General features: G+C 40.3%; 2 protein-coding genes across 8 annotated transcripts in view; both read right to left on the bottom strand.

The window, feature by feature from the left end:
* Positions 1-13,953, bottom strand: part of RHOH (ras homolog family member H) — an 18,159-nt gene extending 4,206 nt beyond the window's left edge. For 2 of the 7 annotated variants that reach the window (XM_041126039.1, XM_030028119.2), the window contains exons 1-2: positions 13,512-13,953; positions 12,460-12,564 (exon numbers count right to left, since the gene is read on the bottom strand). The gene's annotated coding sequence lies outside the window, so the exon portion shown is untranslated. The other 5 variants (XM_041126042.1, XM_030028106.2, XM_030028138.2 and 2 more) reach the window with 4 other exon arrangements.
* Positions 13,954-23,940: 9,987 nt separating this feature from the next.
* On the bottom strand, positions 23,941-67,805 carry N4BP2 (NEDD4 binding protein 2). Its single transcript, XM_030023454.2, is given in 22 exon segments — positions 23,941-28,833; positions 29,656-29,779; positions 31,601-31,769; positions 34,039-34,224; positions 34,329-34,467; positions 35,830-35,948; positions 37,364-37,608; positions 38,667-38,709; positions 39,432-39,517; positions 41,423-41,993; positions 41,995-43,753; positions 44,975-45,130; positions 46,950-47,026; positions 48,800-48,888; positions 50,091-50,215; positions 51,061-52,073; positions 52,075-52,292; positions 54,148-54,486; positions 60,123-60,295; positions 60,600-60,714; positions 62,591-63,064; positions 67,579-67,805. Coding segments are annotated over 18 exon segments (5,382 nt in total). The 5' UTR covers positions 54,365-54,486; positions 60,123-60,295; positions 60,600-60,714; positions 62,591-63,064; positions 67,579-67,805; the 3' UTR covers positions 23,941-28,787.
* Positions 67,806-72,089: the final 4,284 nt, after the last annotated feature.

Here is a 72,089-nt window from a genome sequence, read left to right as displayed (position 1 = left end):
AAGATTCACTGCTCACACAGGGCGGCACACAAGATGCTATGAAAATCACTAGCTGCAAAACTGAAGGCAAATTAGTTCTGCTCAACAAAAGTAATTAAAGAAAGTATCACTGCATAATTTCAAAATGTCCTGTGTGTGTTACACAAATAATATATTTCTGTCGCCTTCATATATAAAGAGAGAAATCACAGCTTAAGGTTATTTGCACAGAGAAGAATGACAGCCACAAAAAGCATATACTCTCCGTTACTGTAATGCTCTCCAGTTTCACCACCCTAACCCCCCCACCCCCCACCCCTCACCCACATTTCTAGTACACTCAAGGCTTTGGCTTACTCCACAAAGGGGAAAAACAAAGGAAAAGAAGAGAAAAGCGCTAGACGAGCTTAGACAGAACATTTTACAGGCACTGACAACTGCTACTGGCAACTTCCCAGCTTTCATTTTGCAGTGAGGCAGTGCCCTACCTCCTCTCGTGCTGCCAGCACACCTGCATCTCTCCCACCCGATGCACCGACCAAAAGAAGGTGTGTCAGCAGCTTGGCCGAGCACGCCGTTTTATAGAGGTGGCACCAAGCCTGCAGGGCAGTCCTCGTGCGTATTTGAGTTACCGGTATCTAGAAGAGTCATTGCAACAGACAGCGCTTCCTGGACTGCCAGCGCGACCGTGCTCTCGCCATCTCAGCTCGCTTCTAGGAAGTGGGATGGAGGCTGAGGCCGCTTCACGGCATTCCTGGCTGCTGGGAAACAAGCTGCCCCATGAATTTAAGTTTTGGTGGCAGCAGCTGGAAATTTGCTTTTAAAGATTCAGTAGGTCTAACTCCACTGTCTCCCCTTCTCCATTCCCCAAACAAACTCTCAGGGGAATTAAACAAGACGTTTACAAAATCCATCCATGAAAAATTTGAGAAGTATATGCAGGATACACAGTCCAATTACTTAAATGCATCATCATCTTTCCTTCAGGGTATTCTACTTCAAAATTGTCAGCAGTACAGTTTGAAAACACCGCAATTCACCTCAGCCAGTAGTGTATGATTCAACAAAGCTGCATGCTCCCGGGAGAAAGTTAGCATGTACCAAGTCTCCTTTTCAGAACAAACATTTCTTTGGTGCAAGTAGTCCTTAATGCCTTCAGGCTCATTATTTTGTGTATATTTGAATGCGAGGGAAAATAAGGATGTCTGAAGCATGACTTTTGCTATTTCATAAATGCCAGAACAGAGAAAGACAGATAAAAGGATTGGTCTGGGTCTCACCTTGTTGATTACCAGGTCTGATCATGTTGGCTATTTTGAAAGACAGTATATAGATTATTAAAGACTGAAAAAGATATTAAGGACTAAGGAATATGGCTGACACACATGATAACAAAAGCTGAAATATTCCGCCACAACAGTGCAGAATTGTTTTCAAAGCAAATTATCTTGTTCTACAATCCATTGATGAATAAAAATGAACAGTATATATCAAGGTCCATATTCTGGTCCTGTGGACAGATTGCTGTCAGTGGTCCTGATCTCACTTTTGTTCACAGCCATTTGGAGTTCATGTGCCTCCATATATAGTTGGGACAACATATGTGCATATTGGAGATATATTTTTAATTATGCGCATAGCCTGTCCACGATGCAGCCTCAGGCTAAGAGCAGTATTAGTGTATTAAAATAATTACACAAGTTCACCTCAATTAATGGAAAACTCTTTAGATTAAACATCATCAGAAAACAATGTCTTTTAAAGGACAGGCCAGTACTGGGCACTTCCTCAGTACACAACCAGTTGTGTAAATATTTGCAAAAGGTTTGGTTCCTTTCTCTCATATTATATACTACGGTCTTGGTCGGACAGTACAGCATGCTACACCCATTAAAAGACTGCACAAAATCTTCTGATCACAGATGGTCGAGTTTAAGCTGCTGACGGATTATTTTTTTCCCCAACAGTTTGGTTTTCCAAATTTTACTAACTTTATCAAGTCCATTTTGGATCTGGAATTCCAGATATAAACCGGTATCTTCTTGTACACTACTTTGGTTTATGCTTTCATCACTTATAGAAGTGATGAAACAATAGAAGATTTTATTTGAATATTAAGGTGAGAGCTTGTATAATATTATTAAGTATAAGAATGTATGTCTAATTCTGATGCAGCCATTCTGAATAGTGACCTTTAATAAAATTTGAGATTAACCTCAAAGAAAATCCTTGCACAGTTTTAGATAAAGCACTGTTTTTTTCAACTGTATCATATTGTTTATGTAACTAATGCAACATTTATTTTCTTTGCTTTCTTATTTTTGTTCCCTTCGTCTTTGGAATACAGAACCTTGGCACTGGTGTGTGGTCATAGAGCTCTTGGGCTTCGCTGACAACATGAGAGCCCAAGAAGCCATACAACAGCCGCTCTCTGGGCACTGCCTGTCCTGCACCTCAGCAATGACATGCAAGTAAATGCCTCACACTTGATCATGGCTGAATACGATACGGAGAACGTGAGTGGTGTTGTCAATCTGTAACATGATGGGATGGGAAGAGGAGCACAGCAGCGCCAAGCTCTTTGCACACGGAGGATTCAAGTGAATATACAACCCATGAAAAACTAATCTAATATTTGTTAAAACAATTCTACCAACAAAGGAAAGCAGGACTGCTTCTATCAGAAGGGGTAAGTTTATCAACTGAACCAAATGGGATTTTCATTTATGCCAGGAATGCCTCTGGCATCTACTATAAGATCATTGTGAGCATGGCTTAGTATGGCTAAACATCTGCAGGGGATGGACAGTGTCTTATGATAGGGGAGAATAAAAACAGTCAGGAACTCCTAATTTCAAAACCTATCTTGGATATTGATAGTGCACCCTTGGATAGGCTGGGATTTGAAAGGAATTAGCTCATACGTAAACAAACCACACGGGCAAGACAACAGGCTTTTTAGATCAGGCAGTCACAAAATACTTCAGAGAGTTAAAGCAATTAACACACTAACTATTATTGCCATTATCCGGTCCCTACCACAATTACATTGCAGTGCAGTTCCTGTTGATATCAGGATAAGAACAGGCTAATTTTTTAGTTTGAGCACTGTGTATACTAGCTCTTGAAGAGACCTGACATTGCGAGGAAATAAAAATATTTACACTAACAAAAAAAGTTGAAAACCACTGGAGAGACTTCCACTTGCTGTGCGATGCTTGGATGCACATACTGTCTTTGGCTGCCTACATTACTCCTGTAAGTCCCATCTCACACAGAGGTGGGGTCTGCAAAACAGTGCCTACAGTTCTTCTCTGTTGTGTTGATTGTAATCACTGCTCCTTCTAACTGCACCGCAGATACATAAAAACTCTCCTTGCATCTCTTAGTTAGAGGGTTTCGAGGAGAGGAAGGAGACACGGAGACTACCCTCACCGACCAGAACAGCTCGCAGCTTTACACCTTCACCTCTGTGGGTGCAGGGCACGGACGGGGCCTGAGAACAACTCCTGTGAGCAGGAGAGGGAGGAGGAAGAGGAAGGCTGGCAGGAAATCAAGACAGGGCAGAGATGCTATTGCCTGGTTAGGGTCAGCACCCAGAAGATGCAGCAGGGAGACAATTGGCCCCCATGACGGAGACACCACGGCCGTTGTGGATCCAGCCTGGATGCTCAACTAGATCACCCCGTTGCCAAGGTCATGCTACCTTGTTTTCAATTTCATGGGTGAGCTGGACTTGCTCCATTCCGAGACAAACCTCCAGACTGCTGCACGGGCTGTTACTGCCACAGCACGGGGCTGCTGAAAACTAATACATCAGCTGTAGTCCGTCTGGAGACTGCAGCTGTTCTGCAAGCAAATGGCCCCTTGCTGCGAAGTTTCCTGTCATGCATTCATTAAGCTGGTGCTCTGACATTTGCGTTAGCTGCCTCCTGGTTTTTAAACTCATTTTAAGATGATTTTTATCTATAGCACTAAGTGGCCCAGTCTTGCCAGTCTAGGAAACAGCCGCCCGCCGCCTCAGACAGTGCCAGCGTTTCAGTCTATGGTGGCATTCAGTGGTGGTACCACTGCCATGAAGGAGAACTGGCTCACAGCCCATACCTTTGCGAGGTGCTGCATCTTTTCCCCAAGCTACTCCACCAAAAAATCTACATTCAACGCATTCACTTTCCAAGCAGACTACTGCAGGGGCCATCTTTATTCCTTGGCCCAAGAGCAAAATGGCAGGTTATTTTATTGGCAGAATGCTTCAGTTGTCTGGTATATTTATGACATAAATGATGGATTAATTGCCAGACTATCTCTCAATGTGTTTTTATATTTTAAATAATTGAGAGGATATTTTATCCTTAAGTACAATCATACCTGCAATGGCTTCCTAAAATTAGAGGAGCAAGCAACAAGCAATGAACACATATTTTTAAAGCCAGGATGTCTTGTCATCTCAAAAACAATCCTTTCAGCATTAAAAAAAAATTGCACAGACATAACAACTTAGAAATTTTTCTTTCACTCCCTTATTCACAAAACTGAAATCCTGTTCCCGTTTTCAAATTTCAGTGCTTTGTTTTGAAAAAATATAAAACAATTTTTTCTAATTTAGGTAATTTAAAGACGATGGACAACCACTTTCTTAGGAGCCTTTGCAAGAAATCATTTCTGGATCAAGACAACACCTGAAAATTTAAACCTCAGTTTCTTTGGCAGTTTTAACAATTGAAACTGAAGAAAAGAATTTCTGATCAAATATTCAGTCATCTTGCCAACCTTATTATTAGCAAGGGAACATAAGTCATCAGATTTAAAGGAAATTCCCTCATATTGAGACTGGGGAATCTTGCTGTAAAATAACGACAAATACATACCAATGTTATTTACAAGATGAAATGAGACGTGAAGTCCTAGTAAAGGGATGAAAGCTTTCTGTATAAGAAAATGTACATACTTACACACATGCTTACACACTGCACATACATATAAAGCTGTATAATGAGATATCTTAAATAAAAAATTGCTAGCTCATTACTTTAGTAATAGTACCTATAATGAATATATATAAGCAATGGATAATGACATGTCTAAAGATCTATTCAGTTTACTATAGTCACTGAGAAAAACTATTTAACTCTCATTTTCATTACCCAATTAGACAAAAGAAATATTTCTTTTATCTTCAAGAACCCTTTAGCTGTGACTAATCACACCTTGATTCAGCTACTTACAAATTAAACATGAACACAAGTGATTAGAACCACTCCAAAAATTAACAAAAAGTCTGTAAGACTCTCATGTATTGATCCGAGATCCTAAATTCAATAGAAGTCAATGATATCTGGCAGTGCTAAGTACCTGCTTCAAAATTCAAGCCATGAGTCTGAAGTAATTTTTCTCCATGTTTATGGCATGACATGGTAAATTATGGACTATGTGGTATTTATGACACTCCAGGGCATTTTCAAAAGTGACTCGTTTTCAGTATAAATGTTGCATCCTCTCCAAATTAAAATTTGGGTAAATCAAGTGCAGGAAAGTAACCCCTTCACAGAGGACTGGCTCATGTGCTGTTCTCAGTCTGACCCAATATCCTCCAAAGTCAGCAAAAATGGAGCAGCATGTCGTGCCCAAAGCATGGCACGTGCCCTTGTGCTTACCAACTGTTTCCCTTCTGCAAGATATTGGGTATGTCACCTTCCTTTCCCACCCTTCACTGTGATAATTTTTCTTCTCTGTTCTTAAACAGAGAAGAAATCCTTCTTGAGTCTCACCACAGATACAGCCGTACATGGAGCAGCTGGCGTGCAAATGTCACACATGTGTATGTTCGAGCACAGAAGTTGGCCAACCATCTGTCCATCTGCCTTCTTTCATAGTCTCTGTTTTAGTACACACACAAATACATATATATATATATATATATATATATATATTCACCACTGACATAGAACTACTTTTAGGTCCAGATGGGGATACAGATACACTTGCAGATGAACATGGATAAAGCGCTATGCTCTGACTACAGCGCTATCACACATACCTATGAAAAGTCACTCTGTCTTTCAGAATGGACTCAGAGTTAAAAAGCAAATTTTCACCCAAGTCTAACTGCATTATAGCCAAACTGAAGGATTGATATTATAAAATGCACGATATTTAAGTAATTGACTTCAATGATACTACTGTGTGTGTAGAATTATTCACATGTGGAAATGTTTGCAGCTTTGGGCCCCAAACCACTTCAAATTTTTCATGCCACATCCTCTTTTAACACAGTTCACCTTTCTTGAAGTTTGAGACAAATCAAAAAGGCACTTACAACATATTTTTGTAGATTTCTTTTTACAGGTTTAACTCTTTAAAATCTTCCCAAATTTTTCTGGCTGACAAAATGCGAAGTACTCTCTTATTTACAATTTTCAACAATGATTGTGTTTTCTTTCCAGAAAGCCTAGCCCTTTCCCTATTTCTATTGGTTGGGGTTTTTTTTACCATCTGCAGATACAGGCATAATCATCATGAAGTATCCATTTCCCTTTCATACACAACTAATATTTTTTAGTTTCAAATAAGCATTTGTAATATTTTGCAGAATGATGCATTATTTGCTAGACTGGATGCATAGAAGTATATATGCATATATGTACACAAAAAGATTGAAAATAAATCGGTGTATATTTAAAAACGTAACTATTTCAATAATGAATCTATACATCCATGTACAAAAAATATGACATCCATATGCACATGCATGTGTGTTTGTATGTCTATATACATATATAGACATGTATATATATACACATTGATATTCATTCATTTGCAGAAGAGTTTGCTATGGACTGCTATATGAAACAGACGCATATTCAGGGCAAGATATGTTACCGTTGTTTGAAAACCTGCATACGTATTTTGCATCAAAGAATGGATGCATCATTGAAATGACCATGGTCTTTAAATTACTTTATTTCTACATATAGGTACACATGTCTATTCATATACACCTGAGCAGAAATGACTGCTGTGCTAAATCTGGATTTGCAGTAACCTAGGTATATAACTGATAGATAATAGTCTTACACATACAAATAAATTTCTTAGTTACACATTGTAAACAATTACATTTCTACTGCATATGCAGCCATTAAATTTTTTAGACACATCTTTACAACATGTTAAAATGATTTGTTGTTAAGGAGATGCGTGGATTTATATTAAATCCCACAGATGTGTAACATGGTAAAATGTTAAAACTACAACCTGGCAACTCCACATACACACTTGCATTTGCAGGCTAAAGGGCTTCCTCTCTTCCAGAGCCTGTGTCGAGCCCACTGCAGTGGAAAGGGCTGACTTCTGCATGTTTCGGCTCTAACCTGGGGTAGGACTGCACTCCTCTCCCTTGTTTGCACAGGACCTGATCTTCTTAACTGGGACCCTTAAACACTACCAAGTAATCAATATTAACAGTATAGCTAAAAGCTAATAAATGAATGATATAAGTGATATAACACCCTCCTCAATGTTAAAAAATCTTTAAAGTTGTCCTACCATTTCTCCACTGCCCTCCATGGATCCCTCGCAAGATTTCCAAGGTTACTTTCAGAGGTCTATTCAAGTTTAACTTTGCATTTATAAAATGCCTACCACAAAATAAGGAGACTCTCAAGCCCAGATCTTCTCCCCCTAACCTCAGGGGGAGAAGAAGGAGGTTCTCCATGTTCATTAAGTTACATATTTGCATAAGTTTTCTTTCAGTGGGAGGTAAAGGTGGAGGAGGAAAATATTAGTTAGAACAGAATTAGCCAATGATGGAAGATTATTTTTCATCTTTTGTGATAAGAATAAAATGTGTTGAATGTATAAGTGTTTTGAGTGGCAAATAATGACACTTCAGTTGTCAAACAATTCGCAATAATGACTTCTTGCTAAAACATACTGATTTGGGGGGGGAAGAACATATTTACTGCATGTCACTGTTCAGTTTTGCTGTGATGAATGTTAAACTTCTTGAGTTAATGAGCAAAGCTAGTAACAATAAGCAACAACAATTTGGTTGGTTATTTACTTTATAACACTGAGAAAGTGGCTGACAATTTTAGCTTTTCCCCCTAGAACTGCCAGCAACAAAAAGCTTTTTCTTGTCTCTGTATATATTAGACTGTTTAAAACCATAGTCTAGATTTCAGCCTGAGGGAAACTGCCATTTTTTAAGTTCAGTCTTAAATTCTGTATGTGCACGCATGTACATTAAAATGTTAAAAATTTGGAGGGCTTGCTTGGAAATAATTTCAATCACTTTGCAAGTAGAAGGTGCCATACAAAACACACAATTATCATGATTTTTCCTGCATTTGTTGATTTAAGGTCTTTATCCTTTTGTTTTGTTTTATAAATTAAAAAAGGAGTTGTCTTCCACAATCTATCTCACAACTCAGTATTCATGCACTGTACCCGGCACAAGGATAAAATAAGAGTATTTACAGGACAGGTAGGAAAATATTTTTTCTCACTACGTAGCCTCTCTAGAATTCCTTAATTGTAGTAAATTAACTTAAACACAATAAATGGGCATACATACTTGCCTACATCAAATTGCCTACATCCTATGCATAGTTATGATTAAAGCCCAATTTCAAATGAACGTGCTGTCAAGATTTCTTTTTTTTCTGGAATTAGCACAAGTTATACCTGGTACATTGATTTATATCAAACACCAACTGTATGCCAGAGCAGAATATATATTTCAGGACCTGTTTTCCTTTATTTTTCTCCGATTCCTGTATAACCTTAATCTCTTGTCACTTTTGTATAAGACATATAATACTGCAGACAGCACTGGGTCATATGGAATAGGTTGAGAGGAGAAAAGCCTCTACTCTTTACCACCAAAAGTAATACATAAATCTTTCTCACTCATTCTTCAGCTCAGTATTTTGAGAAGCCATTTCAGATACTTAAAGCTGACATCTATGTGGCTTTCAGTTGGTTTAAAGATCATGCAAATCCCCACACTACAGTAAATCTTAATGCAGAGTTTCTGTTTTCCAGTGGGAAGCATAGAAAGTTTTTCCTTTATTTTCTTGATTTTTACATATTTTGCCTGAAAATGATCACACATATGAAAAGAGAGATATTTTAGGAGAGCTACGTTTGAACATTAAGAGAACATTTCCCATGCTTTATTTTTGAATCCTGGTGGACTTGATTCAAACTCAGAGATATTTTACCCAACGGCTTTTCATGCAGAATTAAAACTCCACTGAAAGATACATGAATTTAAAAACCTGCATTTAAATTGATGGAAACAAAAGAAATTACATGAGGGATTTTTAAGACAGATGTTTCATAATATATTTTTGTAATGAGAAAAGCACAAGCGCACAGATGATGAGAGGAAATTAATAGATAATTCAGTATGTCATTAATTCAATAACTTTGAACTCTAAAGACTTTACCAGTTTTTAAGCACAGTCATTTAATGAAAAAAAAAGGCAAGCTTTTTTTACTGCTGTGTGTAGTTCAGTGGCATGCCTATCAACAAAAGGAAAGAACAGTTTTCTTGCGAGAGTGAGAGGCTTCATAGTCTTTCAATGACCATGTATACAGGAGACGACCAAAACAGACCCCTAACTACTTATATGAGGAGAGCCAGTCTCATCTGTAGTTTTACATAAACCAGGATAACCTTCAAAAGCAACTCACTGTCACTCATGAGGAAAAGAGATATCACCAGATGGTACAACCACCTCAAACTGGGCAAGTGTCATTTATTGAGTCTGGTACTCTACGGTCACACTTGTGTGTGACAGGCGGCATTGTGCACGGTATGTAACCACAGCCCTTCATGCCAGCTTCTGCCAGGAGAGGTGTTCGTTCCCTTTCCAGCACATGCTGGGTCTTTCCTGTGTGATAGGTCACCACAGTCCCCCGTTGGGGAAACCCCCAAACCATAGCAGAATCCTCGTGTGGTTTCCAGCTGGTTCATACATTTTGTCAGGTAAAGACAAGCGTGCCCGGTTCAGACCCACCCTTACCCCTTTGGAATTTACACTTCTCCTTGGCTTCTGTAACTGAAGACCAAATGTGATCCCTTGTGCAAAAAAAATTCGACACAGACACAGTGGCAAGCGACTGTGCAGGGTGGGAAAGTTCAAAGAATCTGCAACAAATGCAGGGCACAGCCACAGGCAGGGCTATGCACAAGCAAATACTCCCATACCCACCCTGTGAGGAACGCAGGCATGCAGTTTAAGTGTTCAGACCATGCTCTCAGCTATCCTCCAGCTGCCGTGCCACCAGTGATAGTGACCCTCCGGCACAGCCTCCAGCAGAACGTGACTGCTGGGACTATTGCTCCCTGCCACTTTGGCAGCTACTCGTTTTAGAACCGATACACCAAGGTTTTGTACCCGTGACTTCCAGTGCTCATGCTCACTGCTGCATTACAGAGGTTTTGCTGGCTCCAAATGTCTCCCCTTCCACTGTAGACCAATGCTTTTGGTGGATTAGGAAGGTTTTCCAGTTCTTCACTGACATAAGAATTGAAGCACAACTAAATTCTGCTAAGCGCATATGAAACTGTATTTGGTTTTCAGAGAAGACCTAATGGCAGGCTACAGCCCACAAATTTTGTTGTTGCATCGCTTTGTTGTATTTGTGTGATCCTGTCCAGTATTTTAAAGCCGTAATGCTTTAATAATGGGCTTGAGACAGCTGCAGCCAACTTCCTTTCTTAATTACTACGCTGGGGTTATCCCAAGACATTTTTCAGCTGTAAGCTGTGCTCATAGCATGGAAACACTTGAAAACTGCTGATTTAATAAAACCACATACTGCTGGCCAAAAAGTGAGAACTTAATTTGGAAATGATGTTAAGCTGTGTAGCATGATGCCTGAAATGTCACGTTAAGACTTTGAAAAAGGCAAGTTTTACAGTTACTTCTTTTGTTTCTTTTCAAACCATAATCAAAAGCATTATTAAAAATTCTGCAATTTTTCATTGTATGGTCAATGCCAAATCAAATTAATCACTTGAACAGTGCATTCAGTAACATTCGACAGTTCCTTAATGAAAACTATAGAATCACAGCACCAACATTTTACAAAGAAAATGGGGGGTGTTTGCTTTAGAGGGAAGAGGTGTTTTTCATTGAAAATCCTTTTCATTTAAGGCTCCTAACCCAGCTGCTGCTACACATCTAGAGCTGCACAGCAGAAGTAAGAAAAGAAACAGCAGAATTTCATCTCCCTGCCTGGGTGTTCTCCCGTCTGGTTATCAGAACGTGTCACCGAGAAAAGCTCCTCGGAGCTTCCACTGGTGCAGAGCTGCTGCTCTACAAGAGAGGCCAGAGGCGCAGCCTGCCAGCTTGCCACCACGATTTCCGCTCATTTCCTGTGTGCTCTGGGTATACTCCAAAGCATCCTCTTACATCTTTAAGGATTTCTATGGCTTGCCCCTCGCTGTACAAGAGATTGCCTCCTTGATACCACTGGCACTGGCAGCTGTTACCAGGTGATGCGACTTCAGCATCAGTCTCTCGGTTGCTGGGTGTATGCAGCAGGGAGGATGCTTTCATTTCATCCCCAAACTCACACTCCCAAGGGAGCAGCTGAGCCAGAATCTGCTCAAGTTCCACATACAAACATTTTCTTGAGAAAGCTGGTCACCAGGCTGGAAATGTATTTTTAGTAACTTTCTGGAAGTATAGCTCCCACTTCATGGTTTTATTGTGCTGTGTGTAGATACAGGGACTGTCCTCTGATATAGGCAATCATGTGAGGCCTCATGCTTTTCTGCCATGAGACCATCTCACACTGCTTTGACACAGTAAAATTCCCTTAAAATGGGATTAAATGACAGTAATTTACAGCCACTTTGCCCTGCTGATGGACTATGAATTTGTGTCTTGTTATAGATGAAAATCAAGCCCATTTTTTAAATTTTAATTCTTTGCTCTGGAACTTAGTAAGTATAGATTACTTATAAAAACACAGATTCTCTATAAATAGAAAACTACTATTTTTCCTGGTTTGCAGCACCTAATCTAGTGAACATAAAACTTTGTATTATGCCCCCACAAGGCCTACTCTCTCAACTTAGCAGGAAGCAAGTGCACGTGGGGCTTTTCTACCCTGCAGTTACTGCCCAAGTCTCAAACATGGTATTCACAGCAAGTCTGTACCCACTTTCTCTGGTAAATTGGACTTCACTTGTATGATATATCTTCAGACCTGTCTCTGAAAAATTAGATTAAACCCCATTCTAAAGTCAAGTAAGCATACATGTATGGTCTTTTCTACTGGAACATTTGTAAACACCCACTGATCTAAATGGTGGGTTTTGAAAATGTGAAATACAAAGCAGCACAATGCAATGCATAATCCCACCTTATTCTGACAGCAGCAGCAGATGGGCATGTACTGACACCAAAAAAATGCTGACAGATGTGCCTGCCAATAACTAACTAATCTCATTTATCCTACCTTTTTCCTCCGCAAGTTTTTTCTTCAGGATAAATCCTGTGTTAAAGCTGGCCTCCTCCAGATGCCACGGCCCCACTCCCACCCCATTCACCAATGGAAACACAGCTGAAAGAAGAAGTTAGAAAATCTTAAAGCCACATTCAGATTTTTTGTGGGGACCTGTGTCAGAGGGATGGTTCCGGCCTCTGTGTGCTCCCTCCTCATTCATGTTTTAGATTAACTACCTCTCATTGGCAATGTGACAAGACCATCCCACCACCACTAGAGCATCGTAAGATGCAGGTATGGTAAGGAGAATCTAGAAATGGGTGTGCACAGATGTGCACACATGCACGCACACACATATCGCTCTCTAAGGGGATCCCACACCATAAGTATGTCATGGTTGGCTCAGAAAGCAGAGGAGAAGAAGCTGTGGGGGTGAGATGAAAGCAAAGAGTTATAGCCACAGCCATTTAGACAGCAAACAATGCCCTTCCATCTCAGAAGGTGGCAGAGGCACTTGTTAGACCCAGCGGGGCCAGGCAGTCACTGGAACCAGAGCCAGTGACAGATATGTTGGCAAATTAAAATTACTTTGAATCTCACTTCAGTCCTAAGAACCTAAATTTCACCTTTCTCAAATTCTCACAAGAAAACCTTCACCTAAATTTGCTTGGGAACATCTAAGATGAAGCAGAACAGTTTTCTCATAACCATGACGTACTTTACAAATGGGGAAGAAAGCCGTCCTTTGAGGTGTTGCAGGTTTACACATGCCTATCTGTCCTGGGTTCATAGTTCATACAAGAGCAAAGGGGATCAGAATCAGACCCACCATCTTTAGAGTAATTCCCATTTTCTCTCTTTTTTCTTACATCAGTTAACATGGAAAATACTGGCATGGCACAGCCCACCACACCCCTCTTTCTACTTTTATACAAGGCTTTTTTACACTGATTATGTGAATCAATTGCACAAACTTATTAATAAAACTAAAGATATTGAATTTGATTCAGAATATCAATTCACATTAAGACTTTTAGAAAAAAAAGAAAATGCAAAGAACTCACCAGACGCAGGAAGCTGAAAGCGGCTGTTGGAAATAAATATTACGGAAGTCAACTAATCTAGACGAGATAGGTGAAGAAAAGAAGAAGTGTGGCGTTCTGTGTTCTTGGCTTTTTCAGATGGACTTCTTTTTTAGCAGATTGGAACAATTATATTATTGAGAGGAAAAAAACCCAAAACCTCAAGAGGTAACCAGAGACCACTGCACATATAGGCCAAATTAGTCCTGGCAACTGGGTCTAGCTCATCCGGAGGCAGCCGTGACAGCAGACCCAGATGTAGTGTGACGAGAAATAGCAGGGTGGTTTAGGGTAAGTCAGCTTCCTGGTGAGAGCTCCTCAGCTCTGCCTGTGTGGGTTTTGTTGTGGGTTGGTATATGAGTGTATATGTCTTTCTCTCTTTGGTGACTATGGGAGCAGATGTAAAAACCTTGAAGATGGGGGAGGGGGGCAAAACCTCCAGGCTGCAGAAAGCTTTCTCTTTGCACTCTGCTGTTCCTACAGCCGCCTCCTCTCTGCTACAGCGGCTAATGGCATAGCGCAGCCCAGCAGCTCCTATACATGCTAGGAGGAAAGGAGCAGATCGACAAATGCCTGGCAGTGCTACTCCAGTAGCACGAACGAGACTTTTTATGCAAGCTGGAATATGGTCCTGCCTTTAAAAAAAGAGAGAATACATGTTTAGTTGACCTTGTGCAAAACCCAAGGCAGGCACTTTTGGGCTGATTCAATGTTGGTTTATAGGGATTTGTCGTAATTTAGTGAGGATTCCCCAGTAGCATTGGTTAGGATTGACCAGTATCATTTTACCAGCATACATGTCCTCTCTTCACCAGCACAAGGAGGCTGAGCAGGAGGAGGGACCACAGGCGTGGAGACTCCTGCTTTTCCCAGCATAGACAGCTTGAGCTGCCCAGACTCTCATCACTTTCACCTTTCCTACCACAACACCAAAAGCAAAGCTCTGATGACAATTTCAGAATTTCAAGTGCCGGGTCGATGGTCCATAATCCAGGAGCTGTGAGCACAAGAGGTTGTCCACTTTGGATGATGGCAATCAGACTGCAAGGAGGGCATTCCTGTCCCATACTCCTGAAGCAGCCCAAGAGCCCTGGCACAGCAGAACTGCCCCAGAGCTGAACTCGAGGGGCCCCAATGACCAGCGTGCACAGTGGGCTGTCTACTCCTCAGTCACAGGCATGAGCAGTAGGTTCCCCAGCAGCCTTGAAACTGGCACCAGAGGCAGAGAAATGGAACCCAAGTCCTTTTCAGAAAACATTTTGGGCTCAGTGAAGCCATTTCAGACCATCTCTAGCCATGAAACAGTAGGAACAGGCTGCCTGATCCAGATCTAAACCATGCATTTTGTGTTCCTTGCAGGATGGGAACTCTCTGAAGACAGCTAACGAATTTGTCCACATTAACATTATGACTGTACAATGCATTCCAAGATAAAGTGATACCGCTTCCAAGAATGATTAAAAAACAACAGAATAAATTACAAGATAAAGCAAAAAGGAAACAAAAAGATAATTTATGTGTAGATGAAAGGCAGTTTGTGCCAAAAATATAAATAGCTGCTGAAAGAACATAACCTGTGTAAACATGCTGTAAAACTGCTGATACGAAGCTTGTGGAGCAGTGCTGTGCAGTTAGGCTGGGGAATCAATTTGTTTCTTTCCCATATGAAATGAAATTCAGTTAATTATCAACAGGGATGAAGGTAAGGAAGGGTGGCTCACAGAAGGCATTTTTTGAATACTATCTTCTTAAAAGCTTCGATCTTCCTTTTAGTTTGAGACAAGATTTTGGATAAGGGACTTCAGTGCATTATCAGTTTATATGAGAACTTGTGTTACTTAATTTTCACATTAAACACCTATTCTTCAGTTCTTAATCGGCTTTGGGTTTCCCAATACCAGTGCATGCAATCAGGCAGTAAGTTTCCATTGCGATTGTGATAAAGAAAATCAGACACCCAAACATTCTGAAATGTTTCCACCAGAACACCGCGGCTTGTCAGAGGTAGAAAAATAAATACCATTCGCAAATTATATTGATATAAATGTCTTTGGTGATCATCACCCATTTTAGGTCTGCTACAGATAGCAGCTGCTTAAAATGCAACTACTCTTTTCTGTTTTGTGCTGCAGACTAATCCAGATGTGAGGCCATCTGGCTAAGCAGTTTGCATTTTGGATAAAGAGCGCATCCATCTGTAAAATACTTCATAAACAACTTTTGAATCGAGTGAGTTCAGCAAAAGAACAAGACTATAGAATAAGAAACATGTTCTAACATGTCTTGATTTCCACCCGCTTCCCTCCACCACACTTCCTGGAGCATCTTGACCCAATAACTTCCCAAAAATCGTTGAATGTTAGATTTATTTTTGCTTCTTCCTTCTTTTCGGATTTTTTGAATAAAAATTCGAGACCTTTCTTAGGGATGCACATGCTTCATCCACTTGCTCCATGACTTCACTTCCTAGTGATCTGGAACTCCACAAAGAGACCTTCAGCTCCGCAACACGTAGGCAATTCCCAAGTTAGGTGTAATATTGCAGCCTGACATGTTTCTCTTGGTCCTTGCCTTTTTTTTTTTTCTTTCTTTCTTACTGCAGTTTTTCTGCTCCTTTTCACCTCTTCATGCTGTGCAATGAAGGGGAACATCTGGCTGTGAGAGAATATTGTTAATACATTAAAAAATACATTGCTTCTCCTTTTTTTTCAACTCAGTATGAGTCATTATGTGGAACTTTCAGAAACAAACACTTTGTTGTGGAAAATATTTATGGGGGTGGAGTGGAGAGTTGCAAATTATTTTTGCATTGAAAAGTTGACAGCAAAAAATGAAGTCTTAAACCTCAAATAACTAAGGGTTTATGACAAATTACATATAATAACATTATCCAGGGTTTTGTCATGTAAAGACGTGGGCCAGTTTACAATGAAAGGTCACGTTTGTCTCTTAATCCACTGATATCTGTCTCACTCGGAGATACCAGCAGGCTGCTGATGTTAGGAAGGGGTTTGAGATCGAGGAAGGAAGCTATTCCTGTCCCCTCTGCCTGATTTCCTTTTTGTTCTCAGATTCGCTCAGCTCTGATTTTGGTCTGCCTCAAATAGTATGGTATGTGCAACGCTCAGGAAGTAAACCATGACACTCTCGATACCCATTGTATTCAGCCCTACAGGCCTTTCTCCTGTCCTAGATGACCATTATATTATACAAAATAAAGCTAACTGTTGCTTAAGTCTAGGCACTGCACCAGAGATACAAACAACACACAAGAAGTGTGCTTATTTGGTTAAAGAAGAGCCTAATTTTTTTTTTGTTAACATTTTCAAAGGGAGGCAGGAAAAATGTGTGTGTTCAAGATGCCAGCTGTGTGTTGGGAAAACTGGGATGTGGCTATTTGCTTTCCCTCGGGTTCCTGGGCAGTACAGGGGAAATCTGGTAGGTTGCCCAGACCCATTTCAACCTGGAGGTGAAAGCACTCCCTTCCCTGGAATAGATACCTTGGAGAAAGGGAGCCTTCCTCACAGCGTGGCAGAGAGCATTGCTAAAGTCTCTAAAGTAGACTGGGCACAGCAACTTCTGCAGCATTACTCATTGTCAGAGAACTAAATCTGAAAGGGGAAATGAAAATGCAGTTTCACAAGCAGTTCCTACATGGATTTTGGTAAAACTCTCACACCATTAATTAGTTTGCCTTGATGAGTTTAGGCTCTGGTTCCTCAGCAAGCTAACGCAGTGGTTAGACACCCCTCAGTTTTGGTATTGCAGTGGCACAAACTGAGGCATGTGGTGATAAAACAGAATTCGAAACCTGGCATGAGGCAGGTTCTTGACACATCATGTGGGGAGGACTAGAGGTCTTCAGAGGGTGAGTCAAAGCCCTCCAGCATACTGAGGCTGGAGGATTTGGATAAAGAGTGCATCCATCTGTCTGCATCCATCTAACAGAGAAGCCTAAATGCGGGAGCATGCTTGAAATGCCACCCCCTCCCCACCGACCCTCCCGCCTCCCTCCTGAGTTACAGAACAAGTTACAAAGTTCAACCCTCGACTGAACTAACTCAGCTCTTGAGCCCCTTCCAGAGCCATTGCCTCTTCTAAGACATGCCAAAGGAGCCGACACAGCTCTGGAGCAGAGGGAGAAGTGGTGCGCTGCTAGTGGAGAGCTGCGGCCACAGCTGCAGGTCCCCACTGTTGTGGGCATGGGCTCCAGGCCAGCTAGGTACCACCTCCAGCCACCTTTTCCGCTGGTTGCCATCCCATGTGAGGGCCATCAGGAGGCAGAGGGGCAGCATGGGGCAGCCATAGCCTGGGCACTGCCGGCATATATAGCAGGTAGAGTTGGTCAAGGAGCACCTCCATCTGCCCTGCAAAAGCAGATCTGTCACCCCTGTAACACAGAAATGGAACTGCCTTCAGTGACAGGCTTGCCCTATGCTTTAGGTGGCCACAGAGCAGCTCTCCAGCTACACCTCCACCAGGGCATTTGGCCCCGGGCCACCTAGTTTCTGGGTGCAAACAGTGCTGAGATGGGCGCAAGGCACTGAGTGACTCAGACCTGGGCACACCTGAGCAGCACAGACCTCTCGGGCCCAAAACAGAGAAGCCCGAGTTCTGCAAATGATGACCAAACTTGGGTCTGGCGCTAACACTTGGGTGTGTGCATCTACGTTTGTCCAGCCTCTTTTCAAGACAGATACAGCTCCGTTCCATACATCAAACCCCTACACTTGTGCAGACAAGGCAGGCAGAGATTTCCCCACTTTCTGAGACTTAACTACAGAACTGCTCTTTAATACTTTTATATGTTTTCCCGCTGTGTATGGGTTACTGATTAGCTATTTCTCTGGGATATTCCTCTTGAGATCGGGTTGTCAGCAACGTACGCTGTGTGACAAAACTAACATTTACACGCCTGTTTTTTTTCTTGGTATCTGATGAGCAGAAACCGGTGTGCTAACTTCCTAGCCCAATTCCTCCCATGACGCCAGTACAGAACTGGCGGTCAGGACAATGTATGGGAAGTGCTTTCCTCCAGGGCAGTATGAAAACCTACTTCCCCTTTCTTGAAAGAGACATGTGCTTAGGAACTGCAATGAGGGTTACTTAATTCCCCCGCCTCTTGTTCTGAGACAGTCTAGCATAAAAGCAGTCACACCACTGAGAACAAATTCAATCTTCTTCCCCCAAATCAGGTACTAATTCCCAAAATACCCACCCGCCCTATTGAGGGAACAAGATTTCTTCCACGTTTGCCCACTGCTGCTTTTTGCTGGAGATCTTAGGAGATATTTGCAGCCCCAAGGAGCAGAGAGTGGCCATGCAGCCCCGGAGCTGGCAGGGAGAGGGCAAGAGCGGCCGGACAGGCAGGCTGCCTGCGGCAGGGAGGCGGTGGCCAGGGCTGCAGGGCAGGCAGAGGAGAGCCCCGGCTGGGGCTGGCAGGCCCCACTCAGGGGGTCTGAGGGGCAGCCCTCTCCTGCCGGCAAACACTTCCACACGCATAGCGTGCAAGCCCACATCTGTTTCTGTAAATTGCCTGACTTTTGCAATTTTCTCTCTCCCCAGGGACATTCACACTTCCTTCCCTCATCTGGATTTAATGCAAAAATAATCCCAGTGGCTTTGCTGAAACCGTGGAGGAGGCTCCAGTGGTTTTCTCTGTGAAATCACACCCAACCTGAGGCTACTCCATGGCTTCGGGGCCAGGTCAGCTTCCCGCACTCACCCCCTGGCCTTGCCCAAGCGTCAGAGCAGCCGAGGTGCTCCCCAGCACTGCTGCCCGGGCAAGAAAACGCTGACGGAGGCCAGAAGCGCTGAGGAAACGCTGGTTCCTCCTTTCAGGCTGCCTAGGAGGGCGAAGAGCTGAGCTCTGTCACAGCAGGGAAGTGCCGGAGGAAGCACCTTTTCTCACCAGCCCTGCCGCCAGGCAGCGCCAGGCCAGGCCCGCGGCCTGCCCGCCCCGCGGCTCCCCCTTGCCCGCCTCCCCAGCAGCCCCTCGAGTGCAGCGGCAGGGACACCGCAGCTCAGGGCAGCTCAGCTCCCAGGCCCGGGACAACCACCAGCAACGTGAAGGCCAAGCACACAGCTCTCCCCCCCGCCGCGGCAGCCTCCCGTGGCGAGCGGGACAGGGTGCTCCTCTCTTCCTTCTCCCCAGCAGCCGCTCCTGCCCTGGCCCCCTCTCCATTTGTGCACCTTCCCACCCCGCAGTGCTGCCCTGCCTCATTATTTCCGCAATCTGTACATTATTCTTGTCAGGCAAAGAAATGCCAGCACAGACTAGGCCTCCTGCCCCAGCAAAGTCAGAAGCTGTTCCTCTTGGCGTAATCAGCAAGGTGAAGGCAGCAGCTGTTTTTATTTTGAATGTGCTTTTCCCACTTCCTCCTGTTTTGAAGAAGGAGATGGGGATAGTCATACCGTGCAGTCCCAGGCTCCCCACTTCACCAGCCAGTTTCTCCTTTCTAGTCCGTGAACATGGAGATGTTTCCCCAGAAGGCTCAGAACAGGAGCCTGACGTAGGTGCCCCGAATTGCTCCCAAAGCGCTTTCTGGGGGAAACCCCCCTGCCAGCCAGGGTGCATCATCCCTCCAGGGATGTTCTGTTCTCTCTGCAGTATATCAAGATAGCCACTTTACATGGCTATCTTGATAAATGCTGAAAAGATGAAGTTCCCAGTCAGCCGTGGCTTGCCTGTATGGCACTGCAAGACAGTAAAAGGGGATAATCTGGAATGGCAAGAAGGACACACAGGTGAGAAAGACTACTTTTACCCTGACTTACGAGGTGGGAATCGGAAGCAATGCCTTGCGAGTTAGCCATTATGCAGAGTTCCCACAGCCTGTCTTGACAGGACTACCACTCCTCCATTTACAGACCAAATGGATTAAATTTGTGGCACAGGCAGAGGATTCCATTGCTTGCTCTCCTGTCCAGTGTGTACAACCAGCCATGGATGAGTAAGAAGGAGGAGGGTCCTGTTTCTCAAGATAACACAAAAATAATAATGATCCATGCAGCTGCTTACCAAGCTTGTAGAAAGACCCATCGTCATAGCAGCACTGCCACACTCAAACGTCCTACTGCCCAAAGAAAGTCACAGATACTACATCCTGATCACACAGAGGAAATGCATCAGCATTTAGTATTTTTACTGTTATTTTAGCACTCCCCAAGTCATGTTAGGTGTCTCCTGAGCCATATGAAAAAATGTTCCCTACTCACAAGGAGTACACCAATCTTGTTTTAGACCCAACGCCATGACAGAGGACACAAAACAGCTTAGGACGATAGGGAGGAAAGCAAGATGGTGGCTTTTATCCTGTGCTCCCCCTCAGTCCTTTCTGTTTCCGCAGCTCGAGTTAAAGATCACGCAGCACGACAGCACAAGGGTCTCAGGCCATGGGGACCTCTGGTGGCACTGGGGATACATGGCTGCCTTTTTCAAACCCTGAAGTGGCAGGGATTGCCTAAATGTCCGTCGTGGAATGGATGCCAAAAGCCCCATTTGTTCACCAAAAAGCTACCAAAACTGCACGTCCTCCCCACCCCACCCCCAAAGTCTGCAACACGGTTTTTGTCTCAGTCAAGAAAAAAATCTGTAGCATTCTTAAAATAGGAAAGCTACATAAATAAAGCTAAAAGAAAGCCCCAAACCTGAACACAGTGCAAAACAAGTCGCTCACAGGATGTTGAGCCCTATCTACTACATTTAATTCAGCAAGACCTCCAAATGGTGCATCCCAGCCACAGTCTGCTTTGGATGCTGGTTTGGATATAACAGCACTGCTCTGCTGGAGCTGGAGGAAATGGGCTGCCCCAGAAGTAGTGCCCCATCCATGCATGGTACCTTACTACATGGTCTCCTGGACACCTCTGCACTGCCCACCCACCACACACCACCTTTCCCTATCAGCTTTTGCAGATCCCTTCTAGTGTTTGTCACCCTCTCAGTTCACTGGCATGCCCCTACTCCAAGCCACCCTCCATCCTCCGGTATAAAGCCCCTCATGCTATAATAGGCCTTTCTCCTTCAACACAGCTGTCTCTTGATACTGGCCTGGATCCAGTAGCTGGCCTTCCCCAAAGATCTTTCAGGGCCTGTGCCTGCACCTGGCAACATGGCCCCTTAGATGTGGCCCATCTACATGCCTCCATAGATCTTCCCCACAAGGTTCTTACAGCTTACAGGGTATCTCCATGCCCTGTAGGGTTCCCTCACCATCTCCCCGATATATTTTCCATTGAGGTGTGGGAGAGAAAGGCTGCAGACCTGATTCAGCATTCCAAGGGCTCTCCAGCACTCAGGGACACAGGGCAGACTGGCCCAGGGGGTGGTAAAGACTCCTAGATCCTCTGAAGCTCCTAACTGTCATTCAGGACAAACACAGGCCCTGTTCATGGGACAGGCTCTCTGAGCACCTCCCATGCAGCACCTCCCAGCTCCATGCCGTGTAGAAACCACTCAGGCTATTGGAAAAGGGGAACTTTCTCTCTTGACCTATCCCACAGAATTAATGATGGCAACCAATGAGAAGGCCATTGCTAGCCCAGCCAAATGCAGAAAGTCAAGCAACATCAAGATGGTCCTTCCCCATGAGGGTTTTCAAGAAGACTCTGTGCCACCAGCAACACCCACAGTGGCATAGGACTTCACCAAACAGCACAATGTCTTTGTGTCAGTCTCCAGACTGATTTGTCCAAGCATTCAGACAACTAACCTACAAAAAACAACAGAGGGTAGCTAAAGGAAAAACCCCAACGTTATCATCTTCAAATCTGAGTGCAAAAATGAACTTGTCTTGCCCATCTTTAGCACAGAGCAGCAAGTACATTTTGGAAACAAAATCTACCCCACCCATCTGTAAAGAAGAAAAAGAAGTCACCAAAACAATCCTCCAAATACAGTATTCTCCCTCTGAGGAAGAAACGAACAGCACGTGATGTGTAATAACATCCTTTAGCACACATCATACAGAGAAACAACAGCTCTGGTAAGGGCACAGTAAAAGCTCCTGCCACCATCACCCTATGCCATTGGCAAGGGCACCACCTATTGTCAAGCTACCCAATGCATTCCACCAGCAGACAAAACCTTTGATTGTACTTTCATGATCTGGGCTGAAAATTTGTTTGCCTCAAGAAATATTTTTATTTTACCAAACTTCCAATTTTCAGCCTTAAAGTTCAAATAATTTCCATAAGTAAGGACAGACTAAAATATTCTACTTCTCATATTTAAATAGGGAGGACTCTCAGAAACCCCCTGAGCGCTGTCGAGGAGAAAATTCCCAGCTGCAAGCAGAGAGGAGCTCAGAGCCAGCCCAGCACACAGAGGAAATAAGGGCATGAACTGAAACAGAAGCTGGTCAATCAGGATAGACTGTTTTAGCAACGGTAGGAGTCAAGTAGCATCTCCACGTTGAAGAGCTGTCCTGCCTCCAAAGAGAACGCAAGTCTAGTAGCAGTACCTCCAGTTTAAAAACACAATTTTAAAGACTAATCCCCAAGCTGGACCTTGAGCCACACTGCCAGAACAGGGAGTCCTGTAAGCAAGGAGCACACATGCAAACAGACACCAATTCTGTGGTCTAATAGCTGTGGCTCAGAATCAGCCGTGTCAGATCTAAGCCAGCATCTGCCAAGCTTTCATGTGTTCCCAAAACCCATTTTCCCTGATCTCTTAACAGCTTACTAGTTAGGGCTTTGCTGTGCAAATGCACAAACCTGGCTTGTTTCTGCAGTCTATCCAAGCTACAAGGCAACGAAGTCATTCCTATGACTCTGCAACAGTTAACTTGGGTCAAAGCCATTTGTCCTGAACCTGAGCTAATAAAATAGGCTGGACTCTAGCCAGCACTTTGCTTTCAGGTGTCTTTCCACCCTTCCAGATCATGACACAGGAATATCTGCACAGAGCAGGCTTGGGAAAAGCCAGGCTTACTAGCTCTGAATCCACAATGATACAGCGATTGTGCTTCCTCAGGATCCGACCTGTCACTGCCCCTGACCTAAGCAGTCTTACTTAATGAGGTGTACCCAGAACGCTTCCCTCCTCCAAACTGTCATCTTTACAGTGGTCATACCTGCCCCTCCCCTTGACATACACCACTGCCCTCACTCTCCCACAAAATAAGCTAGGCCTGAACAGCATCTCTTCAGCTACTTCAGGCCAAAAAAAATCTGAAACTGTGACCCTCATTTTCAGTAATGTGAGCATTCAGTTCCCACTTGCAACACTTAAAATCAGGCCACAAATCTGTTCCTTTGAACACCTGCAGATGGTTGCTTCATCTCTCTACAGATGGTATCCTGAAGTCAAGGCAAGTGGCTTTCATGCAGAACTCCAAGACTACTATTTGACAAAATTTGATACAAGCTGAAATGTAGTCTTCCAAGGAAAGAGAGAAGGCTATACTTGTGGCAAAAATCCTTTATTAAACTAGATTTTGTAAATTCCTTTTCACATTAGAAATTCTAAATGCAAATTACAAAATTGTATTTCAGTAAAAAATGAAAGTTATAGTTAACAGCAAAATTACAACTTTATACAAATAAAAAAATCATTTTTAATTTTAATTTAAAAACAGACATTGCTATCTTCCAATGTACTGGTCCTAACAGCTTTTACAACTGGTAGCTGCAACACTAGGTCTTTTCACATGCATATTCACATACAATTCATTAATCCTCTGCACAGTTTATTTAGCTGAAATAGCATGAACAGTTGGGCTTTGGTTGGGTTTTGTGTTGGTTTTGTTTGGGTTTTCTTAAGAGAACATGATACTTGGGAATTGTGGTAAGTCAATGAACTCTTCTTTGTTACAGTGTTCCTATGTTCATACTCTTATCATCTCCTCAGCTCTGCAAAGAGGGCAGTATTATTCTGGAAATGTGAATTGCATTTGAAGACATAAGCATCAGTAACATAAAGTCTATGTATAATTTCTCATATTACATTTATGATGATCCTTCTTTGCCATTATCAACAATTATTCTCTTGTCTACCCACCATATTTTGTGGCAAGATTAAGTAACAAATTGCTTACATTTCACCTCAAGTAAAACCTTCTAGAATACATGTTCTACTAAGCACGTAAAGATCTTCTCTGACACTGTACATATTCACAACAGTGATGTTCCAGATGTTCTAGTTCTAGTGATGTTCTAGGTTATGACTAGAGCATCTGGACATTGTTTAAATGGGGATTCCCAAGTCACAATGGTTTCCAACAGCCACAAAAAAAATGCCAGTTAAACTTTGCCTGAGGTGTCCTTCAATAGGCCTATAAAAACATTAAGTTTCAATAAAATTGTACCACATACTATTAAATGCAAAAGCCAAAGTCATTGAAATATTATGAAGGTATCTTGAAATTTATTTTTTTTTTAAATCACTTTTGCCCTACTACTTTCATAATCAACTGAAATATATTTTTAAACACTCACATTACTTCAGAGAACAACTTTCTTCATTGCACCTCTGGGCCTTTTTTTTTTCTTTATTGTAAGATTACTCATCTATGCTAGCATGAGCATTAAATTTTGTATTAAAAAAAGGATAAAGTTTCCTAAATTAAAAATTGGGATAAATGTTAAAATGTTTTGTAAAAAAGAAACCAAAAGTCACATATTAAAGGCTACCAGTCATCACAACCACATGCTGTTGAAGAATAGAATAAAAAGTGGTACACAAAATAGGTATTTTAAGTCGCACATTATTTCAGAGTGCTGGTGGCAATACTGCTAAGTGCTACTTTAATTAAAAGTATAAGATGATACAGAATTTACACAGTACCTCAGAATGCTCACTGATGTAACTGCAAAAGACATCAGAAAATCTGGAAGTTCTAAAATGTGACCTACTTTGAAATACCATTTTGAAGCAATTATATTTGATATAATTCATCCCACTATACATTATAAAAACAGTCAAAGAAATACAAGAAGTCCAGTGGGTTTTTTCTGGACTGTTTGGCAAGTAGCTGAAGGCATGGAGATCCCTACTAATAAAAGTCTACTTTCTTTCTCTCTGTGCACTGATCTTCTGCTCCATTCTGTATCCACCTCAGCACAGCTTCTAAGCACATGCTTAAGCTCCTATGGAAGAAAAAGGCTGAGCTCATAATATTTTCTCCGAGTTGGAACTGCAATGCCTCACCCCGAGTTGCTGAAGCTGATAGCGCCTCTGTCACTAACTTCAATAAAGGCAAGATGGGTTCTGCCTGTGTTAAGATTTTAACCCATCGTCTTCCATCAAAGTTCAGCCTGTAATCAAACAATTTATACCAGGTGAATGATCAACCTCTAACCAGATAGGGTATTCAGAGTACCTTAGTGAACTTCAACCTGTACCCAAAGGGGCAACAGAGAGAGGGGGAGAGAGAGAAGTACTCCAAATTGCTCTTAAGCTATGTATTCCTCTGCTGACTTTGACAGAGTGGAGAAAACAAACTCGCCTAATAAGGGGTGGAGCTGAGGTATTGCCCTAAGCATTTTTAATGCATTTATCCAAATAGGACTAAGAGATGAAAAAATAGTATGGAGCAACATTGAAGCTCAGTGGGAACAGCTTATTTTCTGAAGAGTCTTAGCCCTCTTCCAGAGACTGTTCATGAATTTTTTATTCTTTAATCTCTTTTGTCCCCTTGATCTTGCATTTTTAGCTTGCAGTGGCAATTTTGAAAGAGGCTCAGGAAGTGGCGACTTCAAGAATACCCCTGTTCAAGAGAACACCGGTTAGAGCATTTTCTGGGGAAGTGTGAGACAAGCACAATTGTTGTCCCCTTGCTAGGCCAGAAGAAGGTAAAAAGCTGCGTTTCTCATCTCCAGGGTAAACTTGTCAACAACTAGATTATGATGAACAGATGGGCAAGACAACAACTTTTTCTGCTCGTCTTTTGACTGAAATCTAAGCTGTCTTTGTCCATGTCAGGAATGGTATGACCATGCTGAGTGAACCAGGCCCCCTCCCAAAACAACCAGAAGTGTTGGCACTTCCCTGTTTGCTGTAGGGCTTGGGCACTCAGCAGCTCAACACACAACACTTCTGAGCATACACTGGGATCTTTGCTGGGTAACTCAGCCACCCAGGCCAACCAGCAGGGACTACGCTTTAAAGAACTACCCCACAGAGCTGCATCTCCATTTGTTATAACCAGTAGTACTAAGGAAAACCTGGTCAGGAGTAGAAGGAAGTTCCTTGGTTCAAAAGAAAGATCCTAGCTCCGCTGAGGCATTCTAGCATCTGCAACCCTGGACAGCTGATAGTCTAAACTGCTGTCTAGAGTCCAAGTGCCTAAATGACATCTCAGTCCATTTTACGCACTGTCATAGAGGATGGAGTGTGGGCTTCACCGCACAGGACATCGTGCAGTGGCAGAAACAGCTCTGCTAGTGCTGTTTGGGGAGCACAGATCTTTTGTATTTCACCCACTGGTTACCAGAGCAGCCCAGAGAGAAAGAAAAAGAGAAGGGACACAATTCAGATGAACTAAGTACCCACAAAAAATATAAAACCTGTTATGACAGTCTATTATTCCAGTATGAGTCCCTTTGATTAAATATTATTCAAGCTATTCTTCCACTTGAAATCACCGTGAAAAGATTATTGTGTCTGTTGAAGCATGACAAACTCATTTTTAAGTCTACCATACATTGCATTCACTGTGTATATATTACAGTAAATATGGGTATTCAGGAAACATCATGTCTTTCAGTTTGTCAGCAACTTAGACACATTTTCAAGTGAAACCTATTTCTGTGCACAGCTTTTCTCAGAGTTCCTTGCTTATTACTACCCATGCACACAAATGGCAGAACATGCACATACACATGGATTCATAAACAAATTCTATGTGCATGTAGTTCCCGGATAAAATTTACTGCAAAAGAGGCTTAAAATTAAAACCCCCTCCCATTTATCCTTAACCTATTAATATTATTCCTCATACACAACTCACACCTGTTCTGAAAAAAACTTAGAACAAATATTAAATAGTTTGTAGTAAAAAATTGGTATGCCTTTTAAGAGCCAAAGACATAATTAAAAGTAGTAAAGCATTCTAGAAGATACTTCTATTAAAAAAATGTTCTGATTGCTTACTGGAAACACTTGCCAAAGTACAGATGTTTATATTTAATTTTGGAGGGGTTTTGTCTGGGACTTTTTGGGGGTTTTTTTTTGGTTTTGTTTTTTTATACAAGTATTTCTAGATGCTGATGCAACACCACCACCAACAGAATAACTTTTCTACTCCCAGATTTTCCAGTTAGGCTATTACTACTGCCGTATTAGCATTCACTTTGATGTTAAAAATACATCTGAAATGTCTCACAGACAATCATTTTCTACAGGGAAATCACCAAATTTAATACACACAGAATGAAGACACGTCACTATTAGACACCTGTAAAGTGAAACAGTACTCAATTTGCTCCATTTAAAAAGACATAAAGGAAGAAACACTTTTAATCCAGTAGATGTTGAAAGAAGGGCATTTCCTGCAAAATTACAGTATTAGCTATGTGTAAGTAGAGATTGAACTACAGCGTTGTATTTTGCCCTTTAATAGATCACAGTTAAGTCTGCAAAATTAGCAAACACACAGCTGGTCTTAATGCACAGTCCTTTATATGCAACTTCCATCAATATTGGGGGAAGTTTAGAATGGATTAAGGACAATAGAACTGGTCAACTCATCACAAAATAACCACTAAAAAAAGACTACATCAGACTTTTGAAGAAACCTAGAAATACTTAGCACTCCGCTGTAACCGAATTTGAAATACCAGTAGTTGCTGAGTTCCCACCTCCCCTGTGCTCTTCTGAAGGGTTTAGCACAAAGTTCTGAATCACAGAATAACTTCATAGAAGGTACTATGTTTTAAAAGCAGAGAATCCACAGCAATTAAAATGTGTGAGGGTCAAAAGACATAGAGTATGCTGAGAAGACAGATATATTTAAAAATTGTACCTTTACTTCCCTTTAAAACATCATATACTGCTCAGCAGAATTCTTAATCTGCATTTCTGAGACTTCAAATCCTGTGTCTTCTTTTTGCAGGTTCAAAAAAGGATCCATTCCACACAAAAATTTTCTTGGAAACATACTGACAAAACCACTTGCTGTAAATTGAGACCATTTCTAATAAAATATCGTCCTTTAAAACAGATTACAAAATACTATTGCAGTTGTTCAAAATGTTTTAAGCTGTAATCTGACATTTCAGCTTCTATATTCCTCTTCTCTTCTCGACAACCCTTCAATTCAGCATGACTTTCAGGCAGCCTGGTTTTATTTCTGTGAACCTGTGAAACGAGAAAAGAAGAAGCTTCGACATGAAAGCTATATGCAATGCCATCACCTCCTTCAGCCCTCATCAAACATACGGAAAGTGCTAAGGTTCTCAGTCAAGTATGCATGTGAGAGTCAGGAAATCAGCATTATGTCCTCTGGATGTGACAGTGAAGGAGGATTTTACAGGGTCTGGAGAGGTGAAGAGCTGGAAAACAGCAGGAACTAAAGGAAGATTTAAAGAAAAAAAAAAAAACTGCACAATATTCCTGGTTATATTCATTCTGCTCCTCTTTTCCTGCTCCCCTTTCACTCCCTCTTCTTTCAAAACAGATTTTCTCTCTTGTCTTCTGTAGCAAGAAAGAAGGAAATGGGAAGGGAGGCCTTTGCTATTTCTGAGTCCCACCTTCACAGTCACCTTCAAACAAACCTGTAAAGAAAAAGCAGCAAACACACTGATGCCAGCCCAGACTTGCTAAATTGCTGCCCCACATAAGCAGCTGAGAGCTAAAGCAGGTATTGGAGACCAATAAAAAGCAGGTTTAACAACTTTTCACAGTAAAGCTAGCAACCTTGAATGGAAATATGCAACTAAACTATGTTAGATAAGTTTCATTTATAGTGTTTTCATCTATCTCAGAGTAAAGGATCTATCATTTAATAGGTGCCGCATATAAGATGGTTTTGTGTCACACAATTGCATTCGATTTATGAAACAGCAGACCTGCCTTTATCTCTTTAGTAGTTTAACAGTATTCTAAAACTAACTTCAATTTTCAGTTAGTTAAATGTGGGTTAAGAAAAAAAATGTATCAGTAACAAAAATCTAAACTTACCTGAAGTTGTGGCTTGTGAGGTATCTGATAGCTGCTGGTCTGATGCGAGCAACTCCTCCCTGACTATGGCTTCCTCTTCCCGTGATAACACAGAGATATGGTTTACCACCAGTCTGCTGGTACGCTGTAACAGCAGGGATTGTAACGGTTAAAATTTTCCCTCAGCAGAGACTTGGCATTCAGTATAACCTTTCCATCCATTCTTCTGAAAAATCTCACCAGTGATTTAGAACTTTGCTTTCCCATGCTGGCTATGCATCTTTTACATAAACATAGCCATTTTTCCCCTCTTCGGAAAAAGATATTCTGAAAAAATATAGTCAAGCTTTTTAAATCTAGATTGCTTCCAATACACGTTGTGATCATCACAAAATCCTTCTAATTTCTTAGCAGCTTTACTGTTTCTATCATCTAATCTTCACTTGGAATCCTAAATTAAAATTGCAAAATTAAAAGAGGTGGGTGTAATTTAGTTAATTTTTAAGTAACACTTCTCTCTACTGTTTCACATTTTATCTTAAATTAATGTGAATAAAGAAATAATATTTTATTGGATAACGAAAGGAAGAAGAAGGAAAATATAAATCCACACAGTTTTTGACATTTAAGTCACACTTATTTGGACTAACTTCCGGTATGTTGGAGCACATGAATCAACAGATCAATACATTACATGAGCTTTATTAGGGCATCTAGCCCTGATAACAAAAGAAATTGCTCTTCTCCCACAGATCACAGCAACCTAAAGTGATGAAGAGTTTGAAAATGAGCAAAAAATAGAAATTAAACTGGATTCTCACAACAAGCCAAGATTTGCCAGTTCAAGATTATCAGTTCACATGACATCTTTCCTCAACTACCCTCTCTTTCTCTCTTTTGCTTAACTTTATTTAGGTTTTATATTAGTTTACTGTTAATTCTGCCAGCACTAAGTGCCTGGTATTGATCCCTTTCCCATGTATGCACACTGAAATGAACTTTTTTTTTAGATTTAGATGAATGGACTCAACAGAGAGCCCCTACCATCATTACAGGACTCCTGATTTAAGTGCAGCTCAGGAAATTTAGCTCTAAAAAGCATTAGGTTACAGCTTAAAGTATACAGACGTCATTTTAGGAATAGCACAAGATGATGCAATTTAATTATCGCTGATGTATATTGAAAGGAAAGGATTATCTAAGGCCCCACTGAACACTTGTTTCTACTGGGTGGAGCAGAAGTTTCAAAAAATTAGCTTTGTGCAGTAGTACCTTGCGTAAGAAATATTTCTTATAACAGCATTCCCAGTGTGCTTAAATTTATAGGGTAAACTAATAATGCAGCAAATGTATCTTTTTACAGCAAGAACACTCACGAAGTACTTGAACACTCCACTGGGAGAAAAAACAAGCCCTCAAGCAAAACTGCACAAAATGACATTTATGGAAGCAGCAGTATTCTGATCTCAAGAGATCCTCCTGACAAATCGATATGGAAGTTTCTGAAAGATAGCTCAAATCGCACACTTTCACGTAAAAGTTGAAGACAGTATAATCATTGTGGTTAGAACTCCAACATAATAATTTTTCTTTAAAGATTAAAAAAGCAACATAGTTCTGACAAAACAATGCAAAGATGACACAAATGTTTGCGTTACCACCTCTGTTAAAAATGCCAGGAAGGATAAATCAAGTCTTCAATAAAAAAAATAAATGTAAAGGATAAAACAGAAGGATTTACAAAGAGGCACGGGGCGGGGGGGCAAGACAGTGAGCAAAAAGAATCATTGCCATGTCAAAGAAAAACAATTCCATAGGGGAGCTTTGAAAATAAAACACAAGCCAGTTGTTTTTACATGTTATTAAATTACATTCATTCCCTCTGATATTGCCATACATCATGAGTTCTTAGTAGAAAATGAGGAGAATAACTTTTAGGAGGCAAGAATTATGAGCTTAATCCTACCTTCACTTTTTTCCTGCAGCACTCTGGACAACTGATTCACAGCTTCATCCACATGGAGACCATGCAGATCCAACACATTCATAGGCAGCAAGGAAGTATTTACTTTCTCAAAGATTTGCACAGCAGCAGCATGGTTGGCTTCTTTCATCTTCTGCTCATGAAGACGACCCTTTATTCAGAAGCACAGCAACTATTACATGTCGAGACATAATCTAAGCTCCACACTGGTCGTTGGGTTCAAAATGACAGTACTGGCAGGGTGCTTTTAACTCACAGTTTGAAGCAGTAAAATTTATAATCACAACAGAACTTCTGGAAGAGGCTCAGTGAGACCTACTCACAAGGAGATTTCATGAAATCTGTTCTTAAGAAACTACTCAAAGCTGGCACAAAGAAGAAATTATAACAAAAGCCTTACAAGAAAGAAAAAAAGCCAGAAAGGGCACAAAACCATAAGGTCTTTACATAAGCTAAAAAGTTACACTCCATGCTGATTTTCAGATTTATTATTCTAACAATAGAATTTTACTTTCTGCAAGTATTTTGCTAAAATTTAATGAAACAACATAAGAGAAACTGCCCAACAGCCCAGGAAAAACCTGCTGAGTGTTAGAGTTGAGGTTAATTCTTCCGAACGCATTCCCTAAAAATCACACAAGCCAAGGACAAACACTTACTTTTTTTTTTACTTTTTTTTTTTTTTTTTTTTAAATAGTTGCCTATTATCTCTCCTAATACATTTGACAGATCTTTTATGACTAACAAGGTCAGTACAGTCCCTATTGGATTAGGGGTAAAGAACAGTACAGGGTTATTCACATTACACAGTGAACAAGTACCATTTCCCATGAACCTTGCAGTGATAATATCTGAGAGACTGAAGCAACAAATTATGTCTTTGAAGATCTGTGGGCACAGTCTGAAAAGGAATGGAAGACTTAACTCCAGGTATTGGACTGACAAGGGCTCACAAGAACAGAAGTGACAGCCTGTCTTACTTTCTTAAAATGGCTCATCTGAAGTATATTAGTGGCAGACCAGAGACACCAGCCCCATAACTCTCACTTGCAGAGGTTCCCAAGACAGCTAAGGCCACCAAGCATAAAGTATTTTTCATGAATAAAGGTAGCTTAGTTTGCCTTTTTATTACCTAAAAGAAAATATGTAATAAATTTGCAGACTGTACTTGTCGTTCTGACCAAGAACAAAAGTAAGGACTTGAAACTAGATTTCTATTTAAAAGCATGGAGACCTTCGTTGAGAATCTCTCCAAACTTCAAGAATATATAAACCAAGAACATAAAGAGTTCATTATAAAGACCGATAATCAGTATTTCCTACATGCATAGTAACAATCTAAACATTTAGAGTGATACATTATACCAACTGCATGAAAGCTTTTTTAAGATAAGAAAATTCAAGTGATTCGTTATTATATTTTTGTTCTGTCATAATGCAATTCATAGTTTAGAATTAAATGCTTCTATAATGTGAATTCTTATCAAATTTTTATATGCTATTAGATCAGAAAAAAGCTATAGTCTTTGAAGATATTTGTAACAGAATTTTTAAGAGTGGTGTGAATGGAAGGGTCTCATGCGAAGGCACCGAGAAACCAATGTACAGGAGCAGTTACAAGAACAGTTGATATTTATAATCAAGAATATGATCAACAGCAATGATCAACAGTAATCATACCGGTATATACCAAGAAATGTGCTTGAATCAAGACCAGAGAGCCTGTGCTCCAAGGCCAGAGCACACAACACTGATCAGCAGCAGATCTACACTCCAAAACCAGATGGATGGCAAAAAGCATGGCATACCTCACCTCATTTATCCCAACCCAAGACAGACTGTAGCCATAAAGATAGTCAGAATGAGGAAGTAAAGACAGCAGGCAGCAATCTTGCCCAAGATTTATCAAGGATGAAGCAAGCAAGATTCTGAGGCAAAAGTTCACATCTTAATATCTGTCTGACTCCTAAAAAGTACAAAAGATGTGTCTAAAAACAGTTCATCACCAATTAAGAGGAATCCAAGGGTCATACGGAGGATTCAAATACTGGTGTTTGCTACAGTCCATGTCACACGAGTAAACCTGGCCAGACCACACGAACACAAATCTTGGTGCTTACAAGTACGTGGATGCGAGAGTGAGATCTATGAGAAAACAAGCATGTGTGACGTGTAAGCACTAAATATCATCTTTCATGAGGTCTGGCACTGAATTTGGTTACACTAGCTTCCTGTATCAGCATCATTACTAGTGAAAGGGAGTTTACTTGTAACGTGATTCTCAATATAACAATCACACATGGAACAGTAATTGAGCAAATTAATCAACTCTAGTAGGCACAATGTTTTTCTTATCACTTACAATTCAGTATTTAAGTACCTTTCCAAAATCAGGCAAAAAGCACAACATTTACATTTACCTGATGTGCATAAAATGCTGCCACAGGCTTCATACCCATGCGATAGGCCTCCCCAGCCTTTTTCAAACATTCCTGTCTCTTTTGCTGGTGACAAAAAGCTTCTGCTCTTAAGTCATCATATTGTGGATACTCAAATTCTTGAAATTTTTCACTCAAAGGATCATCCTCTTCCTTACTTTTTTTTGCCTGTAGGAATTTGCAATGTTGAAGCTAAGTATGCATCGTAGGGTGTCTTCATTAACATAACTTTGGATATGTTAGTAACTACTATTTTCAAAAAATAAAAATACCTTCTTCTCCCGGTTCTTTGCAGCACTGTAGGAAGAAACAATTTCATTTTGCTGAACACTGTCTTGAGCTATAACTGTTTTTACAGGATCTGCCTCCAGAACACAGTTCAGAAACTGTTCAGTTTGTTCTAAAGAGTAGCTGTAAAGGATAAGTAAAATCTGTGACTTTACAAATACGTTAATAGCTGCTACATTTATTAAAATGCATATTACAAACCTTGATATTGTTATAGAACTAGATGACAATGGAAATAAAGCATTGGAATGGAGGTTTCCACCTTATTACAGAAAGGCTTGCGGACTCACTGTACTGCATTACTGGCATCAACACACATGCAGTCTTGGTTGGTTGAAATGTACTTGAGGAGCACTTGAATATTAAAAGGACAACGAAATACTGAAGTAAATTGCACCCTACCTTAATCAAACAGACATTAGTTTAGAAGTAAACACTGCTTTTGGGGCTGGATAAGTTAGTTCATCTTAAATTTCTCTGGTCAGGGTTAGGTAGTACAAACTAGTTTAAAAGTAGCTCCGTTTTCTGAAACCATTATGCAGGAAAATCCTCGTATTTCCAGTCAAGCTTTGTTATTAAATTTAATGAAATAAGAATAGGACATGAGTTGCCATCAGATTTCTAATAAGCCCTCCTTCTTCTTTATTCTTCTTGCTGTTCATTAAGCAGACAAGAGGAAGACTGATCAAAAGTAAAGATAGATTTTGGGAAAGGCAACAGTATGAAGAGAATTTAGAATGTAAAAAACAAGAGATGGTGAAACGTTTGAGCTATAGAGATGGATGAAAGACATATTTTAAACATCCCATAAGGAAAGGTTTTGATAACAACATGGACAAGCAGAAAGACTGACAAGTAGGCATGCAAACCCGTATATAGAGACAGACATTCAATTGGCCAAGCACGAAAAAAGAAGCTTCTCTTGAAAAAAAAAAAAGCTCAGTTCTCAGGAACTTGGATTTAAGAAGGTAGCCACATACCCCAGAAATATAATGCAGAAGAGAGAAAGAGAATGTCAGCAGGAAGATATAGAGAGATGGCTCACTCCTTCAGAGCTGCTGTATTAACCAGGAAAGTACTCACAGCTACCATCAGGTGATGGTAGTTTTCCTCTTGGGCAGCCGCCATTTTCTGTGAACCCAGTATTACCACCCCCACTAATTTCTCCCACTTAATTTAAACCTCAGCTCTAGAGCAAATATGCAGTTCCACTGACAGTCAGTCAGAGGTCAATAGCCAGAGACATTCTCCCAATGGGATAAACTGTCTACTCCCCAAAAAAGAAACAAGGCTACACATACAGTTTTTATGCCCTTTTTGCTTTTAAGGCCATCTAATTTTGCCTTTATTTAGATCTACAAAAAACGTGCTAGTTTGGAAAAAGCCATTCTTTAGCAGTATCTTAATTAATATTTAAGACAGTAACTGTGCACTATAGACTGTTACCGAGTACCATTTTTTCAAAGAACTTTAAAGATTTCTTACTTGTTGTCCTTGAAGACATCCATTAAGAAATTTTGATTCATAGTTGGAAACATCTCAAAAAGTTGCTTCTCCTTTAGTTTAGCGGCACAGTCTTTTCTAACCATAGAAGGAACACGATTCTACCCAGAAGACAAAGGAAAAATATTACAAGTTCTTGATTAGAACAAAATATAGTAACAGCAGAGCCAATCCAACTTTATTTAGTTAAGATTTCAAAAAATATCTACTCAGTAGGTATGCACCCACAGCAACGACAACATGCCAATATCAGCCTGCCACACTGATTTGATAAGAATAAAGTAGGGACAGGTGAGTTGTATTATACACCACTGCAGTACTCTGTAATCATTTGAAGTGACTCATCTGGAGCTCCCTCATAACTTGGACAAAGCAAAAGGAGGATTTTTTTAGGAGGAATTTAAGTTTTGGAATGCATTCCCTGCTAGTCTATCTAGTCCAATGCTAAGCTTGTGCAAAGTCCACCTCTCTATATTTATAGAGGGCCTGGGGTTGAAACAACATTTTATTATTAAACAGCGTAAACAAATTTGTTTTGGTGTATAAATATTCATATTTGTGAAGTCATGCTGAGAAGAAAACATAATTATAGCCCAGAATAAATTGGACTGATCATTCCAATGCTCGGGGCGGGGGGGGGGGGCAGGGGAGAAGTGGTCAAAACAAAGCCAAGCTCCATGAATCCAAACTGAAAATAAAGCTGCAGACATCACAGTTGTTATTATCAGTAAGCCACATACATGCAGTTCAAAGAAAGAATCCACAAGCCATTCTTTCAAAGTACAGGCTAATCCATCCAACTTTCCATACCAGTAGAAACAAAGCTCCTTTTTTTTAGGACAACTACTTATCAGACACAATTACAAATAAAAATGCCTGTTCTGAACAACTGCCAGGCAGTAGAGGGCAGCATTATGCACACACCGACGAGACACAGTATGGGAACTGTGTGGAAGATACAGAATTAATAAAAATATATTTTAAAATAACTATTTTCTGACAGGTTACAGAAACCTCTTTGAGATTAACCTCAAGTACTTCTCTTAATGTCTCATCTGTTAGGAATGTTGTGGGTTCTCCTTACAAAAAAAATACTAAAATCAATTCAAACTACTTCTAAACAAACAAGGCATGGAGCTAATTAAGAACTTTTTTTGATGTTGCTTTCCCAATAAAAAGTGTGGGAAATCACACTTTGATTTTTGGTTTTAGGTGAGCAATCAAAAAGCAATTCAACCAAACACAAACGCTAACCTGTATAGTGAAATGCACCATGATCTGTTTGTGAAACAATCAAAATATTACATTTTAAAATGAGATTTATATTTTTAAATCAGAAACACCTACCACAAGCAAACTCCTGTATCACAGTAATCAACAATACTAATTGGCATGCATTTGTCTCACAAATTCAGGCTGTAATCAGCAGCACAAAGATGAGTCAACAGCTAAGACATACTCTGTTTCATTAACAGTAATGAATTTAAACTGCATAAAAAACTGGTGCTATCCATACCAGATCCTGTTTCTCCTGGATAGCTATTTCTTCTGAAATTATTTGTCTTAGAGAAACTTTCTGAATCTGAGCATTCCAGTGATCCATAAAAGGAAAAACATCTGATGTTGCTGGTTTTCTAGTCTGTATGTCATTAGATGAGCCCAAAACCCAGCTCATTTTCTTCTTCTGGATTTTACTGTCTGCATTGTGAGATAACAGCATTTCTGAGTCATCTGTATCTATCTGCTGAATCACAGTAGGACCTTCAAAAGCAATAAAAATGAGGTGACAAAACAATTATTAGCTTATTTATACAAGCAAAGACAAAATAATTAAGGTAAGTTTTTCAAACTAGATAGTTTGGGTTTTTTTAAAACAATATTATTAATGCTAAACCAGAAAACAACACACAGTTTTCACCTTCCTCACTTCTATTTTCCAAAGACTGTCTGACGATCTTTGTCTATTTTAAAAAACAAAAGTAAAACCATCAAACTCCCTCACCAAATTCTCAAGTGCCAAGACATATCTTACAGCTGTAAACTACCTTGCATGTAAGTTAAGTGGGGAGGTTTGTTTGCGTTTATAAGAGAATTATTGACTTGTGTATTTACACGTTTACCTGCCTTTCCTCTACAACTTAAGGACAAATGCTTAACAATCTGGTTTTACACTTCTACAAGTTAATGCTAACAGCACTGTTTGGTCATTCGCGTGGAGAGTTTGCACCCACACAGCAATCCAAGTCTTCACCCAGGTCCCATGCAAGAGAAGTGGGGTTCTACTGTAGAGGGACATTTCTTCTGGAAGCTGAATGAAAACTAGATTGCCAGAGATGTTAACACTTTTTGAACAAGGACATATATCTTCCTGCTACAATCAATTTCTCTGACAAGGACAACAACGTGTGAATGTTGTATTCCTGACCTCCTTGCCTCACCAGCAGAAATCGTACTCTGCTAGTAATTCTCTGGCCACACCTTTACTTGCCACAGAGATTACATAAATCCTGCCAAACAGCTGTCTGATCCAACCAGAGCTTCTCTTTAGGTTCTCTGAAGTACACAAAATGATAGGCTTTTTGCTTGCATCTACCTGGGACTAGTGATTCTGCTTATAATTAACTTCCTTCCCCCCCCCACACCTCCGTAAGAAAATGGTAAATGGAACCAAGCGCAATAAATAAAAGCTTAGCTTAATAAATGAATCCATCATTTTTCAACAGACAGAATATTTGCAACCTTACTGACGTTTCAAACAATAAAATATTTTTATAATGAGAATTAAATATTTTTACAGTTAAGAGAAATACGTAACATACCTTCTGCAGACAACTTATGTGATTCATCTCTCCTCTGACGCTTCTAAATAAAAATAGTAAAACCATGAATGTTACAAGCAAGCTATAAATTTTGCAGTGAAACTTCACAAGTGTTAGCTTCTGAGTAAACCAGCTCCAAAATAATGTCTCACAGTATTTCTCAGATTGGATATTTTAAAAGAAATATATTTAAGAAAAATAATTACGAAGTGAAGTTTAGAAGACAGAACTCTCTCTCCAAAAACACATCAAACTAGAGGAACATGGGCCATTGCTATGATTTCATAACCTTAATTAAATAAACCAAACAAAAATTTTGCTAAAAAGCATTCCAAGTTTCATAAGGCTACGAAGGAACAGAGGTTAGAGAACTATTCTCAATTAATATACATGGAAATGTTCTGTATACATTATTATTCATAAAAGAACTCTTCTTACATGTCCAAAAGCCAGTAAGGATTTTTGGCCAGTGGAATTTTTGATCAATCTTGTAGTGAAATTATGCATTATGATCCTTCTTTAAGAAACTTGGTTTTATGATGAGGCACTCATGCAGTTTCTTCATCCCTTAAAATGTCTTTCAACAGTTCTGATGATTATGACATGTTGCTATACTCCACATATTTTACAAACTACTGTTGTATTTTATCATTATTCTTGCAAAGATACTTACATCTTACACATTTAGACCAAGACATAAGGAGACAAATGATCTGACAAAGCACAAGCATGCCATACCATATCCTAAGCAAGAAATCTACTAACCAGAATAGATTCTTTCCATTTTTCATGAATCACTTTTGCCAAATTCAGATCAATATGAACCACACAATCCTCAACAGTTAGTGATCCTTATGGAAGAAAGAAAATATATTCATTAAAGCATTCTATAAAAATGTATCTAAGCAATTAAAGTACAGTAGCCTAGACACTGATTTGAATTCTAGAGATTTTGCACAAACTGTCATGCCTGAAAAAAACTTCAGCAACTGCCAAGTTTAAAAAAAAAAAAAAGAAAAAAAAGCATTCCACACAGAATTAATTATCTGGTGTTCAAAAACTCAGAAAGGGTAGGAAAAAACAAGTTAACATTAATTGTATCTTGTTGAAATATGACTACCTGAACAACTACATTTTTCTTCCTTTTTTCCATTTTTCTAGCAGAACCTTCTTTTACAAAGCCACTGTTAATTTACAACCACAGTTTCATTCCTGAAACTGTGATTCTCCCTATTTTATTGCAATCCACATGCAACTGCTTTTATGTAACACAGCATACTCGCCACTGCCCAACAGCAGTCACACCCCTCCTTTCAAACACACTATCCTGGTTTCAGCTGGGACAGAGTTAATTTTCCTTCTAGTAGCTGGTACAGTGCTATATTTTGGATTCAGTATGAGGAGAATGTTGATAACACACTGATGTTTTCAGTTGTTGCTCAGTAGTGTTTAGACTAAGTCAAGGATTTTTCAGCTTCTGATGCCCAGCCAGCAAGAAGGCTGGAGGGGCACAAGAAGTTAGGAGGGGACACAGCCAGGGCAGCTGACCCAAACTGTGGCCAAAAGGGGTATTCTATACCATGTGATGTCATCGTATATAAACAGGGGACAGCCTGGGGGGATCGCTCTTAGGAACTAACTGGGCATGGTCGGCAATGGTGAGAAACGCCTTTTGCATCACTTGTTTTGTATATTCCTATCCTTTTATTATTATTATTGTCATTTTATTATTGTTATCATATTATTATTAGTTTCCTCCTTTCTGTTGTATTAAACTGTTCTTATCTCAACCCACGAGTTTTACCTTTTTCCTTCCGATTCCCTCCTCCACCCCACTGGGTGGGGGTGGGGAGAGTGAGTGAGCAGCTGCATGGTGCTTAGTTGGTGGCTGAGGTTAAACCATGACACACATGAACTCAGAGTATTCCCTCTAATTCTAAAGGAAATGGCAGGAATTATTGTGGTATCATAATGATACATCTTTTCCCTAAAAAATCTTTCTGATATTGTTTCTCACCCTTTCAAAAATAAAAAGACCAGAAGTACCTATGTATCAAATAAAAAGGCAGGGCATATTTCAGACACAATAAAACACCTTTCTGCTAACAAAAACAAACTTTTTTTTGGAGGAGGTAAGCTTGGAAGGCAAAGAGGCCAGCAGTCAAACCAACCAATAAATCAGGTATCCAGGGTTTCACATCAAGTAATCTTCAGGAGAAAAAAAAAAAAAAGAGAGAAACCAAACAAGCTATATATTACTTGTGTTTTCTTTTCTTCTTTCTTCTATCAGTTTAACTTTTGTGATGCACATTCAAGCTGCTTACAGCTTCCTTCATCATAGTCTCTGAGCAGACTAGTCTGGTTTCATCTTTTAAGTATAGCCGCACTTTATCTTCTCTCTAAACCATTCATCTTCTCTTTCCCCAATTTAACCAATGCCTAAAGCTTTCTTTTTTTTCCTTTTTTCCTAACCAGTCATAATTTGCATCTTCCTCATCATCTTAATATCCCTTCAGAGTTTGAATATAGGCTCAAAATGCAAATAAGCCAATATATTTTCTTATTAAAGTATTTGCACGTACAAAAAGACAAAGGCAGAAGGTAGCACTACTGCATTTATATTTTATGCCATGCCTAGTTCAGTTCCATTTTTGCATTAACAACTCAACAGGGGAAAAAGCACAGGTAAAGGAAGAAAGCTTTTCTTACCCAAAGTGAGTTTTTTCATAAAAATATGGATATAATTATGCCCATACCTGCATCAATGCCAACAGGCCCAAATATTTCTTTCAATTGGAGTGCCAGTTCAGGAGGTAATGTTAGTTCTAGGCAATCTATATTGAAGGCTGCACGTGATGCTGGTATAGGGCTTTGTATCTTGACTTTAGCTTCATGAATGCTGGGAGTTTCGATTTCTTCTTTACCACGTGTCTCCCTGGAACTCCCCTGGGTTTCTTTATCCATCTCTAGTTCTTTATCACTCCTAGGGTCAACCAGAGGTGCATGATCCATTTCTAGTAACAAAGCACTCACTTTGGAATTCTCTGCATTGCTTTCTGAAGGGTTACTGTCACTTTCGTTATTTAATTCAAATTTAAAATTGGTAGAAGTTGTGTTAGGACCATGAGGCAAAGTCATGGGTATACAGAAACCTGCATCAAGTTGTGAGACTGATGGCTTATTTATAGTTTCTTCAGCAGGACTCTCAGACTCTACTTTCTGCTTTCCTGAAATGGACAGCTCTATACTTGCTGCTGAGCTGCCTGCGTCAGTTCTAGGGGCTGCATCTCCAGAATTTTTCAGTTCCGCCGAATCATTCAGTGAGTGAGGCAGCAGTCAATGAGTCAGACACATCAGCATCTGTCACAGTTGCCTTGGTAGCCCTACTTTCTGCAATGCTGAGTGATGAGTTTTTGTCTTCTGAAGGCTCAGAGATATCACCAGTCCCAATTATTTGTGGCATTTGTTCGCAGTCTTTGAGATTCTCACCGTAGTTTGTACTTGCCTTGAAATCAAGGTCTGCAACAACTGGCTCAGCTTCTCTTACGTGAAAGCATTCAGTATCAACATCTTTGCATAACTTTTCATCAGAGTCTAACAGCAGACCTGTGGCCCAGTCTATGTCTTTGTTACATCTTTCATACAGATCTTTCAGAGCTTCAAATGAAACAGACTCAAAGAGCTTACATAGCATATTTAGCTTTTCAGACTCATCAATATTGCTAAGTTCACTCTCTTCCACAAATGTACTTTTATCATATGTAACTCGATAGGGTATTTTTTCCTGAGACTCTGAGACATTATCTACGTCTTTGGGTTTGAAGCCATCTAGTCTGCCATGCAATACTTTGGTAGTCTCGGGAAAAAGCATTTTCTTTTCTAATCTCCACAGGAGAGCAAAGTCCTGTGACTCAGTCTGTGAATGGTTACTTTTTTGCCTACCTGAGCGTATGTCCTGTTTCTCTTCTGCTGAGTTAAGCACAGAGAAGTGTTCTTCTTTGGGATGGGGCAAATTGTTGTTTGTAAAAGTGAGGGCTAATTTGTGATGTTTTCTCATTCTCTTATTTTGCTGGGGTTTTTTCTCACCTACTGCTTCACTAGCTACCGTTTCAGGTTGGTGCATATGCAAACTCTTTGCGTCCGGTTGCTCTGCAGTGTTCACAGGTGTCCCACGAAGCACATCAACAGTCTCAAGAGCACTTCTATTAATGTCACCTTCAGTATTTCTACCTTCATCGGACTGATTTAGACTTGTCTTTCTCGTTCTCCTTGACCTTTGTTGTCTCTGTTCTAATGAGCCTGAGGCAGGCCAATGTCCTATCATTTGCAATTCCAGTGTAACCTTATCTGAACTAACAGAGGAACAGCTAGAGGCTAGATTTTCTTCCTCATGTCCTTTTTCAACAGTACAGGTCCCAGGCAGGCCTGCTTGCTCTTTACCTAACTCAGAATGCTGTTTACTGGGAGTTTTACCTTCCTTATCGCTTTTCAGGGAAGATTTTTCTAGTCTTCTAGCTCTTTTGACTCTCTGTCCCATTGTTTGTTCTACAGGCCAGTCACCCAGAAAGTTTAGTAGTTCTGGTTTTCCTGACATGTCAAAAGCTGAACTGCTTGGTTCCACTACATTACTACTTTGTGTTGACTTTGGTTCCATACATATTTTGCCAGATTGTTCAACTTCAGTTTGAACTTTGAGAATGTTGTTATCACCGTGTTCCCCAACTCCTCCTGTATGCAAGCACAGAGTCTCTTCAGTTGTGGTCACATCAACCTCATCCATTTCTGTTCCAGTATTTTCTTCTATTTTTTCTCCCTTTTCTTCTTTCTTCTCCAAGGGCAGTTTTTTTACTACACAATCTGATAAATAAACATTCAAGTCATCTTGAACCGTGCTGTTCTCAGAATTGTGTTCCACTGAGTTATGTTCCATTTCTTTTTCCTCTTTCTGAAAACGTTCAGGATCACAGTTACTTTCTAATGTTAGAGAAGTACTGGGAAAAGATTTATCATATTCAGCTAATTCAAGAGGCTCCACATCAGAAGCAAAAGGTTTTTCTTCCTTTACATCAGAATGTGCCTCTCTCTTTCTGAAAGACAAATTGTAATGAAAGATAAACCCATTTCAAACCTTCTTTAAGTACTTGTGCACATTTTTAGTTTTGGCTTGGCTATTTAATAGTTTCAAATTACAGACCTGAAACCACCTTTTAGGATACTAATCATCCAACTGGAAAACTCTAGTGAGAGGAAAACAAATTTAAGATGACTTAGCCCTAACCTCAACACTCCTTTCTAAAAAAGGAGGAGCTAAGCAAAGTGGAAGTTTCCTTGGTAAGTATCCCTTTTTTACTTCAGCACGGAGCTAAGAATATTTTCTTAGGAGTCTATTTTCCACCATTCCCAGCATTTAGTTATGTACTGAAGCACTATGCTGCCAGACATTGCCTCCTTCAGATCAGCAAACCTGGTGAATATGCTTTTATTTAATGATTGTTGCTCTCTCCTGATAGTTCAATGCTACAGAAAGTCTAGCAGTTAACTAGGAGAGGACGTGCCATTTCTTGTCATACCATTTTTCACGATCAACTACATACCATTAATTATCAGTGCCCACTTCATTTCAAATACATTAAGCATGCAAAAACCAAATGAAATAACTACAATAAAATCTGATTTCCTATTATTATAATGCATATACAGCATTATTCAGATTAGCCACTGCAAAATAGTCCTGTATACAACCAACACAAATCTAGACAAGTCTACATTAAATATACTCAAGAGCAACTAGATAACTTGTTACTACTGCATGAACCACAAAGACATCATTTAATACCAACACACAGACTCAGAAATAGTAACTTGCTTGTAGTTGTGACTACGTTCTTCTGAAAAGCATTTTATAGATTTTAAGTGTTTTGTATAGTAAGTTGCTTGTATTTGGGACCACATTCTTCTGAAAAGCATTTTCTAGATTTTAAGTGTTTTGTATCTACAACATACATCCAACAGCACATTTCTAAGATAAGAGAAAGTCAATCAAGATTGGCTAATTGAAAAATAACACACATCCATATTAGGAGGTTTTCAAAAAGCATCAGTTAGTTTACTAGATCCCTTGACTGCTCATTTCTAGAAATCCTGAAATTCTTAAAAATTAAGGAAACTATGTAGTGTATTTATTTTTATTATTGAACTATTTTTTTTAATGCATTCACTGTTCAACAGCATTATCCAGGTTCCATTGCTATGAAGTTTGAATTTTTAGCCTTCTCTTTGAGACTACAAAGCTACTAAAAGGATCTAACCTATGGCTTTCCTCCTGACAAGGATCTTCAATCCAGCCAGCAGCTTCTGATTTGTCTGGGACTGAAGAATCCAATATTGAACTAACAGTAAGGCAGTGTTCATACCGTTCCAACATTCTTTTGATCTTTTCTTTAGATACACCATGAATGTTTCGCCTATGATTAAAAAAGAAAAATTTGAAAAAGAAATATTTCAGATTTGTATACTACAATGAGAGAAGAGAATAATTTAGTACGTTTACAGCAAGGCTAACCAGAGAATTCAGGGGGCCAGGGCGAAAGCTGTGAAACAGCAATTCCTTCCGTATCAGTGCACTTAGGCATTCCAGACAAATCGCTGCTCCACTTGACTTCTCCACCCCACCTGGTGGCCCTGTTCTGCAATAGGATGTTTTTCTCAATACTGAAGTCTAAAACTGTACCAATAACACATCATCTTCGAGTATCAGAAACACACCATATCAGATCTTGACAGTGATGCAGGGTATCAAACTGGGTATGGAAGATTTCTGAATTCAGTCTTCCTTTTCTGGTTTTGCTAATCTAAGAACTCCTTGAGCCTTGAGGAAAACCTGTTCACCTATTATTTGGACATCCTTTGGCTAGAAATTTTCACCGACTCTGTTACAACACCAACTAGCTACGTGCTCTGCAGCAGTTCAACCCAAAACAAGTGAATCCTGCCAAGGATGGCAAAACAGAAATCAAGGGTACAGGAGAAAATATTCAAGTTCTATTTTAGGAAAGAAAATAATCTTCCTTGCCTTGCTTGAAAAGTGGCCAACCTTAAGCTAAGCATGCAAATTCAGATGACAACAGATATTATGAAATCACAAAATAATTTATATGTTGAAAGGGACCTCTGGAGGTCACATAGTCCAACCCCCTACTTACAGCTTGTACAGAGCTTTGTCTTGTCAATTTTTTAATATCCCCAATGACTGAAAGTCTACAAACTCTATGGGCAAACTCTTTCAGTGCCTGACCTCAAAGTAAGTTTGGGGTTTTTTTTATGTAATCAAAATTTCCAAAGTTCCAACTTGCTTATGTTTGTTTTGTCCTATCCCTGCACAATTCTCAGAAGAGATCTTTTTAGTCTTCTCTATAACCTCTCAAAAGTTAGCTGAAGACAACAATATGATCCTTCCTTAACATTCTCCTCTTAAGGCTGAACAAACTACTGTTGCTCAATTCAGTATCATCTGCAGATCTGCTGAGAGTGCACTCTGCCCCAGCATCCAAGTCATAAAAAGGACATTAAATAGTAGCAGCTGTAGTATTATTCATCCTAGAGGGCCTCAGCCTCCTCTTGGACTCTGAACCACTATCCTAAAGGGCATCTGCCTCCTCTTGGACTCTGAACCACTGATCATACCCTTTGAACCTGGCATCCAGCCAATTTTCTAGCTACCTTATTCACTTACATAGGGTTTATGTCTTGCCTATTTTGGCTCTAAGTAATGGCTCTATGACTGTGTGGAAGGTCCTGCTAAAGCAGAGGTAAACAACAATGGTGATGCACAGGGGTTTGTCACTCTCAGGCCATGAGGTGTTGATTGCCTTAAACTCAGTGACAGCAGAAACATTTCAAGTAAGGCAACAGACCAGCTGGATGCAAACCCAGCCCCAACCTGACGTCATTTTGCAACCTCAGGAACTCAAAGGAGCAGCCACTGTACCTTAAATGCAAAAGAATTGCAGTCATGAAAACATTACATAATATGTATTGCTAACAGTATCTTTTGTATGTAATTAAAGTGACAGAAAAAAAAAATCTTGTAACACATATAAAATCCCATAAAAGTTAGTATTGTAGAAGAAAAATTATTAAAAAGCTACTTATTATCACAAAAATCTTGACTGATATCTTGCTACTTCACCAGCTACTGTACTAAGCGATACCTTTTTAAAAATCATACTTTATAGACTGTGAAAGGTATACAATCTAATATGAAATTCTCCTTTACATTCTTACCTTTCAAGTTCTTTTGGTTTAAACTTCCACCAAGTGTCTGGTTCTCGGAACATGACTTTGTATTTGAACTGCTGAGCCTAAATAAAACAGATATAAAACAGAACAAGCCACATCACCCATTTCTTATTTCTATGAAAAAGCATACATGTATAGCCTGCTTCTTTAAAGCTGTTTTTTGTATTTTTCAAAGCCAATTAAACATTTGGAATAACATGCTTTTGTTCAGTGTTTCACTTCTGATTGTACAAATGGAGATTTTTGAAAACATGTATAGGCATCTTTTACTGTAAAATTAAATGTATGCCATGATCACAGAAAAAAAAAAAAAAAATCACTGTATCATCCCTTTCAATGTTCTACCTCCTCTGAGTCAAGACTGCAGAATATCAGGTATAACATGCACATGTCTACGCAGCCTCTCCAAGACAAGAGAAAAGCTCACTGCTTACATTCAGAGCTGACCAGATGCGAGCCAGTTCCAAAACAAGCAATTCAGCTACATTAACACAGCTACTGTGGACAGCCTTCCTGCCATATGGGAAACTTGGGCAGGCTGCAAGTAAATGGTCCTTATATGGTCTAGTCTCATCATGACAGAAAACGAGCCCAAAGCCTAATCAGGAGAAACACTGCAAGTACTGTGCCATACCGTCCCATTCCTGTTTTCCGAAAAAATTCTTGTCACCTTACCAAACCCTGCACTTGCTGGAAGAACTTTTATTGTATCTTTATTTCAGTATACAGCAGAATCAAGGACTTAATTTGTGAAAGAACTGTTAAATCTGACAATTGTTAATAAATGCAAGGATAATGAAATAAAAATTTTATTAACAAAAATTATCTGTGTTAAGTCCCACTGTTCACTAATCCATTACCACATGCAGCATATGTAGATTATCTGCTCAAAAGCTGTCAGTTCTATGTACTACACTCTCTGATGTGTTTCTATATCATGGTAGGAGAAATCCCAGATCTACTTTATAGTATTTCTTCCAATGTATTATTTCTGTTAATCAGAACCAATTTTATAAAATAATGCAGTTCTGTAAGCATAAAAAAACCTATTAAAACTACGAACCAAAATGGTGACTGATCAACAGCAAAGTAAGAGCTAGAGTCTAAAAGTGCTGATGCTTATTTAGAAACTATTAAGTGAAAAGGTGAGAAACTCCAGAAAACTGGAGTACAAGAAACCTATAACAGAGTTCACCAAGTTATTTAGATAATTAAATATAACTGTGGAATTTAAATGTAGATTGCATTTACTTAGTACTAAATAAAAGCAGGTCATTTTCAGTCACTAAATAAAAGCACTACACTACTAACATAAAACAGTGCAGGTGCATTATTTTGATTACTTCAATAAAAATTATTAAGTAAACCTGCGTAACTTCAAGCAAGCTAGCAACATTTGATAACTCTAGCCCTCCAACTGGTTAGCTGGTATCTGCCTCTATGTCACATTTAGGATGAAAACTATGACTGAGTTTTCAAGTTTCATGGAGCAGCAAACATCACTCATTAATTAGTGCTGATTATATTTTAAATTTAGCTTATAATTTTACCGATCATATAAAACAGGAACAGAATTTAGTTTTCTCAACAATATTTGTTTTTGCTCCCAACTGCAAAGCACTTTGGCTTTGTCACCTGGAAACTAGGCCAGGTCAATACTCAGACGCACACAGAATATGACACTGGGTAATATGATTCCATGTAACACTTTTTTGACTCCAGACTTTGTTGTGGAATAACAGCTAGACTGAGAAAGACAATATCATTTTGAAACATATGTTGCCGCCATGCTGGTCAATAATCCCTTTTCACATTGATCAAATTGTAGTACTAACCAAAGCAACGTAAGGCTTCATCTCCCATGCTTGTATGTTTGTGTTGTCTACTATTATAGGAGAGATTCTCATTTCAAATGCTTCTTTGGCTGAAAGACACACATGTACAAAAGAACGTGGTAGAGTTAATTTCATTATAATAGGGTTGACACATAATATTTATACTAATTCTCTAAATATGTGGTATTTTTTAAGTAGATAATCCATAATGATTAACCACTGTGTAAAGAACTCTTGCTACAGCTTGATCTGTTGTTACAAGGCCCTCTTTTATTTTAGAAATCCCCCCCTCACATGTAAAGCTACTCAGATATGGCATTATTTTTTTGCATTAACGTATGTATGATAATCAAGGAATGAAAATGCAGATGTAAAATGCACCAAGATGACTAATCAATCAGTAAATTAAACTAAAAAAAACTACATGATCACCTTAAAGTGGACTTCTTTGTTGCATACAAAATTCTTGGCTTTATAACAGTCTTAAGATTAGTCCACTCTGTAAACTGTATAAAATATGAAAAATCAAAAGAATTATTGTAATTTAAATACACAGTAATGAAATGTTTAGAATCACTAGCTTTGAGATACAGCACCATGTTTCTGTAGCTATGTTACAATGCATCTGAACAATCAAAGTTATTGTTGAATCACACATTCCTTATGAACTCATTTCTCCACTGGTTAGAAATTTGACAGTAGAAAAGTGATCATGGTTCAAATTTAGCAAATAAAGGCTTAAAAAGAGTTGTTCTACAGTGAGCTTAGTGGGAGCCACTATCAAAAAATACACCGATTATGGAAAGAAAAACAAAAATAATTTATTCTGTCTTGCTCTTATAATTTTAAATTTGCCAACAATGTAGTGCTCAAGAGAAAAAAAATTATCAAGAGCAGGAAAATATCTGTGTAAGTGTTATTTGTATCAATATCCTCATTACTTATTGCATATGCATATATAATGGCTCATCTCAGAAGAAATATTTCTGGGAGATGGTACAGATTACCACTCCAGAAATTGGACAAAACCCAAAATACATGCCATGACAAAATCTGAGGACAAAAGAATCTTTTGACAAAGACACTGGCCTTTTTAATTGCAAAACACATAATGGACAGATGACTTCGAGTTTGTGCTCATATTCTTTTTCCACACACATATTAAAAAATACTTCTATGATGGGATAAATGCTTGTCCTATGACACAGGCATTACAAGACAGGCAGCTTTTTAAATGGCACACAAGCACTGAACTGTAAACGAGCAAGCTAATCCCTTATTTATTTCTCACCTCGTTTCCTGTTCCAGTCATGTGCTTCCCCTAAGCAATTGGCATCATAATGGTATTGTCCATGTTTATAAAAGTAATCATCAGTACTAAGAATGATTCCACCTGGGTTATCCTCAAGCAAAGTCCTGTGAAAGATCAAGAAGTAAATAGCTTTTCCCCCTTCTCCTCCCCAGCCCTGATATCTGCTAGCACACATCTGTGTATTTAGTCTCTTGCACAAAACCAAGATTATTTGGAATGGAAGCAGCAAATTTAGGTAAGGCGGGTGGGGGAAATCACCCTCCAGGCAAAGACCATCTATAATAATTTCCCTCCTTTTCCAAAGGCTGAGGATATCCAGTAGAAAGAACTGACAGAGGATCCCTACAAGTCTCATTTCAAAACAACAAGCAGGTATTTTTCCATCTACATCTAGTGACATACTTTTACACTGACAAAACCACGTACAGTCTTAATTGCACCAAATATTTCCGGTGCCAGCCAAAGGAGTCTAAGCTCAATCTAGGCTTTTGGAGAGTTAGAAAAGAAATCAAGAATTCAACCCAAGAAACTCCACACATACTACTTACACAAAAGAATTCCAACAGTGGAAAGGGAATTTCTGCCTATAAAGAGCTGGCATATTTGTATTGATGTTATTGGAACGAAACACCTGAAATGAACAGGGACTAGAAGAACACAGCTGACCTAATCCTACTGCAATGACCTTCTGCTGACATAAACTCCTTTGGCCAGTGAGAGAACTTAAAGCTAACCCCTCCTATTTCAATTTCCACTAGAGGTCAAGGAGCTGCAAGCAACTCAGCTCTCTGCAATTACTATTACTCATCATGCTGCATGTACCATGTAGCTGGCAATTAGGGTATAAGCATAACTATTTACAAATGTTTGAAAATTGTCTCTGCCTGCACTAAATCCTGTACACAGTTAAGCAGTTTTCTTTTAGAAGCTCACAATATAGATGTTCTACCTTGCCAAATATGATTTTCCTGATCCTGGAACACCTCTGAGAAGAACAAGTACTTGACCTATAAGGTGCATCTTTTTTCTCATCATGTGACAAACAGGTGGCTGCTGTGCTTGCGAGAGGTTCAATTTTGAGTTTCTATCTTGATTTCCCCATACCTTCAGAGAAGGGTTGCTATCCCAGGCATTTGAAACCACTGGAGAGGGAAAAAAAAGTCCTTTTTCCAAAGTCCTATAGTCTGAAACAGGTCTCCACTGCCCTGGACTGACAGCCACAGGAGTTACAAAGCTGTGACTTCCACTGGATGGATAAAACACAGGAGCCATGAGATTCCAGTGTTGTTGAGGCTGACATGATGGCGTAGAAAAATTTAAGTTATAACCCTGCTGAGTTTGCTGCAAATCTGCAGGTTTTGGTGTTTTGAAACTGGATGTTTCAAGAGAGACATACACCTCTGGAAGAGAAGTGCTCTGGTGGCTGTTAAAGGCAGTCACTGCCTCTTTGTGCTGTTCCACGCACCTCGAATTAGGATTTCCAGTGACAGCTACTCCAAGTTCCAGAGGTCTTTGGGAGGACTCACCAGAAACAGCAGTCACATTTTTTTGATCCAAACCAGTATCTTGTGTCTGATCAGAATTTCCACATGCTATTTCTCCATTCAATTGTTTATAAACTTCTGAAGCTAAATCATGTTGAACATGCATTTCTGACAAATCAGAATCTTCTAGTATCTGTCCGAAAGTGTCCAATGCAGCTGGTGAGCTTGTCTGGAAGCTCAGCTGACTCACTGGTGGCTGAGAACAGCAGCAGTTTTCTAAAACCTCATCATTTGTCCCTGCTTGCTGTGGAAAAAGTAGGACATTGCAACCTGAATCAGATTTTTCCCGCTCAGGAAATTCATTAAAGCCATCGTGTTCCACAGAGTGCTTGGGTACTATTTGGTCATTTGCAGAATTAGGCAATTCATCACTCAAGCTGTATCTCTGAAAGGCATTTTCTATTAAGGAATCCAGTTCTTTCAGTCAGCTGCACATCAGGTGATAGGGCCTTTTCTTTTTCTTCTTCAGAATTACTTTTTTCTGCAGTACTTTCCCCCATTCTTCCATTTGCAGCAGATCTTTGCTGATTAACAAGAGCTAGTGATGATGCTACTGAATCAAAACCCAAGGTTTTTGAAGATGCTACTCCTTTGGCGTGGGTGGAGAGCTCTAGCAGATAATCCATAGCATTTTCTACTGTTGAATAAGGTAAAGAGAATAAAGCATGGTCAACTGAACAAACACAAGCTGATGTGAATGCAATTTTTTCACTTGAAGGAGTATTTATCACAGCTAAGGAGACAACCAAAAGACAGTTCACCAATTAATCTTTTAACAGGCCTTCTGCAACCCCCTTGATCTGTTTCTTGTTAGAGGTAAAGGCAGAACTCAATACAGACATATTGCAAAATAATAACCTAATAAGCATAAAAATTACTAAGGAAATAGTGTCTAAAAATTATTAAGTTTAACTGGAAAAAATATCAGAACTGTGTGTTTAAATGGGTACTTACTTCTAACCTATCACCTACAGGCAAAATAATGTAAAATTAACTGAAAAACACTACTGAGGACTAAAAAGATAAAAGTATGCAAAATATGTTTATTATGGCTAGGCCCAATTGAAAATGTCATATCTAATATAGCCTGAAAAATCCAGTATCTGCATTAATTATTTGTAAAGCCACTAAATGGAGTATAGGTTGCCTGTGATCAACATGAACAAAAACCTGGCACAAGCATCATCTGAGCCCTAAAACTAAGCTTCTGTTTTCCTGAAACACAGCGTAGCAAAAAGTCTATGTCCATTAAAGTCCAACTCTTTCTACACGTTATATAAAACCTTCCTTGTCCTTCCATCTTTCTCTACTGTATGACAACAACTTACTATTACTCCTATGAAAAGATGCTAATCTTTCCATTTTTAAACCATTCCTAATAGTACAACATGAACTCAGCATGTTTACTGAATTCTCCAATAAGCTTCTAGATAAATCTGTTATTTTGATACAGGTAATCTTATTAAGTGTTCAAAGCATGCATCAGTAATTCCATCAATTTCAATTTTAAAAGGAACAACAATCATAGCAACAAGCGTGAGAGAGCTATTAAGTTATAAAATCCGTACAATTTAAGTAAGATAAAAAAGTCAATAAAAGCAGACCTTTTAATGGCTACCTAGCTTTTATACATATAAAAAAAAGCCCCAAACTCTGCCGCCTTTGCAAATATTCTTGGAAAAATCTCAGCTAATCACATCTGATCACATCTGATGAATAGAGATTGTTTAAAATGCTCCATATATGACTTATTCCCCTGCCAAATAACTCCTCAGATGTTGCTAACCAGCATCTCATCCACTACTTTTATTATATGTGAATGAACTTGTATGTAGAAGAATTTCAAAACTACAAAAGCACGTGAAGGACTGGGCAGACATGAAAATAGAGAGGTGGGTACGTGGCTTGGCAGAATACAGGGGAAGAAATACAGTCCAAGCAAGGCTGCAGAGAATTCAACACAACAAACAGAATTTATCCTGCGAAAACTAATCCTCAGTAGAGATGACAAGATGACAGTGCAAAACAAAGTAAACCAAAAGCTCAATTCAAGTATTTAAGGAAAAGCAAACGCTGCCAGGACCACATACAGTGTACTGCTGTCTTAATTGTGATCTAGAACATAAAATACCCCTGCTGCAGAAACAGTTTATGCACCTAGCAGATGTGGCACAGAAACTAATTGGAAAAAAAAGATTCTCCTCACGACTCTATCACCACCTGCTCTGTGTCACAGAATAAGCCACTTAAACTGTACCTCCATTTATGGAGCACATTGCTACTGCAAATTACCAGCCTCACAGAAACATCAAACTTAAAGAATCTTGCATGGAAAGAGCTATAAAATCTCAAAATATTATGACTCACCTACTCATTAAAAGCTAAACTCACAAATACGCTTGCAACACCCACACCAACTTTTCTGGAGTTGCCCTAGTTAAGATCTGTCTGCATATGGAACAAAACTGTAATGCCAACTGTACATTATTTACCTTTAAAATCACATTCAGACAGAACCATATAAACCACACTAGGATCTAGGTCAGAAAACATCTCTGACATGCTGTTGAAGAGCTCTTCCTTATTGACACTATGCACTGCTTGTGACATTGAGCGGCTTGGGTCCCCCTGGGATACAGCAACAGCAGTTCTGTCAGAATTGCCATTCTTCCGAGAAGGACTCCCACCAGTTTTCCTTCTCCGCGGCATTTTGTTTTCTAAAAATCAGCTTGCTTTTTGTTTTAGTTTGTTCACATGAGGCTGACAGCACCAAGCTCAGAAATCACAAAAAACCTCTCGTAACTGGTATACGTATAACAGAAGTAGCAGACCTGGAAAAAAGAGGACAAAGAAATTTTAATAAAATACACAGTCACATTTCCGTGTCTCCTATTTAGATAGCTAGAAGATAAAAAAAAAACGTAAGCATCCACGAAACCATTTTCTAGAAGGCTGCCTTTCTTCTTTTCAAATGGCTGACAGCTAAATAGCAGCCTTCTTTTCCAACTAACTAGGTATTGAATCTGTGTCTGGAAGAGAAAACAAGTAAAATAGAGTTTAAAAGAAAAATCCAGAAAAGCAAAAGAAGCAATGCAAGGCAGCCAGTTGATAAATATTCCTTTGCTAACACCTACTAATGACCAGTTAACATTATGGAACTCTTATATTCTGTTAAAATTCAGAAATTTTGCTCCTCTTACAAAACTACTGGAAAATATAACAGACATCTCCCAATCTTCCGAAAGTGCTTCATGACTCCCCCCCCCCCCCCCCCCCCCCCACCCCCCCCCCCCCCCCCCCCCCCCCCGCCGTTTTTTTTAAGAGTAAACAGTTGGGGCCCTTCAATGTTCAAACACTGGCATAGGTTGCCCCAGAGAGGTTGTGGAGTCTCCAACCATTCAGATTCTCAAAAGCTGACCGAACATGGCCCTGAGCAACCTGCCTCGGGTGACCCTGCTTGAGCAGGTGGGTTGAACCAGATGACATCCAGAAGCGCCTTCCAACCTCAGCCTCAGTTTTTTTAATTTTTAAACACATTTTACAGCTTTATAAGCCATAAAGCAAGAAGAGGTTTCTGTACACCCACACACACACTTCTGCCATAAAGCCTTTGAATAAGTCTAGTTAAAACATTATGGCATCTATAATAACTGCAATTACTGCATTAATTTTGTATAGGAAAGGAAAGTGATTATTAGTTGAAGTACAAGCACAGAGTATGGTGTGGTCTCACTTTTTTCTTTATATCAAATAAGATCAAAGCTCTGTTGTGTTCTAGTGATGCTCATAATAAATTAATTTATAATTTTTACAAATAATTATTCAGAAGAGTAGCAAACCTTGGTAAGGGTGAGAATCTGAAGTTAATTACAGCAAAGAGTCACTATTTAGCGATAACAGTTACCGAGTAGGCCATAAAATACCTTTTTCTATATAAAGATTATTTTGTCAGTGATGACCAATTCAACATGTGCAAATAAAGCAATGACAGTACTTCCAAGTTCACTTAGTCCTTCCCTCCCTGGATCATTGGCACACAAATGGCAATGCCAAATCAGTGCCAGATTTGGACAGCACTTCTCCATTATTCTCTAGCAATCTCTTCCAGCAACCAAGAGAACTTATCATTTAGAAGAGGGTAGACTCCTACATTCCCAAGTCATAGAAATTTATGTAAGAAAAACAAACAACTCCAGAATCCTGGGAGTTTCTACCATATGTATAGGGACCTTAGACAGACAAACGAGACGGATGTCTGAAACAATGAAGAGGTCAAGGAAGTCTGAAATGCACAACAAGGAAAACAATACACAGGAAAAGGAAGAGGCAGACTACCAAAAATAAAGGAGAAATTACAGTGGAAGATGCTAGTTAGCCAGACTGAGCTGGGACAATTGTAGCTGTTTTTTTCATTACACTTTTTTTGGTTCATCTCTCTGATTAGCATCCTTACACCATTCTTTACTATCATGGAAAAGTATTCAAGGAAAACAATTAAAAAAAAAAGTTACAGCAAGTCATGTTTTTCAAACTTGTATTTCTAATTTATTCATCCTCCAGCCAGTAAAACAGGTTGAGACCTAACTTCACACAATGTGTCAGTGCTAAAAAAATGTGACTGTTCCTCACTAAAACAGATTCAGTGACAAAGAAAAGATCCTGCAAGGAAGAAAGGTACTCCTGCACCTTGACATTACTCAGCACCAAGAGACTTTAAGCAGAACACTCCAAGTGTTGTCAATGTTTTAATCCAACTCTCTTATAATGATCAGTCCTGTAAGAACCTGCTGCTGAAAAACATGCTCTGTAGCTAGGACTGTTAACAATCAGTTGCCTTACTTCAATATAGGTTATTCCCTTCCCAATGTATTTCCTGCATTAGGCTGTGTATCCCACTATGTATTAGGATGCATTACTCCAATGACCTACTGAAGTCACACAATTCAGTTTGCATGAATCTCAATCAGAGAACTTACAGTGCATTGCTTCAGGATTATTGAGGCCTAAACTGTTTATCACAATTAATCACAGAAGGGAAAAAGACATCGGTCACCTCCGAACTTACACACAGGTCAAAACCTCGGTGACTCCCACCACATCCACATAAGGCAATGCACAGATCCACATTTTGTCCCATCTCTCCATCTAAAGTCTTAGTAAAATTCTAGAAATTGTTAAACCTACCAAAAGATAGATCAGCATTGCCCAGGATTTCATTTAAATAAGGTATTTACCATGGCCAGTATTGCAGACAGATATTTTGACAGAATCTCCTTTGTTTACAGTATTTTCAATGGAATTCCTGGACAGATTCCTGGGCAATACCTTCTGTTGATATTACCAAGCACAACAGAAGTATATAAAAATAGGTGCCTGTGCACATACAAAGCATGCTGTACTGTATTACATAAGAGATAACACTAACACGCTCAACTGAAAGGAATAATTTTCTCTTGCTTTTAAGAGCATGCCCTGAACTTTACAGAGGATTTTATCTAGGGACTTGCCTTTTCAGATATTCAAGTTTCTCTTCTTGAAAATTAGTTTACTATGAAAAAGGAAATAATTTTGAATAACCCAATAGCCAGACTTGCAGGTCAGCTATATCCATTGGTTCTGGATAACATAACATGAATTAGTCTGTAGTTTGCTGTGGATGAGGGGGGTTCCGCCCCACCCCCCACCCCCCCAAGATGTAAATGGAGTTGTAATAACATAATGATTTAGAAGAGCAGGTCTGTGCTGAACACACTGAAAGGGAATTCTAGACAATTAGCCAGAGGCTGCAATATACTCAGAGGTTCACTAGTCAGTTCTCGGTACTGCCATTCGACACACATTCAATTAGAGCAAACAGCTGTTTCATTTCAGCACTGATGAAAAACAATACTCCTGTGGCAGTCTCAACTTCACCTTTAAAAACAAAGCAAAACAAAATCCACAGCACCTCCTCATTCATAGTTCTTCAGAAATATACATCTCCTGACATTAAGGATCTCCTCCCAATGTAATTCAACTACCACAAACATATGTACAAAAATCTGCCTGTATGAAAATTACCTTCCAAATTAAGTAATCTTACAAATACAAGAGAGATTAAGATACTGGCATTCTCTACAAAATAACACAATTTTCAAACTCTACCAACCTAGAAGAGAAAACATAGACTTGTCAGGTCAGGGTGCTTTAACATCATCATCTTTCTAGCTGGCCAGAGTTTATTTCTGATGGTAGATTATGAGCCTCAGGTGTTGCCTGTTCCAGTATTGCTACCCCTAAGGAGCTGGATGGATGCATCACAGACATTCTGTAGGCAGAGGCACACATAGCCAGAGATCAGCATCCACTACAGGCAAGCCAGTCACTACAGAAACAGGCAGGCACCAATGTAATCAACCTAATGCAACACATTTTTCTTTTCTGTTTGACAGACAGAACAATGAAATGTAAAGAAGTGGCCAACCTGGCACAGGAAGAGGATGGACCAAGATGTCAAGTCTCAATCCCAGCATCTTACTAAGAACGTTCAACTTTCCTTTCCAGTGAAAGGAAAACCAATTGTTTCATAAACTGGTTCTAAGAATGTATTTATAATTGCCTAAGGGAAAGAAAATGACCAGTGTTTCCAATAAATACAAAGTGTCTATCAGTTATACAGAAGAGGAAAAATATGCAATTTCTGCCCCCCGCCCCCACCATTTTTTGCACTCAAAACCTAAACTGATAAACTAACTGATGAAGCATTACAGTCTTAGGAAAATACGTAAGAAAATTCTTCCATAAAGCATGGAGTGAATTTAAATCACCGTAGTTACTGCAAAGGAATTCCCTTGCAGACACATGTTCAAAAAGATTCCATTTTATTTTCATTAATACAATTGTCCATAGAAGAAATTAATCCAAAATAGCAGGAGTATAATAGTCATCCTGGTCAGACTCCTCACATTAAGGGGGAAAAAAATGTAAAAAAAAACCAAACACACCTCCAGTTTCCAACAGAGGTAAAGCAAATTGTAACTTTAACTTAATTGTAAGTTGTCCTTAGAAAAATGCAAAGTGTACTCTTTCTTATGACACATAATCTAAAGAATTCAAAACAGTTAAGCCACCCATACAAAAATCTAAGGGGGGAAAAAAAAATCCTCAAGACCCTCCAAAACCAAATCTGTTATTTTTAAAAGATCTAAGATTTCATTTATGTTAGGAAATAATTGCTAACATAGACTTGTTGTATACAAGCCATCACATCGCTAACCAGTACTGTTATATCGGTAAACTCGCTGTGAAGAATTCTCCCAGAACTCTGAAGAAATTAAAAAAATTGGGCTACAAATGCATTTTCTAAAATTAAGCTAAAAGGCATGAGTCATGTTTACACTGAGGCTACACTAAATTTATCCAGCTACACATCTTTTGTTTTTCATAGCAAAAGCTAGAAATTCCCTCCTGCTTTCTAAGAACTGCTATATATTCTTGAAGAACTGTATTTTTACAAAATCATACAAAAGCTACTATAAAACAGTATTAAGCACCATGTGACTGTTCTAAAATTTCTGGAAAAGCAATGTAAGTCTTAGGCTTGAGACATGCATTATCGTTTCATTTTCAGTGTAATATGAACATGTATATGAAGTTGCTGAATAAAGATCTGATGAAAGGCCTGATGGATCTCATCAGTCTTTTACACCAAGATGTCTTCTTGGAAACCACACATGGTAGCTTGCATTTTCAAGATGTGTCAAAATTCTAGAGTAGAGTGGACTGACTGCAAGTCCTATTACACATACAATCTCAACTATAGGAAGAGAAGGAAACAGGTAGCATTCAAGAAGAGACAGAACACACAGAATAAAAGAAGAAATACACTAAACTTTAGTTGATACCAAAAGAATTCACAAAGCTCTTTAAATCAGAGATACTGCATTGGGAAACAATCAGCAGTAAACATAATTTTCCAAAGTCATTACAAGAACTTACTTTTTAAGCAAACAGACCAGAAAAATACTCTAACCACTATTCAAAGTTTACTAAAAGCATTCAGCAGCGCAGGACATTTCTGGTTTATCTGTCATCAAGTTCAAATAGTTATCAATATTACTTGTCTTCCTTTTTTAAGGACAAAGGAAGCCTCCAGCCTTGACACAATGTAACATTCAACCAATATGACCAAGGCAGCCTGATTTGTGTATATTTTAATGTTTCTCTGACTAATTTAAGGAAATTAACCCCATACATATAAAAGAGGTTGGTTTGGGGGTTGGGTTTTTTTTTCTTCATTTGCTTTTTGGTTTGGAGAGTTTTTAAACAATTTTTTAATTTCAAACTACATAAAATATTTATCATGTAATGTTCATTTGAATCTTTTGGCTTTTAAAAAACACACACATATATACTGACATGCTGGAGACTGAAAAAAAATATATCTGTATTTGTAATTCAAATAAAACAGCAATGGCATAGAACTTACATTTTCAGCTTCACTGAGTTGCCCCGCAGTGGGTCCCTTCTCATCTTTCCAAAACCACCACTAATGGCACATTTAATAAAGATCTGCTGTTAAAAAATATAATGCACTCTTCTGTCAGGAAACCATACTTTCAAACATACAGATTAGACGTCAGCAGAAGTGGATGCTCCCTCCTGACAAAGGAACGATCAGAACACAAATTAAAATTGGTATTTTGCTCATAGACCATACAACTTCAAGCAAAGTTTTAACACTGAGCAATGCACATAATTGTTTTTAGTAGATTAAGCACAGCTAACGTTTTACTGTCAAAGTAACCAACATGTCAAGTTGAGCTCAAATGGAAGTTTTCCCAGGGATAAGCATACCTACTTGATTTCAGCTACTGATTCTCATCTAAAAAAACTGACTTATATCAGGTAAAGAAACAACATAATGGCAGCAGAATTAGTTAGGAATAAAAGTAAGTTTCCTCACTTGTCATTCCACTTGGCTCTTCACCACAGCTCTTAACCATCTTGAAAAGGTCTATATATCCGTGCTGGTCAAGAAAAGATTCGTTCCATCATGTGGGGAATTAGGGAAAGAAAACCTGGTACATCAAAATCAGAATGTTACTTACACCACTAATTTGCAATGCCCTACCAATGCTAAAAAACTGCACTTCTGTTCATTGAAGCAGCTGCAAACTCCTAATCCACTGTGTACACACTGAAGATGTTAGTTCTACTCAAAGCCTGACTTAATTCCACTGTACATATTAGCCTACAGCTCACTTTCCTGACAACGCTCTTGTGCTTTCAATCAAATTAAAATAGATTAAAAAAAAACCCAAACAAACAACAAAAACCCAACAAACTATGAGTGTACACACCTAAATCAGGTAAAGAATTTGGAACAAATATCCTGTCGCACTCCTAACATGGCAGGTTGCTGGCTCAATTACTTTATAGCAGTCTTCATAAGAGATGAAGAAACCCATCTCCCATTTTGCATCTAACCTCATTCCACTGCTCCAAAGTATTAAGAATTGCCATCAAACCATATAGAGCACCTCACATAAGCAAGAACTTGATGACAACCCAAATCTACAAAGTAAAGGACAGGCTGCAGGCAGAGAATGCTATTCACCCCACTCTCAAACACAAGGCTTCACAAAAACCACACCAGGAAAGGCTGAAAAGCCATTCAGCAATTTTACAGAATATTTCATCTCTGAATATAAATTCAGCCTAGAACAGAACAAAAAGGCTGAAATGTACCTGATAACAGTGTAATGCTACATTATTTCCACTACTCAGATTTCTGCTTCCTGAATCAGGGTCTACTAATACACGCATTAAAACACAAAGGTTATTTCCACATTCATTCACTTGCACTTTGAAGTCTCATAAATGGAGCAAAACAATTAAGTATTTAAATACAAGCACAAGACAAAAAAAGCAGCCAATGAAATCAAACTGAGACCCAATCATTGTACTCTCTAATTGTATTTATAAAACAAGCAGCTTTTCTTTTTAGACAATGTTCGAGTCCCCTCTCTAAAAACCAGAAGGTAAAAAAGGGAAGAAAAAAAGGAAATGCCTTCCAGCAGATTTTTCTCAATAAACTAAGAGTAACAAAGGAGACCATCCAGGAGCCCTTTGCGTTGATTTCTGCCAGCAGTAAGCAACAGAACAGGCCACCCAAACGCTTTGTTATTTAATGTGACAATCTATACCCTGCTAGAGACAAAGCACTTTTAAGAACCCTTCAAGCATATTTTCTGCTGTTTTCCTTCTCCCACTCAGTATTATTCCCACTGGTTGTTCCAAGGGCTTTGGCTATTTCAACAGTTTTAACTAAGGTCCTCTTTTTCACATCAAATTGTGTCGAAGTGCAAGACACCGACACATACGCCTCAGTACGCTTGCATTATGCAATCTGCTCTACTAGGTGCTTTTTCCACTTTTGTGATTTTTAAGCCTTGTGTATGGCCTGAACCAGAGACAGATTCTTTGGAGGCAGCTGCAAAAAATAAATCTTGCTTTGAGTACGAAACAAAAACTTTGTCCATCAACTACACACACAGTTCAAGAGTACAAAACCAGCACAAACACATCTGAAGCAGATGCTTAGAAGTAAACACAACTTTCAGGAAGAGCAGAGCCCTGTTTGCTAAGGAGTCAAAGGCTCTTCTCTACATGACACATCATGAGAAGTCAACCTGCAGTGACAGTCAGCTGGTGTTTGAGAGGTGACAGAAGCTGTCAAACTCCACATCACACAGTTTCCTTTAAGCTGGGAAGCTGCTCTTGCTAGAGGCCCTCCATACAGGCGAGCACAAGCTCCCAGAAAGACACTCTCTCAAAGACAGGCAGATCTCCTGCTGGGCGCACATGATTAAAGCAGTGAGGGAGGAGGAGGAGAGCCACCAGTAAGCACATTCTCCAGCATCAGATCTGCTTGGTAAGTACTTTTGTACTCACCTTCCCTTTGCTGTGTGCTGAAGGTCAAAGTTTGGGATATGGCAAAAAACCCCAAGCGGCCTTGGGATTATGGAGCGTACAGATACACAGCCTGACAAGCTAGAAAAATCAACAAGCAGTTGTTTTCCTTGTTTAGCTGGAGAGGGTTGTTGCTTGAGTTTTTTTGTTTGGTTTGTCTTTCATAAAGTAGTAAGAGTATCTGCAAAATGCCTTTCCAGCCCCAGGAGAGCTTAGAGATATTGGATCCTTTCACACCTTCCCTCCTATGTTCTTTGGTAGCCTCCCATACAGCTCACAGCCCTGCTCGAGTGTGCTGAAGTAAGGGTTACCCATGCCCATGCCAAACTCAGCTTCGAGGGGAGATCTTCCAGGAGGCAGAGCTCTCACACTTCCTGGGCTGTCCCCAGTGCAGACTCCACATAGCTCCGCTGCTTTGCTGTGACCTATGCCCGGCCCCCAGAGCAACGTAACAGGCTGCAACAAAGGAGACCAGACTTGTGGTTATGGTGGTGCTTCTGCAGTTTCACATTCACACCTGCCATCAGTACTACTGCGTAAGATTGTATTCCTGCTACACATTATAAAACAGCTAGAGAGAGAGTTATTTGGAAAGACAAAACAGAACTCCTGCCAGATGGAGCTGCGACTTGCCCACAAGTTTCCAGACACTCTGTCCAAAAGTCAGGCTGAAGGGCACTGAATAGAAGTAACACGTCTCTGCAGAATTACAGTTCCTCAGCACAACAGAACTTCCTTTCACATCCTCTCCAGATGAGCTTTCATATGTGTCTCTGAAAAGACTTCATACAGACAGCAGTGCCTGGATCTTGTAATTGAAGACTTTGTGTCTCTCTGAGTTGCTGGAAATAGCTTGTAATATTTTATAAATTGCAACTCTGGCAGTATCTAGCTAAGAAGCTACAATATAGTCTAATGCATAAAATACTTGAGGCTGATAAAAAGAAGGAAAATATAACGTTACAAAGCTGAGCAAGACTCTCCTAATGAGGTTAATTTTAATACTGCTGTATTCTGCTATACTATTTTCCTGTTTCTTAAGGATTTGGGGGCTTTGTTGTCGGGTTTTTTTTCCTGTGACTGAGATCTGGCCAAAGGATGAGCACTTATTTTAGTGCTTGGAAAGCCAGCAAAAAGGCAGCAAGGGTGAGAACAGGTTCCATCAAGATGAGAAGATACTGTAAAAGAGTATTACTGAAGATCACAGGTGATGCTTACTATTATGGGCACACACACACAAGTGGGACTATGGAGGAAGGAAAAGCAGAACATTAAAAGAATACTTTAGAGTTTTCTGCACTGGCAGCAGTCAGGACTGGCAATAAATGCAAATGCTACTTCCCCAAATCTTAGCTTGCTCTAGCTGTTGATGCAAATGAAGACAAGTTTACTTTCTTCTTATAGACAACGTTGCAACTCTAACGTGACTGGGAACAAAGGAAAGTGCCTGTCAAAGACTCAGACTCCAGAGCATGACTCTTCAGACCTTTGTAGACACCTAATACGGCTTCTGCAATGTGACCAGGTCTTGGTTCTGGTGCTTCCACATACAAAGGCTTCTCAGCTCCACACCTTTCCCTTATGTGTGATATACAGAACAACTCAAAGGCAGCAGGTGATCCCCAGCTGCCACTTCCCTCATAACAGACTCATACAGTTTTCAGTTCTGTGACTCTAAATGAAGGTTTGTTGCACACTGGGACAAAGCGGAAGCACAAGAAATTTTTGAACTTCTGCATGGGCTCAAATACAGAAAACAGGTTTGCAGAAAGCACTTGCAAGAACGGGAGACCGATGAGATCATGACTGCTGGAGCATCAGAGCACAAGGTACACTGGAACATAAGCCAGATTCTTCATCAAGGTGTTATCTATCCACCAGTGACCTCAGAACAGTAGCAGCCACATCAGGAAGCTGAGGAGTCAGGTTGGAAAGAGACATAAAGCAGTTTGTGAACTTTGCTGGTGGTCCACATACAACAGCAATATGACAACCACTCCAGAATTTCACAAGGAGAAACATACTGTAGTGACACACAATACACTTAGCCAACTCACACTGATTCAAGTTGCATCATAAAATTACAGCTTAAAAAAGAAAGCAAGAAACCAAATCACATAAAGAAAGAAAGATAGGAATGAGAATAGCTTGTTCATGTAGACTTCCTAAATATTTTCTGAGGGGGAAAAAAAAAAAAAAAAAAAAAAAATCACATATCAGGTCCTAGGCTGGAAACTACATTACACAGACCTACCAGGGCAATTATATCTACTTTGTATGTTCAAATGTGCTTCCATTGCTACAGCTACTAGGGCAGTTGAACATAGCACACACAGCCATTGCACAGCTATTAAAAAGATAAAAACTATTCTCAGCTTAATGTAAACCACAGATAGATGACCTCATCCTGATCTAGGTACATCAACAAAAAGCTTACAGCCTCCAAATGACTGTCATTACTTATTTGATAGAGACTTAGTAGCTCACATGAGTTCACCTTATATGACTGTAAACAAAGTCAGCCAGGTCCATTTAAATAGTTTTAAATGGTGGTTTGAGTTAAAACAGACAATTTTTGAGATGGAACACGGATCAGTTACATAAACAAACCCACTGGTAGATCACAAATCCCCAGTGGAGTCGTGAGAAGAAACAGCTGGAAAACTTAACCTCTTCCATAACCACAGCTGGATTCAGGAAAAAATACCAACATACGGCCTTACTTAATTTTGAGAGGCAGTGTAACTCTGTAAAAAGCTTCTGTAAGAAAAACAAAGGCAGCAACTTCCTAAAACTCAGGGATTCATAATTCAGAAACTTTTACCAGAGCTAAATTCACATGCAGAAGAACTCTGTTTAAAATAATAACTAGACAGATTATGTCAGCCATTTAGTATAGACTACAGATCAGTACACAGGCAGGAGTGAAAAACAAGAGACCATGCAACACCTCAGAACTACAACCCCCCGAAGTCCCTACTACAACGTATTTATACACTAATTCAAGACAACATAATTCTTTTGTAAAATGGACAAGGTCACAGGTAACAATCCACCTACACCATAAAGTGAAACAGCTGTCAGTATACCATGGATGTTTCCTAACATCATGCCTAGGCTAACATTTTTGTCAGGTACTATTGCACTTTCACATTGGTAACTTTAAAAACCTTGCTTCCCTCTACATCAGTGCCTTCCCCAGCTGAAAAGCATTAATGTTAATACAATAGAGGGAGGGTTCTTAAAAAAAAAAAAAAGCATAAACAAGACCACAAAAAAATACAGGGCAAGTCCACAGTTAAAAATAAAACAAAACACAACAGGAGAAAGCCTATAAAATAGAAATTAATGGATTTTTAAGATGTGCTTTGATGCTGTTAAATTTCCTTCACAAGCTCTTCACATAATCTATAGGAACAAACTATTGCAACTTGGACGTGCTGCAAACACATGACACAAGCAAGCCCTGTCCCAGTCACAGTGACTGTACCCAGATGAATCAGGGCTAAAACTCTCATGCTTACAAATGTATACTATACTTAAATTTTTCTGCCCTTCCATAATTTGCTTCAAGTTTATAGCTTAGCCTTCAGCTCTCCAATCACATTCCAAGACGTATTATCTAAAGTTTTTATTCTAGTGAAGGTGAAATGGATAACGAGCAACCTGATTATCTTCTCTGTTCTTTTGCTTTACCTGAAATATCCAAAACACTCTTGGAGGTTTTTTGCTTAAGTTCTATGTGAATAATTCTCATCTTCTCACTGCAAGCTCCTACTGAAAGACGTGAGATGCATACCGAACTTTGTCAAGATGCTGTATAGGATCATTTTAAGTGTCTCTTGAGAGTCACTGTTCTTTGCCATTTAGAACAAGAGTTAAGAAAAGTAATAGTAAATATGTATTTTTTTTCTTCTCCTTTGAAGTCAGGCTACTCCGAAGCCCCAGTAACCCTATGGCACTTGATCGGCTGAACTGCAGACCATGTCCAAAGCACACGGGACTACTACACTACGAAGGACCCAACCAACCACACGGTAAAGATGTTTCAGAGGCTCTCAACTGTTCAAAACGAACAGACCCTTGAAGTACACCTTTGATTTCATTTTGCACGGGGTGAATTTATCTTGCGGGGCTCTATTCTTTGCAAGACGCTTTTAAAGTTCACGGGTACACCACACTGTTTGCTCGGGACAAACGGGCGAATCGCTTCCACCGACTCCCCAGCCCTGACCCTTCCTCCAGCGCCCGGTGCCGCCACGCAGGCCGCAGCTGCCGGCAGGGCAGGCCGCGGCCCTCCCCGGGGCTGCCGGGGGCCGGAGTCGGTGTTTCTGAGAGGAAGACCGGGCACCTCGGCCACCGCCGAGCACGCTTACACGGCGACGGGCGAGGAAAAGCCACCGGCGGAGCAGGGCTGGCAGCCGGCACCTCACGCCGAGGAGCGCCCGTAGCGCTCACCACAGCGGCGGAGAGCGACGGCCCAGCCGCAGCTCCAGCCACGAGGCCCACAGGAAGGCCCCTGGGGCGGGCGGGCCCGGGCGGCGGCCTCAGGCCGGCGGCGGAGGCGCCCACCCGCCGCTTGCGCCAACGCTCCCCCGGCCCCGGCCCCGGCCCCTTCCCCGCGCGGGGGAGCTGCTAGCGGGGGCCCGTGACCCACGGCCGAGCCTCCGGCTGCCGGGCGGGCCCGCCGCGCAGCACCCGCCCCGCTACCTCCCCTCCCCATCCGCCGGCAACTCTCCAGCTGGGGCTACGGGCCCCTCTGCGCCATCGGGGTCGCCGCGGCACGGAGACGCGGCGACGCGGGCCCCCGCACGCCCACCGGCGGGGGGGAAGCCGCCCGCAGCCGCCGCGGGGGGCGGCTGCCTCCCCGCCCCCGAAACGGCGGGGGCCCCGCGCCCTATCGGGAGCAGGGGGAGGGCGAGGCTCCTCCCCGGTCCCGCCGCTTCGCGCCAGACCCCGCCGGCCTTTACCTCCCGCCGCTCGACTCGCTCGCTTCCGCCGGCAGCGGCCGCAGGGACTGTGGAGCTGCGCGGCGGCGGCGGCTGGGGAGAGGGGGAGGCTCCGGCGGAGCGTGCGCCGCGGGGACACAGTGCCGCTCTCCGTCCGGCCGGGGAAGAACAGCCCGGGAGGAGGCTCGGCTCCGCGCCGCCGCCCCCCCCCCCCCCCACCCCCCGCTGCCCGCCCGGGGCCCGCAGCGCCGCCCCGGCCGGCTCGCGCCTCGCCCGGCCGTACCCGCCGCCGCGTCGCGAGGGGCCGCCTCAGAGGCCGGGCCTGCGGTGGGCGGGGGCAGCGGCCGCTCCCGGCCTCGGGTGCCGAGGCGGGGCGGGGGGCCCCTGCCTCTGGCGTCCTCCGGGGGCTCGCCGGCACCTGCCCCCCCCCCGCGAAGGGCCCGTTTCAAAAGGAAAAGAAGAAACCCGGGAGCGTGAGGGGGTGCCGCCTCCCGCCAGCTAAGGGCCGGGCCGTGGGCCGGCGGAGGGCAGCTCTCCTCCCCGGGAGGCGGCCCTCGCCACCTTTTCCAGTGGTGACCGGTAAAACTTGACTGCCGATACAGCTTCACGTGCTCACCTTGGAAAAGGGTAACTATATGCTCCACCGGTATGGGAAAACCAGTGTGAAAAGGCAGACCTTGCCTGTAGAGGGCATATTGCTGGTTACAGGACGTAGGTGAGTTCAGCCAACAGCTGGAGATGACGGAGGTCGAGAAGAGTACGATGAAATCGTACTAGCCTTGTAGTGGCAGGTTTGAAATTTGTAACAAAAAAGGATGAGTGTTTAATTTCTGGGGCCGCTGCCCTTTTTTACTAAGCAATTTCTAACGTCGCAGCAGAAGAGAAAGGTCCTGCAGTCCCGAATGATGCAGTGGATCTGCGGACTGATGCTGGAGGAGAAATGGCATGTACGCGGCAGACAAGAGATGAAGAGTTTTTAAGGAAGCTGAGGAGAGTCTGGTGGGATCTGGCATCAGTGATTGCAGTGGAGCTTATGAGCTGCAACAGAAATGAGGAGCAACTGATTAGGAGAGGGCTTCGTTATCTACAACAAGCAACAGGCATTTGATGGAGATGGACAATGGAAGATTATGGAAAGATGAAAGGGAAGAGAGACCTGCTCCTGACAGACTGAGATGATGATAAGCAGCTCTTAAATTAGAACTGCTGTGAAGCCACCATGAAGGGAACTAGGCACTTGAACAAGAGTTTTGAATTTATCAACACAAGAAAAGGAGCAAAGCTCTTTAAAATTAAAACAAACAAACCAACAACAACAACAAAAAAACCCAAACCCAACACTCAAGATGAGGAGGTTCTACTGGGAAACTTTTTTGTAATTTTATAAAAGTTTGTTCATCTGAGAAATTTCATGGTCAACAAATGGGCATTAAAATATAGTTGGAAAATTACTGATTAAGTTAACCCATTACTGATTTCTAAGAATAGGACTTTATTACATAGCCATAGGCATCCTTGTCAGCTCTGTCTCCCTGCCTGTCCGAGCAAGATAATAGGCAGGGTCTCCACTTCCTGCTTGTTCATCTGATTCCCAGAAGGAGATGGGTGCCTTCCTATGCCCTATTGTCTTGAGATACCTCCCTGACATCTGTATTCAAGCACCTCCCATCAGGGCACAATGCCTCAGGAGGATGTTGGCTGGAGGTGTCCCACTGTGCTCTTCCTAGGGAACAGAAGCAACCACACTCCCGTGAAAGGAGAAAAGCATTTCCCCCCGAGGGTAGAAAGGTTGCCTCCCAGCCCGAAAGTCCCTCACATTGTGATTCATCCCATTCAAGGACCAGGTGGCATCTCCGAGCCTCACTTGTCCTTCATTTTCCTTCAAAGAGGGAAACAAGAAGTGGCCTTCAGCAGACTACTAAAGCGCTGATTATTTAGCACCTAATCTTACATGCCTCACAAGAAAGTCCAAGAAGTCTCAGCCAGCTTTGTCTCAGTCACTCGTACTCCCGCTGCTGCTTCCTTCTGGGGCCTGGAGAGTCTTTCCCTCTGCCACCAGGACCAACCTGTTTGCATTAGAGATGTCACTTTAGTTTTAATGCCAATAAAGAACAAGCAAGTGCAAAAATAATAGCTAGTTTTAAGGTGAACTAATTATGCATGGGTAGCTCACTATAATTGTGAAAACTACAGAAGGGTGCTCAGAGTAATTTCTCTAGAGCTTGTAGGGATTACAGTCCCCAAGTGCTGACTATTTGGTAGCACAGCAACGGAAAGACAAATAGGTTTTATATGTAGGATTCTATATATTTCGTAACAAAAGTAATGTTAGAAATTTTGAAATTGGTATTCAAAGCATTTAATGTTTTAGGAATTAAACTGATTTAGGCATTGCTAGTTTGCCTGTCACTTTGCTATATCAGTGCTTACCTTGTAGTTATATGGTGTGCAATATTTAAATAAACAAGGACAAACGTTTACATTTCTAATACAATACACAAAGCGTATACATACTTATTCACAGGATGTGCTGATAAGTTTCAAAAAAGTTGTCTCTTGCTATGACTCACAAAAGGAAAATAAATAATTATTCAATACACTGATATTGTACATGTCCAAAAATCTGGAGGAAAAGCCTTGATCAGAATTTGTGTGTGCGTGTGCTGTCACGTGATGGTTTCATGCATGTACCAGGAACTGTTTCCTTACTTTGTGTGTTCAGCGTCTGGACAAGTATCAGAAAGAAAATCATTTTTCTTTAAGGGTGTGATGCTGGTAATGTGTTAATCATACGTTTGGAAAAATAGGTCATGTAAATTCCAGTCTAATGACTGTGTCTTTATATTTTTAAGGTTGCCAAAAAAGAGGAAGAGAGAGGTTTTCAGTACACTTGAATCTGATAGCCTCCATTAAACTGCACTGCTAGTGGGGTGTTGCTGCTGGCACTTGGTGCATAAAACTATGTTGTTCTTTGCCAGTTGTATATATTACAGTATTTGACACCATGAAAATGCCAGACTAATTTGGGTACTGGCAGATTTCCCCCTACCACAGTTAACACTTTAAATAGGAGGGATTTTGGTATCTAGACGATTATAATCACTGTAATAGAGGTTCTTTCAAGTACGTGTGTCCTTTTTTTTGAGTTTTCACACAACTTCTTCAAACATAACACATAATCACCTATTATCTGCTATTGTTTTGGGGTGGGTTTTTCTTCATTCCTCTGTCTCTCCTTATGTCTACAGTTGGCTTGTTTTTACTTGGAGTGGCTTGAACATACAGCATGTAATTCTTGCTGTTTGGCTCAAGTGTTTGGTCTTCACTGAATGCTTTAACAACAGATTTTCCATTTTAGTTTCTACAATGTTGCCTTCTCAAAGTAAAAATACTATGTTCTTGCTTATGTTATATATCACATTAAAATAGTATTATTACCAGAGTTGGGCCATAAAAACAAGGAAACGTCAGTCCCTTTTAATGTTTCTGATTATATACAGCCTAAGTCTAGTCAGCAAATTGTGATTTCCTTTCTTCTATGCTCAAATTGTCTTTGAGGGTCTACAGTTAAAAAAGATTAGATTTTGATTTGCAAGAACAATTTGCAGCTAAACTTTGGGTGTGAAGAACATTTTGGTGTGGCAAGAAAGACATGTTTAACTTTGTCAGTTTTAAAGACTTATTTTTACTTAGAGTAACATGTTGAATATACCATAATAAATACTGTAGGAAAATGCCTGAGAAATTAGGGTGCATTAAAAATTCATGACTGCCTGCAGTAAATCTGAAATAAGTTATCTTTCCAGGAACTTAAGGTATAGTTTTTATCATTATTGAGAATTCTACTTTGGACCATTAATATATACAATCAAAGCCCCAAATTATCACGGGTTTTTCCTTTCTTCAGACAGGAGAGATGAAAAGAGCCCTCATCTAGTTCCTGCAGAAACCATTTTCATACAAATTGATTCGGTCCCTCCATGCTATAACCCTTCCTCTTCCTAAGGAGCCTTTCACATTCTGTTGCCAGCTTTAGGTTTCATTTACCATTGGGAGAAATAAAAAGTATTAGCTTTTCTCCACCCCCCCTTTTTTTTTAATGGATTTACCTTAATGCTGATTTAAGACGTTTAACTTGGCTTCTTGAAATATCTGTGTCTCCAGTTAATATTACTTTTCTCCATGATCTTGGAGTTTGTGTTCTTACGAAAGATAACTCCTACCTCAGCCAGAATTTGATTTCCGAAGTAGCAATTTAATTCTTTAAGTAAAAAAAAAAGGGGGGTGGGGGAGGAAGGATAGAAGTTTTATAAAAATAAATGTTCGTAGAATAACTCACATAAATGTCTCTTCTCCTCCACCCCTCTCCAGATTTAAGTCAAATGCATAGTGAATTGTGGTGTTTTATCTCCATAAAGGTACTCCACATCTGGCTTCTATACTTGAAGTATATTGATCTTCTGTTCCATATAGCTAACGATTCTGTAGTTAAATGTAGAAACAGGTTGGTATCACTGCAGTAATATTAGTTA

The sequence above is a fragment of the Aquila chrysaetos genome, chromosome 1 (assembly GCF_900496995.4).
Source record: "Aquila chrysaetos chrysaetos chromosome 1, bAquChr1.4, whole genome shotgun sequence".
NCBI classification, from domain to species: domain Eukaryota; kingdom Metazoa; phylum Chordata; class Aves; order Accipitriformes; family Accipitridae; genus Aquila; species Aquila chrysaetos.
Note: the sequence above shows the minus strand (reverse complement) of the source record. Positions and strands in the feature narration are given on the sequence as shown.